At 34.1% G+C, this 71,503-nt stretch overlaps 7 protein-coding genes across 12 annotated transcripts in view; 2 read left to right on the plus strand and 5 right to left on the minus strand.

Annotated features, from left to right (window-relative positions):
- The window catches only part of LOC147383140 (PITH domain-containing protein At3g04780-like), a 13,201-nt gene extending 5,201 nt beyond the window's left edge, over nt 1–8,000 (minus strand). For 2 of the 3 annotated variants that reach the window (XM_086428164.1, XM_086428162.1), the window contains exons 1-7: nt 7,842–8,000; nt 7,631–7,717; nt 7,411–7,534; nt 6,080–6,128; nt 5,940–5,997; nt 5,741–5,787; nt 5,573–5,650 (exon numbers count right to left, since the gene is read on the minus strand). In XM_086428164.1, the coding sequence (XP_086284290.1) occupies nt 5,573–5,650; nt 5,741–5,787; nt 5,940–5,997; nt 6,080–6,128; nt 7,411–7,534; nt 7,631–7,717; nt 7,842–7,880 (482 nt within the window). In that variant the 5' untranslated portion in view covers nt 7,881–8,000. Of the gene's footprint in view, nt 1–5,572; nt 5,651–5,740; nt 5,788–5,939; nt 5,998–6,079; nt 6,129–7,410; nt 7,535–7,630; nt 7,731–7,841 lie in introns of all 3 variants that reach the window. The other variant, XM_086428163.1, reaches the window with a different exon arrangement.
- A 2,155-nt stretch (nt 8,001–10,155) lies between these two features.
- Nucleotides 10,156–11,353, plus strand: EMB3119 (Ribose 5-phosphate isomerase, type A protein). The gene has a single exon (XM_086428853.1). The coding sequence runs from the start codon at nt 10,269–10,271 to the stop codon at nt 11,130–11,132; it is 864 nt and encodes a 287-aa protein (XP_086284979.1). The 5' UTR covers nt 10,156–10,268; the 3' UTR covers nt 11,133–11,353.
- Nucleotides 11,354–14,227: 2,874 nt separating this feature from the next.
- LOC147383142 (uncharacterized) lies at nt 14,228–16,752 on the minus strand. Its single transcript, XM_086427159.1, has 6 exons — nt 16,594–16,752; nt 16,261–16,416; nt 14,993–15,076; nt 14,744–14,869; nt 14,578–14,655; nt 14,228–14,487 (listed from the first exon to the last, which is right to left on the minus strand). Exons 1-6 carry the CDS (start codon nt 16,691–16,693, stop codon nt 14,411–14,413), a joined length of 621 nt encoding a protein of 206 aa, XP_086283285.1. The 5' UTR covers nt 16,694–16,752; the 3' UTR covers nt 14,228–14,410.
- Nucleotides 16,753–23,640: 6,888 nt separating this feature from the next.
- LOC147383143 (pentatricopeptide repeat-containing protein At1g31430-like) lies at nt 23,641–27,449 on the minus strand. The gene is made up of 2 exons (XM_086429214.1): nt 26,222–27,449; nt 23,641–25,746 (listed from the first exon to the last, which is right to left on the minus strand). The coding sequence occupies exons 1-2, from the start codon at nt 27,293–27,295 to the stop codon at nt 24,421–24,423; spliced, it is 2,400 nt and encodes a 799-aa protein (XP_086285340.1). The 5' UTR covers nt 27,296–27,449; the 3' UTR covers nt 23,641–24,420.
- Nucleotides 27,450–33,342: 5,893 nt separating this feature from the next.
- LOC147383144 (protein IQ-DOMAIN 19-like) lies at nt 33,343–35,864 on the plus strand. Of its 2 annotated transcripts, XM_086427611.1 has the most exons (4): nt 33,343–34,070; nt 34,201–34,437; nt 34,642–35,328; nt 35,468–35,864. In XM_086427611.1, exons 1-4 carry the CDS (start codon nt 33,630–33,632, stop codon nt 35,486–35,488), a joined length of 1,386 nt encoding a protein of 461 aa, XP_086283737.1. In that variant the 5' UTR covers nt 33,343–33,629; the 3' UTR covers nt 35,489–35,864. The 2 variants fall into 2 exon arrangements, with proteins under 2 accessions (XP_086283737.1, XP_086283736.1); XM_086427610.1 differs by lacking the exon at nt 35,468–35,864 and having other exon boundaries at nt 34,642–35,447.
- Nucleotides 34,541–42,706, minus strand: LOC147383145 (2-oxoglutarate (2OG) and Fe(II)-dependent oxygenase superfamily protein). The gene is made up of 3 exons (XM_086427612.1): nt 42,376–42,706; nt 36,941–37,052; nt 34,541–36,908 (listed from the first exon to the last, which is right to left on the minus strand). Exons 1-3 carry the CDS (start codon nt 42,649–42,651, stop codon nt 35,917–35,919), a joined length of 1,380 nt encoding a protein of 459 aa, XP_086283738.1. The 5' UTR covers nt 42,652–42,706; the 3' UTR covers nt 34,541–35,916.
- Nucleotides 42,707–53,264: 10,558 nt separating this feature from the next.
- On the minus strand, nt 53,265–56,792 carry LOC147383146 (trihelix transcription factor GTL2-like). 3 transcript variants are annotated; one of them, XM_086428158.1, is made up of 3 exons: nt 56,353–56,792; nt 54,398–55,656; nt 53,265–53,703 (listed from the first exon to the last, which is right to left on the minus strand). In XM_086428158.1, exons 1-3 carry the CDS (start codon nt 56,694–56,696, stop codon nt 53,555–53,557), a joined length of 1,752 nt encoding a protein of 583 aa, XP_086284284.1. In that variant the 5' UTR covers nt 56,697–56,792; the 3' UTR covers nt 53,265–53,554. The 3 variants fall into 3 exon arrangements, with proteins under 3 accessions (XP_086284284.1, XP_086284283.1, XP_086284282.1); XM_086428157.1 differs by having other exon boundaries at nt 53,265–53,715; XM_086428156.1 differs by having other exon boundaries at nt 53,265–53,718.
- Nucleotides 56,793–71,503: the final 14,711 nt, after the last annotated feature.

Below are 71,503 nucleotides of genomic sequence, written 5' to 3' on the forward strand. Positions count from 1 at the left end.
TTTAAGTTGAAACGAACAGCACCTTAGAATCCCAAATGAAGGAAGCTGGGAAGAGAGTTTGGGGAAGAATTATTGAGGAGAAATCCTCTGTGCTCATGCCCACAATCTTTTGTCCTCATTCGAAAGAATATAGGGGAATCTTCAATGCGAGATAAAAAGGTAGGAATCAATTAAGGTTGCTTCTAAAACAAAATTTCTAAGACAAACACACCCATTTCATATCAAGAATTATTTGAAAATGCGGAAGAAAAGTAAATGGAGTTGAGAAATCCTCAAGGGGAAAGAGCCACACCATCTATCCCACCAAAACTTAATCCTAGAAGACCTACCCCCACCTCATAACAATTGCTTTGGAAAATTCCATGAGAAACTTAGCCCATTCTACACACGTGGAGCAACTCCAACGCAAATAGCCATACTGGATAGGCATAATTGGTAGCCATTTTATTATGGAGGCATTTGCCTATTCAAGAGGTTTGCACTCCAATCGTACAAGCCAAAACGACTCTCCACAACTTCATCTACAGTAAAATGACTCAATTGTCATCGTTTTTTACTACCTGTTGTAGAAAGAGAAACTCATTCTCTTCTTTTGCCCTTTCCTCTTTCTCTCTCTCCAAAAAATTTCAAAATACAGAGTGTGTTGGAGTACCTTCTTGAGGCTCTCGCTCTACAAAACAACAGTTGAGAGGGGATGCCTAGCCCGAGCACAAGTGCGTTGGAGTTGCTCTTAACACCATAAAATTCTCAGGTGCCGACACTTTCCCAATCAAAATTTCCCCACCTATATTAAGAAAGAATGACGAATCTCCAAAGCTACAAGAATCTTCCCCAAACCACCAAAGCAGGCAATTTTCATGTCCTTTGATTTCCCATCATATGGGTTTTACCACACTATTTGTCAACCCAAAACCTAACCCTATCAAAAGTATCCACTTCGTAATGAACAAGATTAAGAATCCTGGGTGCCATCACTTTCCCAACCAAAGATTCCAGACCTATCAGAGCTAGCAAACTCAAATGTCCAAACCGAAGTTGATGTTTATGTCCTTTGGTCTTTGATCTCCAAACCTCCCCCCCTTGCTATACAAATTGGCTTTCACAAAGCCATCTATCGAACAAACTTCTCGATGATGGATCCCACATCACCTTGGATTTGATACTTAGACCCCAACGGAAACACAATATATATCGAGGTGAGTGATTCCATACCACAACCTACAGTATTGTCAAAACACTCCTAACATTATCACAATTCCTCATACCAATAAAACTTTACTTTTCCTTGAATCAATACACAGTCCAAAAAAATGACCCCAAAGCAACAGACAAACCGCTCAAAAACCTAAATAGATCATGAGAGACCCAAATGAAGAGATGAGTATCATTGAAAAACTGCAAATAAGATTTGTTAGCACCAACACTCCCCGCCTTAAATCCCTCCAACATTCCATTCTGGATATAATTATTTTCAGTGCCTTGACCACCATTGTAAACAAAAAGGAAATGAGATTCCTTGTCCCAAACCCCTATAACTCCTAAAGTAACTGGTCAAAGAATCATTCACCATCACTTAAAAGGATACCAAAGACATATTTACTGATACATCTTCATTTCAAGCTAAATCCAAATCTTCCAATAAGATAACCTAAAATAATTCACCGGATATTGTTACAAACTTTCTTCATGTCTCCCTTGCATGCCACATTTTGACAACCCCAATCTGATCCTAGAATCAATATATTTGTTTGCCACAAGGACACCATCCAATATCTATTTATTCTTAAAAATGCTTCTTGGGCAAGATAACTAAGGTAAGGACTTTATGAGTTCTTGAGACCATCATCTTTGCCATGTTGTGTTCACTTTCCCCACAAAAATACTAGTTTTAGAGTCATCAATGTTCTTCCCTCCTTGCATTTTTGGAATCAAAGAGATAATTATTTTTCAAACAATAAGCTAAAGTATTAATAGCCTTGATAATCCAGCACCACCTCCATAAAGCAGCACACATTAATCTCCCCACAAGATTTGGAAGAAACTTAAAGAGACACCATCTGGACCCAAGGCTTTATCACCATCCAACTCTTTAATGAATGTCAACATTTTTGCCTCATCTAAATATTTCCAAAAAACTAACCATCTCTACACTAAGACAATCAAAATGCAGCCCATCTAATCTTAGTCTATAAGTAGAAGATTCTTTGTAAAGACTCAAAAAAGCTTACCACTCCCTAATCTCCTCATTCTCCAAAAATTTCTCCCCTATTGTCAATCTAGAAATCATGGTGGTTCTACTCCTAGCATTGACCATCCCATGAAAATACATCATGTTGTTGGACCCTTCAACCATTTCCTGTAATGGAGAAATGGAACCAAAAAAAAAAAAAAATTCATCTAAGAAACCTCTTTCTCATCCCTCTTTATTACCCTCACGTGTTACATAAAAAAATTAGTAAAGGGAAGACCCACGACTTTTTAAGTACTCTCTTTCAAATCCATTCTCTCCCTTGATAACCATCTCCCCCCTTCTCTCTCACACTCCTATCGTGCCATTCTTTTACCCACCATTCTTCCATGCTATTTCTTTGTTACTTACTCAAAGTGAAGCTCCCAACATTGTGTCCAAAGGCCACAGTTCCAACAACATTTGAAGTGAAATCGTTGATCCAAGTGATCCATCAAGCCTTAGACAATTTGCTTGTATTCACGAATCAGAGGCTTTCAATATTGAATTTTTTTTAAAGGGGAGGCTTCCTTTTAAAATTTTCTCATATTTCACTTGACCTTGAAGGGATGATCACACAACAACCATAAGAAAATTATATCCATATTGCTCTTATTCTAGAAGAGATCTTGGGAATCAAATAAGAGAGGTTATCTTTTTCCGCCCTAGAGGTGTCATAGCAGCAAAGAAACCGTTGAGAAGTAAATTTTTTATTCTTCACTACTGTTGATAACATAATGGTATTGAGGTGAGTATTCACCCATAGCAGTCCCAATTTACTTTTGTTGTCTTCCTTTAAGCACAACCGATAATGGTTATCTAATCATAACCCCTTGAGGAACCCATATGTGAGAGATCTCTATGATGAAGTTGAGTCATGTTATCCATGGCCCACCTTCTAGGACAAAGCATGTAATGAAAAGATCAACAATGCCTTGATAAAATAAAGAGCCTATTTCCATGTTGGGTATGGTAGGGAGTAGGGACAAACCATAAATCAATTGGCTAATTATTTAATTTTGGACCACCTAAACTGAATTTGACTATTGCCATGGTTCAGTTATTAATCGTATGGGTCAGGTTAGATCAGTTTGTCTCATATAGTTAAATTCAAATTTAGTCACTTGAACCAGACGCCATTCGATTCTAAGTTTTAGGTGCCAAAAATGAAAATCCAATTTGAATTCGACTTATGATTAAGTCAACTTGACTCACTGGGTTGGTTTACAATTTTTGTACATAGATTGAATTTTGGATGTCTCTCAAATGAGCTAACACGCTAGTTTGGATCGTTACTAACATATCAAGTTCAATTGATGTTAACTCCCAGGCAAATTGACTCGTGGTTGGGACATACCTTGCAAACAGGGATATGAAATCAAAGGTTTGATTAAGATAATTGAACTCAGTCAGTTATTTAATTGATCATCAAAATTAATTACCCAAATAGGCTAGGCATCCCACGAAAAAAGGTTCTTTTGGAGAACAAGCGAACATGAAAAAATGCTTCTTGTTTAATTCAAATCATAGTTTGATTATTTTTTTTGTTTTGTCTCTCCTCCAGTCATGGGGAGAGATGAAATAATGGGTGAAAAGAAAAAAGAGTGAGAGTAGGGAAGGGTGGCTTCCTAAAGTGTGCTAGAAAAATTGGTGAGTAGGTTTTTTTTCCGACAAAGTGGGTATGAACTTTAATGATAGAAGACTTTTGTGAATTTCGAGAAATTCTTTATGGATTATCATTTTTTTAAGATTTGGGTGGAACTAATCCTCTTCATGTTGAGTTTGACTAACACATGTGCAAACCACAACTTTTTTTTTAATTGATTGATTCATTTTATTAATTCTTAGGTTAATTAATGTGTTATTAATTATTTGTTTATTTGGTTTGTGAAATTTTTTATTTGTTAATTTTATCTTTAGATATTTTATCTTTTAACGTTTTAAGGACGCTGGGAAGTTGGTGAAAGATCGAGGAGGAAATTGGAGAGGCTTTGTACAAGCTATTGGTTCTTAATTTTTTCTTACTCATCATTATAAATCCAGAACAACCTAGATGACGAGTTGTCGAATTAGGCGAATGCAAAATGGGGTGTCTATGGCCTCCTGTCATGGAAGGCAATAAGAAATTTTATATCCATGAATTCCTCAAAATCCATTAGGCTCATAGTAATCCTATTTTTATGTTCTTTTTTAGGTTGAAAAAAATTCTAATGACATTAAAACTCCAAATATTCACCATGGAAAATCTATCAATTCCTCGAAAAATGATCCTAATACCCACATTCCAAAGGACCATAAACTCATTCGATTGCACGAAGAGTATTAGAACTCACGATATTACAAATGAAGGAACCAATAACACACCCAATAATTGCTCCTTGACCTCAATAGCTCAAATATCCCATTTGACTTCATTCCCCCTAACGGTTCCCCAAGAAGGGGAAAACACATCGCCTTACCTCTCTATTACTCAAAATATCTGCAAAAGGACCCATCTTTTTTTTTATTAAACTCTTCACTAGAGATAAGTCAAAGTCCTTTATATTCCAAGGCAATGTCTTCAACTTTAAGTTTTAAGACTTTTTTCTGGGTTGGTAAGCTGGAATCGAACCAACCTCAAAGTTGTGGGTTCAAGGCCAGCTTAGTTCTTCCCCAATGGTAGACTTGCACAGATTCAAAGTATCGAGAATCCACTATCAACAAATGTCGTTAATCACTACTAAAGATCTAAGGGTGTGCTTGATTGCACATGAAAAATAGGGTGAAAAACCATTTTCCATGAAAAATGTTATTTTCCATGAATTTGATTGATTTTTGTCATGGAAAATGGTTTTTCATCTTTTATCAAAAATCAAAGAAAGCGTGGATTTCATTTTCCCATTTATACCCATGGGCAAATGAAATTCACCCAAAATTTCCATCCCCAAATCAAATCAAAACCCCAATCTCCTTTCTTCTTCTTTCCCATCACCACCATTGCTGCCATTTCTATCGTCAACGCCATCGCTATCTTCTCCTCTCGTTATCTCCACCGGCCACCATCTCTCTCTCTGTCTCTCCACCCCCGCCCCCCCCCCCCCCCCATCCCTTTTTCTTGCTACTTTTTTTCCAAATGAAATCAAACACCAAATATTTGATTTTCCACCCTATCCATTTTCCACCACCATTTTTCTATGGATTTCAAAGTCCATGGAAATTCAATTTCCATGCAATTTATTCCTAATTAATTCACAAGGTGAGAGTTACAATTTATGAATGCAGCACATCTATGAGTTTGGCATTTCAATATATTAGGGTAGTAAAAGTCAAAGAACAAATAACAAATAACAAAAGAAATTTACTTACGTTGTTCCATAGAGGACGATCTTTTGAATTTTTGTGATGTCTGAGCTGCATTGGTTGTCCTCAATAAAAATGGTCAAGCTGGTACAAATGCAATTTAAAAAATAGCACCTTATTCCCTTGCAAGATATCACATTAAGAACAGAAACATTCGAAATAGAACATGCTTACCTACGGACATTCTGAAACTTGACATATTTCAACATCACGGGCTTCTCCTACAAATGAAACAAATGAGTTGTATTATCAACAAATTCAAATATACAGTTCCAACTTTCAACAATAACAACTACTTAACGGATAACAAGACATCTATCACAATTTGTAGAACTTGATCTTGCATTAGCATCCATGGGCACAAAAGCTTTACCTTCAGATTATCTAGGGATAATACGACTGAGTCACTGGGTGGAAAGTCGTTTACATTACTGCAGAGTCATCATTAAGAATAAGAATGAGTAACACTACTAAGTAATAAAGAAACTTTCCATGAGATGTATACAGCACTACCTAAATCCCATGTGCTCCTTGTTTGCAAAAAGTTTCACATTCCTCGGACCTGTTCAAACAATCTTCAGAATTCTGAATGTGATCTATTTCACCAATTGGGAAACAGTTTAACCAAATCCATACAACCAAAATGTAAATTTTAAAAAAAAAGGTTCAAATGAAAACCATAACAATGATGGAGACATGGAGTACCTGACAAAAAGAGTTCTATATGGAAAAAATGAAACAAGTGAGAACATTCAACAAGAAGCAAAAGGAATAAGAATCATACACTAAGACTAAAGGAATGTAGAAGAGGAGATATGGAGACAATGTCCATGGTCAGGCTCCTAAATACATCAGTGACTCCAACAATGGATAATTTTAGGTAAAATTCGATCGAAATATTACTTATTGAATAGAACTGTTCTAAAAATATTAATAAAATTTATACCACTAACATAACTTATAAATTGCTAATATGAAAGACTTGTAAAACAATAATCATTCATAAAAGTTATTCAATTATTATCATAAATGAATTAGAATTAGTTAGGCATCTATATCATCTTATATTGATGTAGTCCAAGCATATCAATACATTAATATAAACACACTCAACTAATCTTCCATGTTCTAATTAATTAGATCAATAGTCATTTACTCATTCATATTTAAATGTTCCTTCACTAATAAAATGTTTTACACATTGATGAGTATGTAATTAATGTGAAATTCATATTCTCATTTTCATGTAAAATATTGTTGCTTTTCACTTTCAGCTCACAATCTGATAAGTGCATTTTAACGTCTATCTATCCTTCCTTATATAGTTTCAATAATTTTTAACAAATATTACTCTCATTTCCAGAATATTTTCAACATTTCTATGAAAACTGCATTAATTTCCACAATGATTGAAATATTTTCGTTTCTAAGTTGACCGAAATAGACACCGAAATTGGAATTTAATACCTTAACGGACACTTCCCAATGGATTTCATATCCATAACACTTAATTCATTTTTAAACTATGAATTCCATCTCCATGACATATTCATGCCATCTTCGCCGTCACCAGATATGTTTAGTATCAACCAATGTCAATGTTCACATTTACTTTAGGGTGGATAAATTCCAAATTTATTTATTTTTTAATTCTTATTACCACTCACAGACCTTACCAACTTATAAAGCGGGTATCTTCGATGTTTCATTCTTCTTTAAGCTTATATGTCATTTTGAAACTAGTTGATCCTATTGAAAATCAAGGTCAACAAATTAACCCCAATCACCACCACCAACAACAATTTACTTTATCAAAAGATTAAATTCATAGAGAGAGATTTTACCTTCCTCTTCGGGGCCTTTGATGAGGATGGAATGCAGTTTAATAACTTGGGTAAAAGGCATATAAATCAAGAGTTGTTCGTCCGCATCACTCTCCAGATTCAAACCCTCATCTTCCCTATAACCCTAATAACAACAACACAATCATTCAAAAAAAAAATCCCAAACTATAAAGAATAATTTCAACTCAAAAGACGAAAAACCTAATCTTGGCCTAATTACCTGTTTCAGAGCGTTAACGAACAAATGATTGGTATTTTGATTTAGACATTCAACTCCTGTCCAATCTATGAAGTCAAGTAGATCAACCTGATTGAATTCACTCAGAAAAAAAAAATTATATATCAATTATGATGGGAAAAAATTAGATAAATATGAAAATCAGAATATCGGTAAAAGAGGGCAAGATTAGGGTTCTTATGTATCCGTATACTTGGTTTCTTTGGATTGCATTTGCGGATTCAGCAGACATGGCGAAGAGAGAGAGAGAGAGTTGCTATATTCTCTGCTTTTATAGCGTCAATCGGAATTCGCAACGCGAGAATTTTTTTTGGAGAACTCGGTATGTTATTTATTAGCAAGATTGCACAAAAATGCTAAAAAGGAGTGTTTGGTAACGAGATTGAGTTGCTCCTTATAACCCAGAATAACAAGTTCAAGATAACTTGCACCTCTCGGTGCACTTATCATGTGATCCCACTCATTATATGGTCAACCTAAACTCAAACACATATCTGTCGGGCTGTATTTTGCAGTTTAAGTTAGGTCGTGGGCTTGTTTGGGTTAATATCCAAAGGGCCTGTTTGGATGCACCGTGATTTTAGGATTCGTTAGGCTCTAGACCAATTCAATATTGGAGATTAGCTTATTCTGATTTCAATGTTGTTAGCATCGCATTGCCGTGTGTGGGAACAATGAACCTCGGCCCTCATTTTGAGATCCAATTTTTTGGCTTCCGTAGAATATAATAGAAAGCTAAGAAATCTTAAATAAACACAAATTTTCATCTTGTCATGATTCATTAATAGTGAAGTTGAAGAACGACTCTACAGATATACAAATAGGATATCAAATTTTTCGTTTCAAAATTTGTATCACAAGTGTTACTCCCAAAGAAGATTGTTGTTGCTCATTTCGTCGAACCATGACTTAGGTAGAGAGGCTACTGAGAACTAAAGCTTGATCCAACCTTTTAAACACAAAATCCAATGATTGAGATTTATGAGTATCTTATTCAAATCCTTTTTTCCAAATATACAAGGTGTCTCTGAGGAAGATTGGATCATTTCGACCTAAGTGATAGGAATCCAATACATACAATTTGTGCAGTGTGGGAAAGCTAATTGTTTAAATTTATCTTAATTTTCTTTCATTTTCATTATTTCCTATCTCTTTTTGACTCCTCGATTTCTCTTTCCATCACTTTTGACCCTTTTGGCCTCTCTCTCTCTTCTCTTCTCTTCTCTTCTCTATTTCATAATCTATCTTCTTTATTTTATTCTCCTACAAGGTATTGAATTTGTATTCAGTGTTTATTTCAATCGGCTTGAAATATCTTCAATCAATGTGAAAAGAAATGTATTTTCATGCAAATGATAAATATTATTATGAAAATATTGACAATTTTTTTTATTAAAATTATCAAGAGGGGGAAAACCTAACTAAAAATAAATAAAATTATTCCAAACTAAATTAACTACATACACCTTCATGTTAAAACACTTGATTAAAATATTGAGTATTACATCAATGATGTCAAAATGTTTTATTTTAGATATTTATATATAAATTATTAATGTATGCATATATAAATGGATAAATTCCCAAATAATTACCGAAGTTTTCAAAAGTACCAAAAGTATTACATGTGTTGATACAACTATCACGTAATATTAACAAAATACTATCAAATTATTAACATTATGTGATAACTTTGTCAACATTAACAATATTTTGAAAATAATGAAAACTTTTATAATTATTTGAAAATTTACCTTATATAAATATGGGTAGTGTTTGGAAGCCCTAAAAAGAATCAAACATTGTGTCAAACATTTTTTCAATATAAGAGTTAGAAGTTTCGGAATGAGCTGATTTTTTGTAAGGATAATCTTCTCACCATAGAGATCATCTTCACAAAAAATCAGCTCATTCTGAAACTTCTAATTCCATTTAAAGTTATTTACAAAAATCGGATGATCCACGATTCTTCAACTTGTGAATTAGGGTTAGAAGTTTCAGAATGGGTTGATTTTTTGCAATGATGATCCCCTCATCATAGAGATCACCCTCACAAAAAAACAACCCATTCTGAACCCTTTTTAAGCTCCAATCGATAATTTATATGAAAAGTTGAAGAATTTTATTTAACAAAAATACTTTAAATCATCTATGACATGGAAATAAATGATAAAATAAATCGATTTCGGATACCCATGGGTATCCATTTGTATGGAATTTAACGATTTTGATTCCCATCGATTTGATTCCATTTTAGACCCGGATCTAATCGGTCCCAATAAAAGGGAAACTAGAACCGGGGTTTTCAGTTCCGATTTGGTTAAATGGGTGCCCATTGACACCCTTACAACTACTGGGTCGAATCCTCACACAACCCAAAGCATCAACCGGATCTAAATTTATTGGATCCGATTCGATCCATTGGCAACAAGGAGTACAACCTGACATATCTCCCTTCCTTGATTCTCCCACTTCCAATCGTCACAAGCAACCCATCAACAACCTCAAAACCTCCCCTATAAAACCCCAAACAATTAAAAATGAAAAAACTCAACCACTCACACACCCACCACCAACTCTCCTCTATCTCTCCCTCTCCCTCTCTTCGTCCAATCTTCTAATGGCAACCTTATCTCTCCTCTCTCCTCCGTCTCTCAAACCCTCATCTTCACTCTCTCTCCACCACAATGCCACCCACCTTATCCTACGCACACCCTCATCCCTTAGCATACGCACCACCTCCATCAAAGCCCTCTCTTCCCCTTCTCAATCTCCTCCTATCACCCAAGATGACCTCAAAAAACTCGCCGCATACAAGGCAGTAGAGTATGTCAGCAGTGGCATGGTTCTCGGCCTTGGCACAGGTTCCACAGCTGCCTTTGTAGTGTCCCGAATAGGAGAACTCCTCAAGTCGGGTCAACTTAAGGACATAGTCGGGGTACCCACATCGAAACGCACCCAAGAACAAGCTGCATCATTGGGTATCCCTCTTTCGATCCTGGACGATCACCCATCTCTCGATCTCGCAATTGATGGTGCCGATGAGGTCGACCCAGATCTCAATTTGGTGAAGGGTCGTGGTGGGGCACTTTTGAGGGAGAAAATGGTGGAGGCGGCATCCGATAAGTTCGTCGTCGTGGTCGATGATACGAAATTGGTGACGGGTTTAGGCGGTAGCGGTCTCGCTATGCCTGTTGAGGTTGTGCAGTTCTGTTGGAAGTATAATTTGATCAGATTGCAAGAGTTGTTTAAGGAAGAAGGATGTGAAGCTAAGTTGAGAGTTGATGGAGATGGGAAGCCTTATGTGACTGATAATTCGAATTATATTGTCGATTTGTATTTCAAGACGCCAATTAAGGATGGTGTGGCAGCTGGAAAGGAGATTTCAGCATTCGAAGGGGTTGTAGAACATGGGTTGTTTCTTGATATGGCGACCGCGGTTATTATTGCTGGAAAGGATGGAGTGAGTGTGAAGACCAAGTGAATTTGGAATCGAGTGGTAAGAAATTAGAATCCCATCTTTTTTTTCCTGAAAATTTTGAATTTTTATGTTGTATCCTGTGGTCCAATTATCTGGGAATTTATTTGAATTTTTGTAATTTTATGCCTTTCTACTTACTGGGTAGTTGCATTTTATTTCAAATCACTTGAATTGGTACAATGAATTGTGGATATTTAATTGACGTTGAATTATTTCTGATGTGAGATTGCTTTTGTTCTTGCTTTTTGTTTATTTTTTGGGTACTTGAATGCAAGTAGTGAATGAGGTGTTGGGTATTACTGCTCACAGACTTTTAAACTTAACCAATCGGTGCCTTATAGTTTGTGTTGGTAACTGGTTGGGCCTTTTGATTTCCAAGGATTTGGCATTGGAGTAAGAAAGCCGGTCAATGGTGACCTCAGCTTTAGAATTGGAAAGAACATTTGATGGCTTGGTTCCCTTAGAAATGTATCAAGAACAAGAACAGTCTTTTAAGAATTTTTCAGTCAACTTCGTGTTCTAATGTACACAAGCAACCCAACCATATAAACATCATGGTTTAGTTGGCGACTATCCTTCATTAACCTTCAATTTGGAGAAACCTCTCTGTCCCATTTCAGCTTTGTCATTGAAATTTTTCTGACTAAAGTGTTGCTCAAGTTATATTAGTTTTGTTTAGATTATATTTGGCCTCTTGGGTGCATCATAAATCATCCATAGTTCCTTTTCTGTAGGGGTGTTGGTTTTTTCTGTGTTCCTTTACATCCTCGGAAAGCACCTTAGCCATCCAAAGGATTGACCTTGTTTCATAATTTTGAAGTTTTAGATTAGCTTTTTTTTTTTTTTTTTGATCAGTTGTTTTAGATTAGCTATTCTGCCTTATTTTAAAAGGGTTGCTCGGTTTTCATAAGATGAGTAACGTTGATTCATTCTTTGTTTATTTTACGCACATATTTGACATGCATAGAGGTTGTTGATCTGAAAACTAAGCACTCCAATTTTTTCAATTGCCAAGAGATGTAAAATTCAGTTAAAATGCTGATGCAACTATGGAAATGACCATCTAGAAATTCTACTTGTGCATTAAGTAAAGTAATATAAGGAGGGAGGCCAAGATAGCTGCTCAAGTACAAAAACAAAACAATAAAATAAAAGCAAAAAAACACAAAACCACCAGTTACAAGAGCCTCATACAGAACATAATAAATCCCATCTGAACGATAACTCAGGTTTAGGCTTTTAGTTATATGCATCTTTAATGTCTTCGTAGCTTAGGGTATAAGGGTATTTTTTCTCTTTGAAGAGAAAAAATCATCCTTTTTTCTATGTAATTCTCCCTAAATCTAATATCTTCTTCATCGTAAAGACAAGGCAGGGTGGTGCCAGGAATTCTGTTTCTAGCAAAGGCAACACCATATGGTTGTCACCATTATTTTTCTTCTTGAATATGCCAAAAGTGGCTTATTCACTGGTACTCTGTATGTGAACATCAGTCTTCTTCTTCCTTATATATGCAAACAAGTGCGCGGTTAGGGCTGCTTTTCACAGCCATGTAAAGCTGTTTTATTTATCCTTTTTATTATATTATCTGAAGAAAACGATCTTGTTTTATGTATTAAGGAAATAGTGGAATTCTGTTTTGTTTGAATTTTTAATTATGAATAATAAATAAAATTAATTTCTTGTCGATTACTTGTTGAGATGCTAAGAGAATCCTTGTCATTCACTTACTGCTTGATATCGTTAACATACTATTTGTGTTAATAATCTTAGAATAGTTGCGAATCCTTGTCATTCACTTACTGCTTGATATCATTCGCATACTATTTGTGTTAATAATCTTAGAATAGTTGCATCTTCCACACACTCTATTTTTCATGGATCTGATTCTTTCAACTAGATTGTTTACAAGAATGTTGGGGTGATTCCATGCCACGATCTTAGTTCAAAACCTTCCTTCACCTACTAATTAATGACCACTAATCTTGCTTGCCTAGGAAAAAAAGAGTAGTTTTCGGTCCTTTTTGTTTCCCGGGGGGGGGGGGCTTATGTCAACTTTTATAAGAGACCTTTCCACCAATGTTCTAATAAGGACACCACCAATCTCCTAGCTTAGAAAATTTACTTGATGCCCTTCACTGGATCTTCCTTCTAACATTTTTAATTCTATTAGTCATTTGTGTATATGCCATAAACCAGTTTTCCTTTTTTCCATTTTCTTCTCCGGCTTTCCATTTCCCATGATCTAGGGGTATCTCATTGTTGCTTTTCTATTTCTTAAAGTGGGGCCAGTTTGATTATCGACTAGTCCATCTGAGATTCATCTTTTGCAGCATCTTGTGTGTACAAATAGTTTTTGTCCCTTGGTTTATCTAAGCCTAGTCAGTACTCCACGTTTAGCAAATTATCGTCTTGGGCAACTTTTAGCAAGAAATCGTTAAGTATTATTTTTATAGCTTTAACATATACATATATAGCATAGATATTTCCTATATTCTTATGAAGTAATATTTGAGAAAATACACATTGAGGGGGCTTGTCTGGGTAAACCATGTGATAATGCAAGCTAAGTCGATTTGACGGTGCCATACCTGGGTTCAACTCATCCGAGTATTCCTTCATTGAATTTCATCCGTTTAAGATCACCATAAAGGAAATAGTATTGGGAGCACTTGTTTTCTATGTTGGATTAGAAGGAGATGATGTCTTGGACTAGCAAGTTGGAGACAGGTTGAGTTGGAAACGAGAGTACAAGACTCAACCTATTATATAAAGATTTGTCTTCATTCAGCTCAGATTGGGAATCTATGCTCTTTTGTTGGAATCCATAGCTTGGTGAAAAGCTTTAGAGATCTAATTAAGAGACTCAGGTGAGTCGACCATTTATTAGACCTTCCGAGTCAAAACGTAAGCTGTTTTGGCTAGGCTAGAGAAACACCCTAACGTGGGTGAGTCTTCGACACGATATTAGAGCTACACTAGTTGAACTCCAACCACAATTTTTTTAACTTGAATCAAATACAAACCAATCTAGATTAATACTAAATTGTTTTATTTATCATTCTAGGATTGAAAAGAGAGGAGTTATACTAACCATCAAGACAATCTCAATTCAACATAAATAAAACTCTCCGTATATACATTATTTATATAAACTGATACTTTACATAAGAATCTAATAAATGTAGCATCAGAGATGTTTTTTATTCAGACTATGTATAATAACATATAATACAAGAATCTAAATACTGGGAGAAGGAGATCCTGAGCCGACATTTCCCCTACGATTTCCACAAAACCATCGCTACAGACATCATCGACATCAACCAGAAGTAATTCCCATGTAGAATCGATCTAGCTGTAGAGAAGAAAAGTGTGAAAAAAGAGATGATTAGATTCCAAAATTTAAGTTCTTTGTGTGAAAATTTATTATTAATGATGTTGTTACCATCGGAAGTGGGTTGCGAAACAGCTGAATCATTGGACACTGTGATTCCAAGTCTCTCGCAGTCCGATCCAATTACACCTTAAAATCAAACACAAATACTCACTTTAGTCATTCTCTCTTTTAGTTCTAATGTAAGGGATTAGTGAGTATTTTTGTGCGTTCTTACATTGGCTGAAACATGGGAAGGTGGTTACGTTGAGAAGATTTTCGTAACCCTTGTTACAATCACATTTATGCCCATATTTTAAAGATTTATTGCAGGTGCCTTCTCCACAGTAGGCCCAATAACATGCTGGAAAAGAAAAATCACAAAAAAAAAAAAAAAAAAAAAAAAAAAAAATATTATTATTAATAATAATTAAATAAATTTTAATTAAATGACGCTAAATGTGATAATGACAGTGAGGGTAATTACGGTCAAAGAAAGATTTGTTCCTGGGAGGCTCTTTGATTTCTGGTGCTGGGGGTGGAGCTTTTGGGCAAGAATAGTCCAAAGTACCTGTAAAAATTGAAAGAAAGTCGTTAAAGCACTACAACGATATCTTTAGAACCATAGTATAGGACCCTTAATTTTAATAATCATTAAGTAATTAGTGATGAAAATGAAAATTAATCATCAAATCAAAGGTAAAGTTCTTCAAAAATCTTCTGTTGTTCGTGAGATTTGAAGATTGAAGGAGATAAATCCTTATGATTGAGACGAATTTACCCTAAAAATCTGTTGTCTTTGGTATGTTGACCTCTTAAGGTTAACTAGTTCTAACTTTAAACCTATTCACACTTTAAAAGTTCTTTCTTGTTCTTTGGGTTTGAAGGTTGAAGAAGCAATCTTAAGGTTGGGAATAACGGTAAAAAAAAAAAAAAAAAAAAAATTTCGAAAACGATTGGTTTTTGGAGGAAGCCAACTAGAAGTAGAAGATGAGAGTGTTTAGGTAATTTGCTTTAGTCTATAATAAGAAGACGTAAGTCTAGGGTGGAGATGTCATCAGTTTGAAAAGACAAGCCATCTCTAATATTAACCAAAACGTGGAGGGGCACGTCTAAATCATCGTATTTTTTAAGAGAAAATGTCAGTAACTGCTATTGGTTCAATTGTACAAGTTTGTGATGCTTTCCCACCTGACCTAAACCACGAACGAATTCTGAAATGACTTAAATACCCTCTTCTGTGGTACAGTTCTAAATAGTTGATGTTTTATTCTGAGATATTGGCTACTTCTGTCTGGTTAGGGATTCACACCTTGTTAAACTTGCAAACAACCATCCCAACACAGTCTATTACTGATTTTCATTAATAGAAAAAAGTTAATTTAGAATTTCACAGAATTTGAAATCAACAAATCCCATGCAGTCTAATGTGTGTAGTCTGTAAATTCGGATTTTGTTAATGTGTGGACACACGTTAAAGTGCAATAAATACACCTTGCGAATAAGCATTTGAGGGTATTTTGATAAAAAATAATATTTTTTTAAGGGAAATTTCATACAAAATCCAATTTTCAAAGTGTTTTTATTGCACTTTCAGGTCAATCTATGATTGGCCAATCTAGTATTTTAAGAAAACCCAAATTATGCTTGAAGAAAGAATGTTTACTAAATATGCTTGAAGAATTCAGATTATTGTAAAAAAAAAAAAAAAATACTAAAGAAATATTAAACGATATGGAAAGAAGAAGTAGTTACAATTGGGAATAACGCAAGGGAGGTAGCGAAGATCTTGGTCCTCATCAAAACGGGTCTGCTTCCATCCTGGTTCACACTCACAGATGAAGTTGAAAGGGTAATCGAAAGAAGTCTTGCACTTCCCCTTACCACAATGAACTTCTTTGCATATTTCGTCTAACAAACACGTAAATTAAACAACATCCATATTAGAATAATTTCCACCAATTCCTCGAACCCATGAAAGAAAAACTTATATCAAAGAAAAAGAAAATCCTAATGAGAAAACACATCAAATTAAATAAAGCGTATTTAAGGATAAAATATTGAGTGAGAATAGAAAAAGAGACGTACCCAAATAGGGAGCGAGAAGGGGTGATAAGTTGTCTGTGGCAATGGTAGGTTCTAAGACAAGAAAAATTGCAAGAAACACCATGAGATTAGTAAGGGCCATGTCTACAAACACACACAAAGAGAGAGAGAGAGAGAGAGAGAGAGAGAGAGAGAGAGAGAGAGAGGAGGTGTTGTGTATTTAAAGAGTTTTGAAAACTGGGTTTTTATAAGAGGGCAATCAAGGTAGTTTGACGTTAGTTTTTCTCTAAACAATGTTTTTATTTCTTTCTTTTATATGGGCCTTTTGGTTTGATTTTTAATTTTTTAGACTTTTATGATACATTTAAAAAAAAATTTAAGCCTCTCATCTCTCAAGTTGTACAAGGCACCACATGTGGGAAGAAACTTCTTGATGGATCCCTAGGAAATTTGTACTGATTCTTAGGACTTTCTAATGTAAAAAAAAACTATATTTATACAAAATATTTAAAATAGTCATCTTGTGAAGATCTTATCATGAGTTTTTTGATGTGGTATAGCAACATCAAAGGCTTTGATACAATCCCTTTCATGCACTACACATGTCTAAATATTGAATTATAGCACCTTATGTTAAGAAAAATAGAAGAAACAGAGCGAGATGAAAGATAAAAAAAAATAAGAAAAGGTGAAAGCACACATATAGAAACACAAAGATTTTACGTAGCTCCTTCAACAATGAATTATGTCCACAAATCACACCGATTCCATTATGAAGAAAAAACTTATAATTACAGATACGCCCTTTCACCAAAAGAGGTTTCAATTCAATCAAGTTTGATGTTTTTCTTCTAAAATAGCTAGTCATGTAAATGTATATAGGGCGTTGTTGTGCAAAAATCCCTCGAACCAATCCGAGTGGGTCCCACAGTGGAAGTTTTTAAAAAAATCCTTGATTAAATATAAATTAATTAATTTTATTTATAATAATTTTATATTAATTATAAAAGTTTTCATTTAGAATTTTAGGCCTCAATTTGTATTGAACTAACGGCTGAGATCAAAAGAAATAAAGATTAGATTTCGAGATAATCCGGGAAAATTCTTCCTATCTCAGCCATTGCTTTTTGAAACCAAGCACCTCTAGAACTCCTTCCATGGATTATTCTTAGGAGGGGTTCTAAACTCAGCTTCTCACATTTCATATTTTCCCCTCAATTTGGTGTCAAACATGCTTTACTTTATTACCGAGAAAACATTCTTTCTTTCTTCCTTCTTCCTTCTAGAAGTTTTATTAATTATAATAATTAATAAATATATGTATAAGACTCATTCAATTGCGTCGCATACAAGGTTTGTAAGCTGTCCACACCCCTTGTCATCCCATTGAAACTATCCTATACTATTGGATGGTCAAAAATCACATCAACTACATGATCATAACCATTCAATAAAACTATTTCATGCTGTATTTTACTATAGAAAAAGGTTGATCATGACCAAACGATTCTGATCAAACAGCTAAGAATCTTTGTTGAGGGTGACTTTTGAAGCAATGTCAAATTCTGCTACTCAATATGTGAAATTGATGGTCTTCAATTTTAGGGTAGGTGTCTAGACATGTTGAAAAGGTGAGCACTAGTCATTGAGGAGTTGGGAGATAAGAAGGTATTTAAAACCTTACAAGAAACTACAACAAAATCAAACTGGTACGGGATCAAGGTATAGATTTGTGTAGTAGAAACAAGATTCGCGAAAACGACGATCTCAATTGTCAAAATGTAATAATGCATAAAAAATAACCTTGAGGGGTTGGTTCAATGGCAATTTCGAACCTATTAGCAGTTAATGCATGTTAGTCGTGAGTTCGATACCCAATAAGAGCATTAATTCCTCACGGGCCACCTGCGAGGGTGCACCCTCACTTACTTGATGCGTGTGATGTGGATTACTCTTTGGATAAGATCATGGTCTATGGACTGGACAAAACCCAAATACAAGACTAATCTACTGTCAACATAGACACGAGATTTAAAAAAAAAAAAAAAAAAAAAAACTAGGCTTATAGAAGGGAAGGTAATTTTTTTTTTTTTTTTCTTTTAAATGTTTTTATGCGATATTCCTATGTCCCTTTAGTATGTATCAAACTGGTACCCTTAACCGAACAAGGGTATGGCTCGGTGGTAAGGCATAACGACAAGAGTATGCTCCTCTTGATTGTGATAAGTTTGAAATCGAATGCAGTCTCTGAATAATCTGCTTAGCGGGAGTTGTGGGCTCTCTTGCATGCGATTGTAGGAAGACTTAATCTCACCAATGTGAGGATACTCCTTAGGTTAAAAAAATAATAATAATAACTCATACTCTTAGTACAAATAATTTCAAGGAGATTATACATCGAATTAGGGGAAATTCATTGGATGGTCAAGATTGATGATATGGTCCATCATAAATGGAGCAAGCTCTCGAAGCTTTCATTAGTGCTTAGAAATGTTTAATTAGATGCAAACAATTCAACAAACTTGTAAAACATAGACATTTTATTTTAATCTTTCTTATGGTAGGCGTCAAGGGATGGAAGGTAGGTAATGTGGAATATAAGTTTTGTTTATTAATGACTTTGAAAAGTATGATTTCTTGTGAAGGATTTGCCACGTACGGAGGCTGTCGAAAATCTTGTGATAGCCGTGTTGTTGACTTCTGTGAGAAAGTTCTTTTGAATTTGTGATAAGCTTCTCAACAGGAAAAGTCTAAACAATCAACAAGTTATTGTTGATGGGTCAATTCCAAAGATTTTTAAAATTTTCGATTTCGATTCTAATTTTAAAATTAGTCGAAATGAAATTGGAATCGCCAAAAACCACAGGTACCTATCGCTTTTGATTCTTAATAAATGGATAAGACCTAAAAAAACCCCGAGTAACCCTAGATACAGACCCGATCCATTTTCTACAAGATACCGAGTTATAAATAATAATAATAATAATAGTATTCTATTTTTTTTTAATATGTAATTGATTTTATCCTAAAATAATAATAATAATAAAAGAATCTTTTACAAGTAATAATTGCAAAAAAGAAATTCCTTTAAAAAATAAAACATATCATCTATAAAAGCATTAATAGCAAAATTATAAATTGTTCTAAGTTCTAACAAATAAATAAGTTAACTTTTTTTTTTCTTTTCAAGAACTAAAATCCATCCTTTTTACTATTAATAAGTTTTTAGGAAAAATAGACATTTTAAATTGAGAAATCTTTTTCCAACTAACTTAGTAAAAATTTTGAGTCTTAGTGAGGGTTGTTTTACTCAAATGGATTACCACCTCAGCAATCCAACACCACAACTCTCCAAGTTGCTTCAAAAAATTTAAATCCCAACAACAATAACAACAACAAAAATTGTAAAATAATTTTTTTGAACTTGATCCAAGGTTTTGAAAATGGATGGCTATTGAATTTTCACATAACTCCCAAACTTCAAATTGAAATTCAACAATGAAAAATAAATTTTTTTTGAGATTTTTTTTCAAAGTTCATAAAATTTTATCCTTTACAACCCTAAAGCATTGGATCATATTTTTGGATGCCGCAAGTTGAGCCCAAGGACCCTTAGTGAGGGTTAAATTCTCGCTAATTTATTTAGACAAGTCACACACTCTTTTAAATTTGAATATATAATTTATATAAAAATATGAAAAAAATTATGTAACATCAATTAATTTTAGAAGGTACAAAAACTTTCATCCATTTATAATATGAAAAAGTTGGTAAAATAAATCGGTTCAGGGTAACCACCGGTTAGAACCAATTGATTCCTATTAAGTTCAATTCCTTTTGGACACGACTGTAATTGGGTATTGAAAAAAAAAGACCTAGAATCAGGATTTTCGATTCTAATTGAATGGGTACCTGTTGACACCCCCATATAAGATGCTTTTAAAACAAAATTTGACACGGAATCGGAGAAATGAAACACATCAACTCACACCAGTATGTCTGAGATATGTACTCTCAAGATACGTATAAATCTCAACTATTGAATTTTATATCTAAACAGTTGGGATCATGTGTTTTCACATAAGTCATTCTTTATGAATCAATATATCCCAACCCTTGTTGTAAGAGTTATATAAATTGATTTCATTGAGTTAGTTTCATTTTTTATCAATCCCAAGACCGTGTTGAGTATCGGATCGATTTGCATTAAAAGATGTGTAAAACTTTTAACATCGATGTTCAACTTCAAACACCTTGACAAATGCCCATGTGTGTGTGTGCTAGCCTAATCAAGTGAATGGACCACCTAGACCATTCCCCACACTCCTTAGATGACCTTTTTGGTTGAACCTAAACTTCTAGAACTTATCCTTAGCTAGAATTCCACTCAAAGATCCAGGAAATTCATTGAAATTTCTTAGAGATACCAAGAAACCATCAAGCACCACTAGATATGGCCTTAATGGTGGTAGAAATGGTTTCACCGCTAGTTTGGAGGTGCTATTGTCAAGAATCTATTGCCCAACTAAAATCTATATAATTTAGATCATTTCCTTCCTTTGGGCTTGATCAAACTTGGAGAATCTTGTCTCTCCAGCCCCCTACCATCCTTGAAGCCTTCTCTAACCATAAGAGACCACTTTCCTTAGTTGAACACTTTTTCAACCTAAGCATTTCTTCTTGTTTGATCCCTCTTCATCTGTCATCTTCAACTTGCACACACTAGGAGCATTTGTTGGAGCAAGGAGTAAAAGAAGGTGGAAGAAGTGAAGACCAAGGACTGGAAAATCTCAAGAGCTTATTGGAAGATCGAGTCCTTGTATTTTATTTTTTCAAATAACTCAAATTAATTTCTTGGTTTTCCTCGCTAAAAATCAAGTTCTTACTAGGAGTCTAGGACTTTTGCTAAGAGTACAAGGTTCTAAATTTCCTAAGTACAAAATCCAAACTTTTAAGTGAAAAGTCACCTCACTCAAATTTGACAGGTTATAAAATTTAGTTTAGGGAAAAATCTTGTACATTGTTAAAAGTGAACCATAAACCTTGAGATGTGAAATACTAGGATCTTAGAGAAAGTGCTCTTAGAAGTAGATGTAGGAAAGTTGTCATACCACTATAAATCTTGTGTGGATTGTGATTTCTTGTTGTATTGTACATGACTTAGATAATATTGCCATACTCACTAATATGTTTAATCTTGTACAATCTTTCTTATTGCTCTCCTAAGAGACCTTGGTGTTTTTAGAAGTAGGTGAGTAAAGCACATCACTTGACCCACCTAGAGAATTTTAATATTTTAAATAAATTTTAATTTTGTCTTATTCACCCCCCTCTACGACTAAACAATGTACAAAGTCTGCATTTTAACATTGGACATTGCGCTAATGTGGCAATGGACATTGAACCATATATCTTTTTCCTCCAGATACATGAAAAAAAATTAATAAAAAAATTAATAATTCTTTGCCCATTGTCGCGTTAGCACAGTGTCCAATGAAATCAGTTCAACATCTTCCTAATTATAAATGAATGAAAAGAGAGAGAGAGAGAGAGAAGGTATTTTAATACTAAACCCGTATAATTGGCCATACTAAGTTTACTCCATGCAAAATGCAAGATTAGATTTGCACTTGATTGAAAGTCAACATCCTTTTTTTATATTTTTAAATTAAAATTGAAATTTCAATTTTATCCAATTCTTAATTTAGTGATCAATTTTTTGAAGAGTATTTTGAGTAAAATCAAAATTTCGCTTTAATTCTTAATTTTTCATTTTAGTGATCAAAATTCTAGAAGTTACAGTGTCTAGTTGCATGTGTCCAACAGACCAATAAGATAAAAACACATGTTGAGAAAATTGAGTCTTAGAAAATAAGAAAAAAAAATAGAATTTAGAATTTTGAGGTACGAAAAAATCACTATGGTTAAACTTTATCTGTCGCCATTCGTAAAAAAGTTTGTTGATGGGTTATCAACAAAATAATCTCTAGGATACAACAAAACTACGATGATATTGACATAATATTTGACGATGGTTTGTCTTTAATTTTTGTTTTTTTATTATTTCGGAAGTTGGAGACACAAGGGGGAAAGTGTAAGTCATAAGTATGTTAGCAATTCTTCGAATGATTCGTGAATTATACATGAATTTTTTGGATGATACACAACGATTAAAATTTCCGTCCAATTCAACTCCTTGTAAAAATTCACGACTTTTTGAATTTTTTTCGAATCATTCACGATTTATTTTTTTCCTGAATTAAACAAATCAAGAATACTTTCTACAATAACTAACCATTGTTTGCTATTGAACCTCACGATTATCGATCAACAATAGTCTTTTCACTCTTTTTATATATCTTCTCTCTCCTCTCAGATTTTTTTGAACATGAGTCTTGAAAACTTAATTAAGTAAGATATTATGTGCTTTTCATTACAAAGATTTGTGTTAATAGTATGATGAATCATAAAAAAATATTTTCTTAATTTTAATATGTTTTATATATGCTGTTTAAGAATAAATGTTAAAATATAATGTGTATAGGTATCCAAGTGTCATTGATTGGTGATTTTAAAAGATGAGATATAAAAATAAATAAATCTTAAAAAGATAGGGGAGTTCTCTAAATATTTGGACAGAAGTACTTTGAAAATTTTAATATGTATACACATGAATTTTTGAAAGTTTTTAAGAGTGTTGAAATCGAATTATACCCAAACTATCCTCGAATCACATTTTTGACCGAATTTTTAAATGAACTATTGAATGCATATTTTGAATCGTACTCGAATCAATCCCATAACGATTTTTTCCATACACCGAATTGCTAACTATAGTCATGACGCTCACTATTTATTATTTATAAAATATTTTCATTGCATCTTGTGTTTTTATAACTAAAATTTCATTATCTTAGTCATATTTTACTGTTTATTAAAATATTTCACAAAACAAAGAAATTTTTTTTTCGAAAACATATACAGAGAAAAAACTCAGTTGAATTTCCCACAGAATCTTCAGAAAATCAAAATATTTTAATATATTTTATTGAAATAAATAATATTACCATACATCACTTTGAGCTCTGTCTTTTTAGTATTGAGATCATATAGGAACCTGTGGCATGCCTTGATGAAATAAATCAAAATGTAGTCTAAGAAAAATAAGAACTTTCAAAGGGGAAGAAATGTTGGAATTTTGTCCGATTCCCAACATATGGAACAGACGAGATATTTGATACTTAAAGTTCAATTTTTCGGAGTTGTCCTAAACCAAGAGTCACATAAGTAATAGGGGTGCAACTTGATCCGGTTCAAACCGAGAATCCAGCCGATAATTTTGATCTGGTTTGATTTGGTTTAGAACAAGTTGCGGCTTGCTTCTGGGTTAAGAAAATGGAGAACCAATCAATTTGATTCGATTCTCGATTCAAGGTTTGCATAAAACCGAACCCTTATATAACTAATAAATTATTTTAAGATTATGATATAGATTAAGGACTTCTTATGGATAAATTAATGATTTTATTTATGAATAGATTAATGATTTATTATATAAAATTTTATGGTCATTATTTATTTTCATTAAAACAATGTTGTTTCCAACTAGGCTTATAGGATATTGACAATCCCCATAACCGAACCAAACCGACCATTCGGTTCTGATTCTTGTTTAGTGGAACCGACCTATGTCGATTCAGTTCTTATTTAGACACAGACCGAACCAAGTTGCAGCCATAATAAGTAAGCCCTTATCCAACTCAATACACCAATAATTAAGAACCATGTGGTGAAGATACATAACTGTATATGTACATATGATTTGGCATAAAAAATACATAGTCCCGTGGACAGCACTAACTCGACACGTTATAATTTCTGTTCCGTTTCTAATTGTTTATTTTCATTTAGGTGCTTCATGTGCATAAGATATTCTGTTGAGCCCATTTGTTTTTCTAATTCATGTAACATCATATAGATTTCGTTCGATCGTGGGTGGGAAATGTCCCCGACAAAAAATTCATGAACAGCACCATTTACCTCAATTGAACTGCAACCAGGCAACTTTTGAATTTCTTTCTCTTTCATTATGTTCCTAACCATCCCAACATCATCCCACTTGGAAGCTTTAGCATATATATTAGAGAGAAGCACATATGCTCCTGAATAGCTTGGATCCACCTCAAAGAGTTGAATGGCTGCGGACTCAGCTAGTTCAAAATTGTTATGTACCCTACAAGCACCAAGCAACGCTCCCCAAATAGGCTTCCCTTTTAGGGTTTTAGGTATGTTCTTGATGAATTCCTTCGCTTCGTCCAAAAGGCCACGACGGCCGAAAAGATCCACCATACAACTATAGTGTTCAATCTTGGGTGAAAGATTGTAAACTTGAGTCATCAAATCGAAAAAATAACGACCTTCGTCCACTAAACCTGCATGACTGCAAGCACTTAAAACTCCAACAAATGTGACGTGATCCGGTTGCACTCCATCCTCTATCATTTCGTGGAAGAGCTTTAAGGCAAGCTTTCCATGACCATGCATGGCAAGCCCACCTATCATTGTACTCCAATTTAAAAGGTCCTTAGTGGGCGTCTTACGAAACACTTCGAGTGATAATTCTATTCTTCCACACTTTGCATACATATCTATGAGTGACGAAAATAAGTGACTATCCATCTCTATGTTATTTCTATCTATATAAGCATGAACCCATTTCCCTAATTCGAGTGCTCCAACCCTTGCACAAGCAGACAATGTACTAACCAATGTAAGACCATTAGGAGTAACCCTAGCCCTCAGCATCTCTTGAAATATTCTCAAGGCTTCATTGAAATAATTACATTGAGCGCACCCAGCTATCAAGGCATTCCACGACACAATATCTTTGTTAGGCATTTTATTGAAGATTTCAAACGCTACCTCTTTAGCTCCAGCTTTTACATAACCCACCATCATCAAAGTACAAGATATCTCATTTCTAAAGGTCATTCTCTTGAACAACAACTCGGCAGAGTCCATGCTGCCACACTTAGAATACATGCCAATAAGAGAGTTGATCAAATCAATGGTCATCTCAATACTACTTTTACTTACATATCCATGAATCATTCTACCAGTAAATTGATCCTCTAACCCCATACAAGCTGGAAGTACACTAACAATTGTGGCTTTATCGGGTTTCATATCATGAACCTAAAAACAAGTCGAGACATTATCAAATTAATATGCAACTAAAAGACAATGAAAATGTGTACCAAGATACGAAAGGATGAGTTCCTAGAAATCATTAGAATAAGACTAGCCTTACTTAGTAAGATTTGAGGTCATTGAGCTCACCTTTTGGCATCCAAATACATGATCCGATGCCACAGGGTTGTAGAGAACAAATTCTATGAACTTTTAAAAAAAAACTCAAAAAAAAGTAAATTTTCACTGTTCAATTTTAATTTAAAATTTGGGAGTTAGGTAGCCATCCATTTTCAAAACATTGGATCAAGCCCAAAATAAATTATTTATTTTAATTTTTGGATATGAGTTTTTCCATGAAATCTAGTGGACTGTGGTGTTGGATTGCCAATGTTGAAATCCATCCAAGCTCAATGACCCTTAGTAAAACTTGAAATCTTACTAAGTTAGTAAGGAAAATGTTTTTCAGATCATTACATACCAGCATATCTTTCAAAAGTAAGACTGCCTCTTGAAAGCATCCATTTGAAACATAGCCAGCAATCATTGCATTCCAAGCAACAACATTCCGGTCAGGCATCGTATCAAAAAGTTCACGAGCAGGCCCCGTACAGCCCAATCCAACATACCCACTAACCAATGTGGTCCACGACACCACATCTCGCTCCGACATTTGTTCAAACAATCGACAAGCTTCACCTATATCTCCCATTTTCACAAACATGTTCATTAAAGTATTCCCCAAATTTAAACTCATTTCAAGCCCATTCTCCTCAATATACCCATGAACCTGCCTCCCCGAATTAAAATCTCTCGACCTAGTGCACGCAGTTAGCATTCTCACAAGTGTAATTGAATCAGGAACGAACGAAGACATCTCAACCATTGACCAAAACAGAAGTTTCACATCTTCCCATTGACCCACTTCGGCATAACCCATAATTATAATATTCCAAGACACAATGTTCTTGTCAGGCATTTTATCAAACAAATGGCGGGCATTGAACAACTCCCCACATTTCAAATACAAATGCATCATTGCGTTTTGTACATAAGGATCTGCAATAGTATTTAGCTTAATTGCAGATCCATGGATTTGGGTTCCTTCAGAAAGCCCAAGAATTCTTGAACACGCCTTGAGAACTGAAGGAAATACATAAGAATTGACACAAAATGGCTCATCTTCAAGCATTTTCTTATAAAGAAAGATGCTTAGTTCTGGTATGGAACCAAGGGAAAATTCCCGGATTATAGTGTTCCAGATTATCGGGTTCGGGTAGGAGATCGAGAAGAGGATCTGGAGGATGTAATCGATGTAGCCAAAATCCGAGAGGGAGCATAAAGAACTGAGTTTGGTGATAAGGAGAGAGTCGTTGATGGTGCCAGATTTGAGTATTTGTGCGTGTAATTGGTGGAGTTCTTGAACAGAGGAGCAGTTTTGAAGAAGAGAGACAGATGGGGTGTGGAAGGTTAAGGATGAAATGTGGGTGTGTAGGGGGGTTAGATTTTTCGGTTGGGCGAGGAAGTTTGAATGAGAGGATGTAACAGCTAACATTTTGCATCATTTTAATTTGATGTTTTGTGACTTATAAATTACTAATTATATGCTACAGACTTTAGTTAATGGTGTGAAGCACATCTAAGTTGATATGCAAAAATCAAAAGATTATGTGATCTATGATAAATGGTATTGATTTTGAGATTTATATAGAAATTAGATAGTTGTCCTTAAAGGGGGTGTGCCAAGATGAGGATTAATTTACTAAATAGAAAAAAATAATAATAAATTGGTGGGAGTTCACTAGCAATCCATTTTTAGAACCTTGAATCAAGATCAAAAATAATATTTCTTTTATCTAAGTTTTTCCCCGAAATCTAATGGGTTGTGGTGTTAGATTCCGTAGTCCATTTGAGTTTAGCAACCCTTAGTATGATTTGAAATTACTTATTAAGGAAAGTCTTCCACTTTAGAATTTTATTTTGGAGGTCTCTTTCTATGGGAGAGCCACTTAATGCCCTAATTAGAGTTTTTTTTTTTTCTTTTAAAACATTAAAGAGAGTTTAACCATAATTAGTGACATTTAAGACATTTTTTTTTCCTTAAATGAATCTCATCACCACGTGAGAGGAGTTCAAGAGTTTTAATTTTGGGTGCCTTCTCTTAACTGGAGCCTTAGTCAATTGCCTTAATCGCCTTATGTTTAAGTTGACTTTTATCCCAACTTACTTGGTACGTGTGGTATTGCATGTACTTGAGGAGTTTGAGTGAGATATGATGCTCTAAGAGGCCAGTTGCACGCCTCTATTAGTTGGTCCTAAGGGTCCAAACACTCCCATCATAAATTTTTCTAAAAAAATACTAACAAATTATATTCAAAAATTACTTTTGTCTAGATTACATGGCTAATATAAGGGTTTTACATGAAATAATAGAACTTAGAAGCCAACTTATCTCTTCTAATGTGATAGGCCAATCTCTTGATTATATCAGCTTAACAAATAATCAACTTTATAAGCGACTTTTAATCATTAAATTTGAGTATTTTGCATGTGTGATCCCTCGTCATTGGATTTCATCATAGTTAAGGTAACAACCACCACCTTTATAAAACTTCCTCCAAAATTAATCAATTTAATTTCCAAAAAAATTGTCATCTTCAAGCTGTTAATCTCTAGTACAAAGTCTTTGTAACCTATCCAAACCGTCTTAAATCCATCACCCTCAATGTATTATTATAGAAAATCTTTCATCTTTCCATCTAAAATTCGTCCTCCTCTAAAATCCTGTCTTTTTAATTTTTTTTAAATTTTTTTATGATGGATCTAAAATCCTATCTTGTTCATAATTTCTAGTGTTACATTTGTGACCTAAACTATTTTGTTTGTTCAACCTTAGTCTTCAATGTCCTGCAAAAAAATTCTTGAATTTTCAACCAAAATATCCACACTCTATTTTCCTAAAGTAACCTATTTTGTACTTGAATTTTGTAGGTTGAACAAGATACAATCCAAAAATAAAAAATGAAGATACAAAATTTTACCCACTAGAGGGTGTGCCTCAATGGTAAGACTAACAACTAGAGTTTGCTCCTCTAGGTTGTGAGTTTGAAACTGAGGATCATTTTTTGATTAAAATTTCACATGTGTTGTGTGGTTCAGTGCATGTGATCATGGATTAGTCCTGTTGGGTATGATTGAGAAACCTGGATTGGGCATGTCCTATGGATTGATTGCCTAATGGATCAGGGTATGATGTTTCAAAAAAAAAAAGATAAAAAATTTTACCCAAGGATTTTATTTTACTTTTTTAAAGAAAAAACAAGGGTTTATTTATTTATTTATTCCGGTTGAAGATGAGGGCGTTTAAGTCATTTACATTAATCTCTCAAGAAAACTTACTTCGAGGGGCATGTCATCAATTTGAATATAGGGGGTAAAATCTAATATTGACTAAAACGTAGAGGGGTATTTAAACCATCCCAATAATAAAGGGCTCTTCTATCCTAAACCCACAGTTGAGGCTCTCCATCCAACAGACGGTTGGGATGGTATGGATTTTAGGGATTAGTAAACTTTCTCCTAGGGATTCATTTTTCTTTTGTATCCCTAACATCCCCACCATCTGTTTGATGGAGAGCGTCAACCGTGAGTCAAGGCTACTATTTTCCAATAATGAACGATGATGGGGTACCCATACAAAACACGAACAGAGATTTACTGTTTTGAATTTTAAGTGCTAAGCTGAAAACCAATGAAAATACGCCACGTGTATAAAACAGTAAATCTCTGTTCGCGCAACACCTACACGATCCGAGGACGATGGCGATACTTACTTTGTCTCATTAGCAACACAAGTACACGTACACTGTACACAACATTTATAAAGGAAATAAATATTAATAATTACAAACATATATAATAAAAAAATGAGGAATTAATCTAAGTGAAGTTCTCATAAAATAAGAATTGGGACAACACTTATACACTCAAATGCAAGTTGTTCATGTAATTTAATGTTTCAGCTTACTTAAGATCCAATAAAGAGTCGTTTGAGGCTCTCCATCAAACAAATGGTTGAGCCCTTGAGATGAAAAAGTACTCCTAAGTTCTTACAAGAGCTGATTTCTATGAAATTAATTCATTTTTTTTCTTTTTGTCTTCACTGTCTATTTAATAGAAAACTTGAACATAGTTTGAGATTAGAAAATTTTCTAAGGGTTTGTTACAGATTCTAAGTTGTGCTTCGAGATTCTGTGCAGAGTTTGGGAAACTCCGTTCAAAAGAATCTTTTTTGTTATAGAAGTTTAGAAAGAAGTAGTAAAGAGAGGTCGAATTGATTCTGTTGTTTAATTAATGAAGTAAGAAGAATGAGGGGTGAAATTGTCATTTCATTTCTTACGTTCTTTGGTGTTGGCTTCTCACAGTGGCTTGCGCGCGAAAACAACCTAATAAGACTTCTCAAAAACACAATGATTTCCCACAAAAGATAGTGAAGTAGAAGTCGTTATGTATACTAACAAACACACTTCTCTAACTTTTTCGACTCAAAGTCAAAAAAGCCATAGCAAACAAGCCCTAAACAATTGCATCATCTCTGTCAATTTAACTCTCATATTTGGGATTGATTAACTGAATCTTACTGTACCATCCAATTTTGTCTAAACCATTAATTTTTTTTTTTCCATTAATAAAATCATCATTTTTCTTAATTGAAAGATGTTGATATCTACTTTAATCATTTCAGCTCAAATTCTTTTTTATGTTTAACATTTCACGGCTATTACATACACGACAAATGGCTAATTTCATATGAATTTTGCATATGTCAAAGCACAGCCAAATTTTTTATTAACACTGAATTATTGCCCAAAGTTTTATTTATTGTTTTGGGACTAAAGATTTAAGGACTCATACGAAACAATTGTCTGTATACTGATTTTAAACTTGTTTTCTCACTGGTTTTTAATTTTTTTTTTTTTTTTTAATTTTAAATTTTTAAACATTAAAAAACTTTCAATAGTACGTAAACTATGTCTTGCACATGTACAACAACAAAGCCTTACCCCAAAAGATTCGGGTATGTTAAACAAATCTTCTCCTTCCATTCTAATTTATTCAAATTTCCGTTACTGAAAATAAGCTCAAAACTACTTTCATTGCCTCCATCCACTTTCTGTCGGATCTTCGTCTCGTTCCTTTGTGATCAACTTGAATATTTCTTCTAAATAATACCCTAATCGAATTTCATTATACATCCCCATAATATCTCAATTGACTTTCTCATTCATCTCAACGTCGTCGTCTCACTATTCCACTCTAATTGAAACCAAGTCTTGTGCAAGTAATCATCGTTACCACCAACATTATTTTATTATTTTATGTGTTAATATATATTTTTACTAATAATTAAGAAATGCAATTTATTGGATGGATAGGAACAACTCAAACCCAAAGTACTTCCCTAATCTCAAAGACTGGTCAAATGGGGGAGCTACAAAAACAGACCACGTGATTGCCAACCAAATGTTTCATTAACAAATATAGTATTATACAATCATGTGTGTTTGGTTGTTAACATTGGGTCGAATCCACTAACCCACACCTTCACATCCCAACCACTGTCATTTATGCCTCAACCACATCTTTCACTAATCTATCGTTTTATTATTATTGTATTTATATATTTATGTTTTTTTGCAATTGTTTCCATTATACCAAGTGTTATTGTTTGTTACAACTGATTCTCGTACACACTCGAAGTTCCAATACTTAAAAGGTAGTCCAGAATTAGGATAATAGGTTCCTATCTCATGTTGGCTACCACATTATTGTATTAAGAGATATTAAAAAGTATATATAAAAGTGTTTTTTTTTTTTTTTTAAAGAAAAAAAAACCTATTTTAACCTATATCTATAGATAATTTATTGATAATTTAATTTTGGTTCCAATTCCTAATGGTTCCGCACACAATATTTAAAGAAACATCAGTTAATCAAATTCCGATTGACAAGACTGCCTCGATTGTTAAACCTAACAATGAGTTGATATACGATGTTTGATTCTTAAGAAGATGTTTAGGATGAAAGCTTTTGAGAGCTTGGGAATGTCTCGACTTAGGTACTCGGATGTCCCTACTCAATTACGCAATTTTATCTAGTCATATCTTCATTCAATGCATGAATCTATTTTGGGTTGTTGAAAAAACAATATCATCCACACGCATAGATCGTTGGTTTAGCTAACCCCAAGGGATTGACCTAGTGGCAAGCCGGGCCTCGATAAGCTTCTCAGGAAGGGTAGGTCATGTTTTGGAAACCCCATGAAGAAATAAATTCCTTGGAGCCACCCTCCAAGGTCTGATTGACTCTCGACTCAACCAATTGCATGTAGAACTTTTTGAGGGAGTAGTGTGTGACCGTGGGATTATACTCACCTTTAAATTGTGGGTAAGTTTTTTGAGTTACTTTAATGCCATAAGGAGAGATTTGGTTCAATATACATGATCTTTAAAAGTTTTGGGTAGGTTTCTTAATTTAGTCTAACAAGTAATCCATAGTACAGATCTATAGGAAATTTGTGGTCTATTGAACTTTTTATTATTATTTCAAAGGATGGTTTTAAATTGATAAAGAAGTTTAAAAAAAGCTCTATAGGTTCTTCAATGGCTAAAACCCTCACAAGTTGTAGATCTATTTAGTGTGTTAGTGGGGAAAAACAGAACTACTGTTTGTACAATAATTTGATTAAGTAGCCTTGGGGCATTTTGAATTTTATGCGTTTTTTTTTTTTAGACATATTCACCCATCACATCCATTTAAGAATTAAGAGAACTTCTATTAACACCCCTACATTTTCTTATTACACCCCAATTAAATTTAAAAGATAGAAAATTAATAAGTTGAGAATATCCCTCACTTTAGGAAATAATTAGAAGGTGGCACATGCAAATGAATGTATATAAAAGTGTTTATTTGTAATTTAAAATATTAATTAAAGGGATTTTACATATTACATAGTAAAAGGGATATTTTTGTAACTAAGCAACCTCTACCAAAATGACCCTAACAATTGCTGTAAATAAGTATGGTTCACCTTCACTTGAAGCTAGAATTAATTAACATTAACTAACCTGTCGTCCACCAACCGTTCCAATTCATCACAGATCAGCGATTGCAGCCAAAAAGAATAAAAGCAAGTGGGACCCCCACTCATCTGACGCTATATGGGATGACTTGGTACAGGGTCTAAGTATCGATGCACCTAGGGATCGTCGGACGCAAGACAACCACGTGCACCCTACTTATGGGCCCCACCAACCCTATTGGTTCCAACCCGCCACGATCCGCTGACCCAATAGGATAGCGTCCACCCTGACAGGAGTATTTTACACGGATTCTGCATGTTCATTACCCTTACCACGTGGTCTCTGACTCGTTCCAACTCACTAACGAACATTGGAAAATTACCCAAATACCCCTAACCACCACCACATAAAAAAAATAGATAAATAGATTTATTGAAAAGGACAGAATGGGTATTTGGAAAATCTCATCAGATGCGAGGAATCTTTTCCACTCATCTTTAAAAGGGTGGCAAATGGCTTAAGCAAAAAAAAAAGGTAGGATTTCCTGTCTTCAACCTTCTCTACCCAATAAACAAAACAAGAGACCACCAGATCATCTTCTAAGTGAGAGAAGTAACAGATAGGAAAAAAAAAGGAAAAAAAACTGTCAAGTCAAAAGAAGGAAGAAGGTATGTCGATAAGCACATAATCAATCTTACAAACTAATCAGTGAGTGTGTGAGGGAGAGATCCATATATCATCTGTTGCTTTCTTCTCTCATTGTTGTATCTGTGTGACTATAGTTCCACACAAGATTTGAAAGAGATGGGGAAGGCAAGTAAATGGATAAGAAACTTCTTGACAGGGAAGAAAGACAAAGGAGGAGGAACTAACCAGCCTTGTTCAATTCCTACTGAAAATCCGACAACTCCGATTTCTGTTCCACCAACTACTCCGAAAGAGAAGAGGAGATGGAGTTTCAGGAGATCGGCGACCATGGGATTGGCAACCAAGGATTCAAATTCAACACATCCAGTTGCCACTACTCCACCACCAATGGAACAAACCGTGCCTGAATCTGAGAATGAGCAAAAGAGGCATGCCATGGTAGTCGCGGCAGCTACAGCTGCAGCCGCTGATGCAGCCCTGGCAGCTGCACAGGCTGCTACAGCTGTGATCCGACTAACGGCTGCTGCCAATGCAAAAACCAGTGTGGACGAAGAAATTGCAGCCATCAAGATTCAATCTGTGTTCCGTTCTTATCTGGTACAAAGTATTCCTATTTGAATTTTATCAGGAATTAAAACACTAAACAGAGATTTTTTATTTTTATTTTTAAATAAACATAAAAATTGAAGTATTTATAACAATTTTTCACTTTGTGGTGTTGTTATAGGCAAGGAAGGCATTATGTGCACTGAAAGGATTAGTGAAATTACAGGCTCTTGTAAGGGGTCACCTGGTGAGGAAACAGGCCACTGCAACTCTCCGTTGTATGCAAGCATTGGTGACTGTTCAGGCTAGAGCCCGTGAACAAAGGATCCGAATGGTCGAGGAAGCACAGCCCATAACTCAGAGACTATCCATTCATAGAAAATCTCTGCAAGATAACCGCTTTAGACAAACATATAACGTATGGTCTTCTTCTGCAACATATTACAATTTCGAAATGTTCCTCGCCAATAGAATTAACTTGCCTGCATTCACCATATATAAAAAATCGAAGGGTCTCATAATTGCAAAATTGAAAATAGAGCTTAGCAGATGTAATAAATTGAAAATGGAAGCATTGCTTTGTTCAACAACTGATATTTTAGTCTGATCTGTCTGTATGTAGGAGATTGATAGAGGCATGGAGGAGAACATTAAGATCGTGGAAATGGATCTTGGAGAATCAAGGGGAAGTTTAAAAGCAAGAAATAGCTATTCGAATCACCCACAAGTTGAAAGAGTAGATCACAGATTCCCAACACATTATTCTGGACATGTAAATCCAAAGCAAGACCATCAGCTCCAGATTTCACCGAGTCCTTCAGCTTTGACTGATATGAGCCCAAGAGCCTGTAGTGGGCATTTTGAGGATTATTCCTTCACCACAGCCCATAGTAGCCCCCAGTACTACACTGCTGTGTCCAAACCAGACCCAGCAAGAATACCTTTCGCGTTTCCTAGGCCGGAATATGCAAATTCTGTGTGTCAGGACTACCCGTTCTTTCCGAGTTACATGGCTAACACGGAATCATCTCGAGCAAAAGTAAGATCACAGAGTGCACCTAAACAACGCCCAGATTCTTATGAAAGGCAACCAAGCAGGCGAAGAGCATCAATGGAAGGAAGAAATATACCTCGGGCTGTCCGGATGCAGCGCTCATCTTCGCATGTAGGTTCCACCGCTCAAGGGTACCATTACCCATGGTCAGTCAAGCTTGACCGGTCGACGGTTTCACTCAAAGAGAGCGAGTGTGGTTCTACAAGTACAGCCCTCACGAACGCCAACTACTGCAGATCTCTAGTTGCATATGAGGTGTGTAATTACTATCCCCATATTGCGATGCTTGACCAAGAGAGTTATCACAAACACCCGAATTGTTAATTTCAGATGTTGGTTACACCTTTTCTCCAAAAGTCTGAAATGTAATTTCATTGCCTTTCTATGATTGCAGCCCCATGGGAGTAGGTGCTGACTGCCCATTGCAGTACAACTGGGCTTTGAGCGTGACCTGTAAAAGTAGAACAAATAACAGAAACTTGACAACTAGTTCAAGTTTCAACAGAAGAATGATCAATGAAAAAAATGTTAGGGCAGAAGCAGCCAAAAATTATCAAGCTCATTTAGTTCATGATTCTATTGTCTGTAAAGGAACCTTGAATTCAAGCTTCCTATGTGTATAAGTTGTGATTTTCTTTGAGTGTTTCTGCATTTTCTGCTGCTCTTTTAATGTAATTGGCAAATGAGGATGATTGAGTACGGGCGCAAATGCATTTCTCAAGAACAGAAATTTAATTGATTTGTGATTTATCAAAAGAAATATGGCGAGGGATTGGATCTTTTGAATAATACCTCCATTGATGCACCTTATCAGAGTGATATAGTGAAGAAATCTAGGGATCTTTATCTCTTTGATTGCATACCATTTCCACCATAGTACTGCTTAGTAGTTTTACGTGAGAATTCTGCAAATGTCATCCCATCTCTTAAGCGTGAGGACAGCGGTGGTACGATTTTTTTTATTTCTTCACTTAGTTTTTGTGGTACCTGGTCAGACACATGAGAGCTAATATCATCTTCAGAGCTAGATTGAATCTCCTCGTTACATGCAGTAGAACATTGCCCATTGAGTGCTGCATTTTCCCCACAGTTTCGTGGGAGAGAGAAAATTTTGCCCCAAGATGGTTGCAGAAAGACAACAAAAGTCTCTCTGCTTAGGTTCTCTTGTTTTACAGGTCTGCAGACAGAATGAAGGGTCGAACGAAGGTTCCCTTTTGATAAGATATCAGCTGATTCCCCTACTTGAATGACAAAACTATCAGTAGGGACTCTCACCACAAGGATTTTATTCTTGTTTGGGTCAAATATTTGCAAATGTGTGTGCCCATCCGGGGGAGGGCACTCAAATGTCATGCAAAGCCCATTGTTCATTTTTGTTGGTTGATGACTTGGGGAAATAAACATTGGAGCCGTCAATACAGTGAAAATTCCATAGTCATAATGCCACTGTTGCCATAAGTTGGAAAGCGAAGTTTTGCAAGACCTAGATTCAGTTCCACTTGTTTCTGGGTTCAAGTCTTCAACAAGTGTTCCTCTTGGTTCATGAGTAATTGGAAACCGATGCTTAGCTATTCTCTTAGTCGATCCTTTTATTTGCCCAACTTCTTTAAGAGTAAGGCTATCCAGAGATGAATGATAGTGTATTAGACGTCCTTTTGCAGTGCATGAGTCCAATATGCTTTGCTCTAGCTCTTTTCCACCTATGGCCCTATCACAAACCCGTGCTAACAAGAGCCCTAGCTCCATCATGCAGAGCCCTAGCTCCTTAAAAGTATTCCCAAGATTCTTAAATTCGTTAGCCTTAAACTCAAGCAACCTACTTGCTACTGGATTCTCTTCTGTATCCTTTTCATCGTTATGGCTTGGCCCACCAATTGTGTAATTGAAATTGGATCCTGTACATATCTCAGTTGCATTGCAAAAGAGGAGACAGATCTATTTGGATTCTTTAAAGGAACATCACTGCCCAAGCTGTGTTCCTGGAAATTCATAAATAAATATTTTATGAGCAATACAACTGGCTTATTAGAATATATTTACCTATAATTAAGTCCACACAATTACACAAAGATTCCTTGCATAAATATGCTCCCAAAACAGCCACATCATGCACTCAGCCTACTCCCACATCACTAATTCTTGCACCAAGTATACATAAAAAAAAGGGAAAAAATTGGCATTGTAATAAAAAAGATGCATTGATGATCATCATTTGCTGCCAGAATTTTTCATTTTTTTTTAAATAAGTAAAGAGATGTAATTAAAGAAAGGGAAAATTCGACTAAGTTATAGCCTAGATAGACAAGATGAGATGATTTTATTGGTACTTAATTTCTTTTTCTTTGGTTAAGTTGGTTGCTCTCTTCTTGGGATTTCATCCCTCATAAGATCGACGTTCTGTATTTGTTGGTTTTATTTCTTCATCAATAAATTCTCTTTTACCAATCAGAACAGGAGGAAAATTTTTTAAAAGAAAAAGAAAGTTTGGGAAATGGAGTTTTGGGTTTCCAAATTCAGACACCATAATCATCCAAATCGAAGCTTCCCTCATCCTCCAATCCAATACCAAATTGAAACAACTGATGATTGTTTTCCCAAACTAAGTGAGGATAAAGGCTCTATATAACTGCGGGTTACAATGTGAGTTATGAGACTGTCCAGGGAAAAAAAAGAAACATTGATTGTGTTTGAACAATATAGATACTTGTCTAGTATAGAACTAATATCGTGTAATCAATGTCAATAAGCACATAAAAAATTTAAAATTCACATGCCGATTCATCGCTATCACTGAACCATAGTTGATTAAGTCTACACCAAAAGACTACTGTGTAGATTGACAGACCAGAGCACTAGACAAAAGTTGTTGGACTTGGAACCATCGGTTATGAATTAAAGATTCACAAGAGTGAAGAAAGTGTCAACCACCTTTAACTCCATTGGCCAGCAGTGTACCATGTTCGGTCTCATTTCTTCCTTTAGTTTCATACGTATTGGACTATTCCTTCATCTGTCTCAGACTCTCAGCTCCTTTTGGAAGCTGGTCCACGTGCTTTTATTGCGAAACACAGATACCTTTGGGACTTTTTACCTTTTGCCATTTGTTGGAGTATCTGGAGAGAAAAGAATTCTAGAGCCTTCGAGGGGTAGACGTTTATGCGAGACAATCATTCAAGGTTACCTTTTTCTGAGGACGTATTTAAATGGGATTCCATGATTTTATAATTATATGTCTGCTTGTGTTGGTGGAGTGTACAGTAATTTGTGTTTTGGTTTGGGCATGCCTCTCTCTATAGGTCTTCTTAACTCCTCCAGCACCTACTGTAGTTATAGCATTCAATTTATCTGCTTTTAATGGATATATTTTACCCAGAAAAAATGAATTTTGGAATATGGAGATTTTTGAGATGTTATTTTTTGTCAAAGAGGTAGAGAAGTGACGTAGTGGAAGCGTGTGAATCAATACATTCGAAAGGAATTGAGAGATTGTGTTCAATGGAACACACAAAACCAGTTTGAATCAATAGATTCAAGCTTGGAAAAGAAGGGAAAACCACAAAAATAAATTGAAACAAGAGAAATAGCTAAATTGAAAGTTTATTAAATGAATTGTTATCTCAACATTCATATTTGAAGCTCCTTATATAGATAACTTCATCATAACAACTTAGAAACCTTTTAAAATACTAAAAAGTAATTTTTCTAATCTATCTATAACATATTACTAACTTTCTAATCCTATTATAACTCAATTGAAGCACTTCTAATTATAGCCAAAAAAATAAAAACGAATTTAGAAAAAAATAGAAACTTAAGAACATATTATAGACTAAACAAATTAGAAACTAGACAAAATAGGAACTTCCTAAAGTTGAAATAGAAATCCTCCTAAACTTAGAAAATAGAAGTCTTACTAGAACTAGAAAATAGAAATAAATTCTACTAGAATTAATAAACTGCTTAAGACTCTCTAACTAAAATTGAAGATGTCCTACATCAAGAAGAGTTTGTGTATGAAATGTGCCTCACAAGCTGAACGAAGGGAGAAGAGTATCAAAAGGTAATACTAAATGGGGATATTATTTTGGGTTTCCGTTCCTGGAATAAGTGTGAAAATTATGCATGGCGAATTGCGAAAATCCAACAAGAGTCATGTGCAGCTGAGAAAAAAATATAAGACATCAGGAAGGAGAAGCAATAAACAATGGTCAAACAAACCTGAATGAAAGCCTTACAGGCTTCAATACCTTGTACCCAAGTGAGAGATTGCACTGAATATACCTGATAGTGCCCCAATAAAATTACATGTGCCAATAGCGAGTAAAAATGAGGAATTTGTTAAGCATGGAAACCCCGCAGCCAGGAAAGACACAAAATTAGTCCATGTAAACATGGAATATTGAATGATTCATAGATTTAGTTCCAAGCAATGAAACCTTAAATTCAGTCCAATTACATCCAGCGCAGGTTGAAAAAAATACACAAAGTACCCAAAGGAGGGGAAAAAATCACATTTTGGGTAAGCTCAGGAATGTAATGAACAATAACCTCTAAGCAGTAAAGGTTCCAACATTACATGTTTACGCACATATTCACATGTGTAAACAACTATAAAGGTGCCCTTGACAGACATGTAGTGTGCAGACATGGCCATCTCAGTAATCACGAATGGACCATTTTCATTTTGATCAGAGGAATCCCCATTGCTAGTAATACTTCATACCGAGCAAGTAGAACTTTCACGATGACACATACCTCCCAATGGGTAAAGTTCAATGCAATCAAAAGGGTTAAGTGATGACTGACGTAATGCATTGGGCAAGGCAAAACCTAAAGGAAACTTACTTATTTCATAAAAATTATAGAATATAAATAATATTGCAAAAAAACAAATGTTATTTATTCACTGACAATCTGTATTTGCAAATCTTACAAAATGTATTGACACTAAAACCTATTTGGACGGTTGAGTTAAACTGAATTTCAATAAATTAGTGTACTTTCAATCATTGAAGATATAGAAATGAATCATTGAAGTTCATCACACAAAAAGGCACTCAAATCATACGATTTGTGATGACTATGTTGATATTTTATCTAATAAATAACTCCTTCATAGAATTTGGGAGCTTTGCAAAGTATCATGCATAGAAGTATGATTATTATAGTGGTAGATAACATAAAACTAACATTAGCTAATTTGACCAGTCATTATCAATTTTACAATTTGAATAACCTAGTAGTTTAGCACTTATAAATAAAAGAAAGAATCATGAACATAAACATACAATGATTAGCATGATCAACCAGGTTGCAATGTTCCCTGAAACTACCATTGAACAAAACATACCTAGGTGCTAGGTCATTTGAGAGGTCGATAAAATCGAGCAGGCATATGCGGGTGAGCAGGTTGCTTCCTCTACAACGAGAGAGAGATGTCACATTCAAAAACTAATATAATCCCTTAAGGCTTGAAACATGGCTAGGCAATGCTCTAGCTAAGTATTATTTATTTTTTTAGAAATTAACTTAATGTATTAGTTAATAGCTTCATTAAAATGGAAATAATGACAACAAACTCAGACAAAAATGAAACACCAACAATATTCGTTCTAATAAAAACAAAAATGAAATAGCAAAGAAGAATATTAAGTTAGAGAACTTAAAAAACAAAAAAGACAGTTTGTGTTCAATACTTTAAGGAGGTGGCAAGGAAAATCTCTTTCTTAAAGTCTCATCACATGTGAATGTGATGAAATATACCAATAGAGTCTCATTATCATATTAATATAGGTCACTTTTTGCTGATGGCTCCATGCTCGTACATGCCTAGGAGTGTGATGTCAAGCGCTCAAGTTCCCCCAGGCCTCTACACTTCAAAATTCAAAAAGTAGCAAGTGTCCAAATCACACTAGGTTAAAAAGTTCCAAGAGAAAACAAAGTAAACTGTAGAGCAAAAAGGCCATATGGGTGAGGTACTACAGGTGGGATGCTATAACAATCAATACCTTTAAGTGTGACACGAGCAAAGGGTGGGCAGGGCACAATAAGTATTGAACCAAAGGAAGGTGGAGGAAGGGAAAGATGAGAAGGTGTTGAACCTGTGAAAGAATGAGTGACATGCCTTTAAGGTGAGGAAAGGGGTATAGTCTCAACGACAAGGTGCATTTTGGTTAGTCAAAAAAACCCATACATCTTGAATGAGGCATTGGCAAAATAAACTAAGATTTGAAAAAAAAAACAAGACACATGATGTGTTTTAATCATCACCAAAACCAAGATATCTCGGATGAGAAAACAATTTGAAACATTCATGAGTATAAAGGTCAAAAGGTGGCAGGGGTGAGAAGCTGATGTGAATAGCACATAAGAACCTTGGCAAGGATTCATATGGATAGGAGAAAGGATTGATACGGATATTGAGTTTCACAACGTCTCCTCCAATTCAAGTTCATGAACATAATTTTAAGAAACCAAACTGACTTATTTCAATTTCCAAAAGGACTGAGAAGAAACACCACTAGAAAATTTCCCTCTCTGCAAAATACTTTTTAAATTTTATTTAATGAAAATAATTTGAATAATGCACAAAACTAAAAAAAATTACTAGTACTAAGAAATAAGAGTTTAGATGAGGAACACCTCACACATAACATATAATAAGTAGTTTGTATGAACTCCAATGGGTAAATCTTGTGCCCTTGACTGTTACATTGAGAATACTTTTCATGAAAGAAAATTATTTTTGTTCAAAATTAATATTAATCTATATCAGCAAGTATCATAACACTATTAATCTAGATTTTCTTGTCCCAAATGGTTGTTTCTTGTAATATTCTCAATTAGATGTACATTTTTGTCCTTTTCTTTCCCAATAACTAACAAATAAAAGTGTTTCCCAAGTTTATCTCATAATCTCTATTCTCCATATTGTGTTAAAATTTTAAAATACTTCCAAATTCAAAGAATATTTCCATTTCCAAGGTGTCCAAAACACACACCGAGATCAAAAATTCAAAACCTTGTAAAGATGCAGCAAAGTATCATATACTAATAATTACTAGACATGTTCTTCCTCTAAATTTGAATGTTTTCTAATCGAACTGACTAAGTGCATCTAATGCAAATTTCCTTCACAAATCTGGTGAAATTCTAATCAAATTCAAAACCCTACAGGTTTAGCATGATTTCAGTTAAAATTTCAAATCATCTGTAGTTGATCAACTCCAAATCCTAAATACATTAAAATTCATAATAAGATAAATCAGTAAAGCTGCATTCGGGATTGAAATTTCAAATTACCGTGAGAATCCTTCGACGATCTTCATTGCTGAGCAACGAAAGCTTTCGAGCGAGTGGAAGGAGATCTGTACGGAGTTCGGAAGCTTTTGGGACTCCAGCGATGGCTAGCAAACCAGGCCCTGATGGTCCTAGGGTTTCCATTGCAGTTCTGGAGATGGATTCGAGCCTCTTGAGCTCTTCTGCTGTGAAAGAAGAAACCCTAGAAGAAGACAGTAGTACAAGATCCGAGAAATTCAGCTCGAATGGTTCTAGAATATCTGCACCTGTTTCTTCCATGGTTTCTGTTTTTTCTATTCGAGAAAGGTATCCAAGGTTCTGAGAGACTGAGACAGGATTTGGGACTTGGGAGGGGAACCAATTTATGAAAGAGAATTCTAGGTGATTTAGATATGCCTCTCTACATTTTGATCAATATTAGAGATACGCCCTTGTATTTTCAAACTAACGACCAGCTGCTCAATGGGGTTGGCAATGATCCGAAATATATCCGATGTCTGAACCGATCTGATTCGGAAGAATAAGAAAAATCAGATTTTTGGATCAAAATGAAATCTTAGAACCAAAATAATTTCGTAACGTATTTGGATGTACCGCAATTCACTCCAAACAAAATCTAACCTTAACATATTTTAATAATAATTTTTTTTTTATATTCTTAATTTCGTATAAATATATATAGATAAAATGTTTCAGTCTTTTTGGTTTCCGTCTATATTTGTATTTGGGAAGTAGATTAAAAAAAAAAATTATATGATTTTAATTTTAATTTTAAATTTGGAAATAAGGTGTGTGTTCGGATCGCTTTCGGGTTAAGGATGAAAAGAAACGGATCGGATTCAGTTCACATATTCATTAATCTGATCGGATAGGATACACGTTTTTTAATTTTTGAATTAGTATTGGAGTGATACTAATCCGGTATCGAACTGTCCCGTTGCCAGCCCTACTACTTGACCATGGTTTTGTTTAAATATGTGAGGGCTTTTATAATAATATTAAAAAAAAATTAATATATATATATTGTAATTATAAGATAGATTAATAGATGGTTAGTCACAAAATATTATTTTAGATAGATAAAATTCTGCAAAACATTAAATAATTATTTATTTTGTAGAAAAAATAAAAGGCATTGTAATAATTAATATCAATCCTTAGTTTTTAGCACTAATAATGGCAGTATGAATGACAAAGAATGTTAGATAAACTTAATATTAAATTTACTTGACCGAAATGATTTATAAATAATTTCCAAAGTAATCATATATTTTCTTTTCTTATTTTATTTTTATAATAAAATATGTATTTTTCGGTATTTCTAGTTTTATTTTTAAACAACCATCAATTCCTCCTTTTATGACTCTCTTCATGATTTAAAGTTTTTTTTTTTTTTTCAATTTGATTTGTCATAATTATCTTTTGGTAGGTAAATTTTGTGAGTTGGTTTCAAGTTCCAACAGTCGAAGTAGGGTTATTTTATGAAAAAAATCACTTTTACTGCGTTTGGATAGAGTTTCTTGACAACTTTTGCTCCTGCGAGGAGTTAGCAAACGTTTGGATAGACTTTTACTCTTGTGCGGAGAGATTTTTTACTCTTTGTTGAAAAACTCCAAAAACCTATTCTTGCACGGAGAGGTGTATCCACAAAGGGCATTTGTTTTCTAACTGTTTTATATATGCTTGATTTTGTTCAAATTAACTTTCCTAAGAACTATTAGATTGTTAGACATGAAGCATTGTAATAAGGTTCATTATGTTACACAAAATCATCCTTATATAAGGATTATAATAAATCCTCTAATAGGATTGGATCTTACTAGATTAAGATTAAATCAATTAGAATTTGTTTTTCTATATAAACCCTATTGGGTTGGGTTTGATTGTAATTCATCGAAGAATCTTAGAGAATTAATTTAAATCAATTCTTTTTTTATTTTTATTTTTTTAGTATTAAAGCGCAGTCTCTACTGACTAAGAGATCGATTCCGCCACCGATAGTGGAAACACTACTAGCGAACAACCACTCTTTTATTTGGTCTATTAGGCATTTCTTCAATAGATTATGTGTTCCCCAATCTTACAAGTGAAAAGTCTTCCTTTCATTACTTTGTAGTTAGTTCTCAGAGGTACAAAACCAATAATAGAAGTATTAGGCATCTACATTTCACAATAACATTCAACAACATTCAGGGCGGAGCTAGTAAGGAGTTAGTGGGGGCAATTGCCCCCACCGAACTTTCAAATACCCTTATATCTTCCACAAATTACATACTCAATTCCCCCCCACCCCTCCCCCCTCCCCTTCTTACCTATTTGCCCCCACGCTCACCTCCCTCCAATTTTTGCCCCCACAAAACCTTTCAGATACCCCTATATCTTCAACTAATTACATGCCCCCCTCCCTCCCCTCCCTCCCCATTTGCCCCTACCTCCTCACCTCTCTCCAATTCTTGAAAACCCTCCTTCACCTTTTTTAAGATGATTTTCCATCTTGACTAGGACTCCTTTCGTAAACTAATTGGAAATAACTTAAATATCATTTTCTTCAACTTCTAACAAAAAATTACAAGTAGTTTGTCCTCACTACCTTAAAATCCTGGTTCCGCCCCTAATAACGTTCATATCTGATTTCGATTTCATCTCAAAGGATGAACCCAATCCAATTTACGAACAAATGAAGATCGATCAAGGATGAAAAGAAACTGAAGTTTAGTCTTATATATCCACAAGCTTCACCTTCAAAGCAATCTTCAAAGAAAACTTCAGCCGTGCATTGGATTTCAATTATGCCATCATGAAGATATGAAAGCTATAGGCATGGATTGACTTTAAGGACAGGTCCAAGTCTATGGATTAATCAGCTATTGAACAAATAAAAAAAATGTCACTATTGCCCACACGTTAAATTGTCCTCACAAGTATTTTTTCACAATTTTTTTTCTACTCTTGGTCGCCCCCCCCCCCCCCATTGTCCTCACAAGTATTTTTTCACAATTTTTTTTCTACTCTTGGTCGCCCCCCCCCCCCTCTCAACGTAGGCAAATCTTGACTCTGCGCTCCGGGCCATAGGATTCCAATAATGTCATGATCATGCTCACGGTGGTTCATGTTATTGAAGAAGAAGTTAGTTTTTGTCGGATGCTTCTTCACACACACCAGAAAGAAGCATTTAACACTTCTAATCCCTCTCATCACCTTGAAGTATTTTGTCTCACACAAATATGATATGTTGATTGTCGCTCCTTTCCCATTATTTAAAGAGGGAAAATGCTGAAGTAACACTGAAATTGACATCGTTTGGGACATTGTGATGTGGATGTGTATATTGAATCATAAATGATTTTCATCAAGATATAAGTGAAAATAATTTATAGTTTTGTCCACACCAATGTCCCAAACAATGTCAAATTCAATGTTACTCCAACTCGACTCTTAGAGAGATGTGATTTTCTGACACCCCTTGATGTGGCATGGGGTAAAATCATAGATTTTTCCCTCGGGAGACATAACTGTACATCCCCATAAATATATGCATTTGTGTAATTCGAGGAAAAGAATCTGTGGTCTTAACACATGGCATGTCAAGCGGGGTGTGTGAGAGGGGCATCAGAAAATCATTATACTTATTTAAAACAACTAAATAATGTTGATAGTCTACTTGTACAGCCCAATATCAAACCGTGCCAAGAGTCTCTTCCTTACTCTAAAGCTAGGCCCATTGGACCATGTGATCATGCTCATTCATCCATTATGAGAACTAGAAAAAAGAGGTTTTGGGTTTCAAACCCTTAACTTCATGGGCCCAACGAGCCTTAATTTGAATCCATAGTGTTAACCCCAAAAAAAGGAGCCTTTGAATCCTAGAGATCAAGCTACTTATATCCTAAAGAGCCCATGAATTTATATGAGCAAACTTCCTAAGTATTTTCGAACCTCTGAATCTTAATGGATCAAGTTCATCTTCGCCCATAGAGGCCCAATCATATATTGAAAATAAAATCCATTAAGTTTCAGTATGTCTAATCCGATCATGGCCTACCATTTCCATTTGAGTAGAGCTCTGAGCTCCTTATTTTCATCGTATTTGAATACACATTTTCTTGGGGAGAGCTTTGCTATACAGTTGGCAAATGGATTTCAATGGCATAATTTCTTCAACATCATGCATTTGGGAATCGATGATTCTACATTAGCGAAGCAAAGACAATTCTTATTTAAATAAATGAAGTGTATTGAAGGATTTAGATTTTGTCAAACTCACATCGATTTTCAATTGCCATGAGTTTGAGGAAGGGCGTTAGAGTATTAGACATGGAGCATTGTAATAATGTTTATACAAAATCATACTCATGTGATGATTATGATAAATCTCGTATTATAAGGGATCTAATTAGATTATAATTTGATCTTACTAGATTATGATTAAATCCGTTGGATTTATTTATTTTATATAAATCCTATTAGGGATTTAGGGTTGATTGTAATTCATCAAAGAATCAAAGAGAATCAATCTAAATCAATTCTTTTGTGAGAATAATATTCCACAACTAGCTCATTTGAGTATGCTTGTGATTTGTGTTTTAGATTTCCCAAGGTGCAAAAGCACTCCTTTGATCTTCTTCACTATTAATTTTTCCTGAAGTCGTGAATCACAATTTATCTTTTTTATCAATGCTTAACTTCTTCATTATTTTTTTTCTTGATTAACATGTTTTTAATGAGATCAATAACTTAATGCTGAAGGGAATCAAATCCAATTCTATGTTAGCATTACCAACATACTTTACTACCTTAGCATGCACATGTGGAATGTGGAGATGAATTTTAAGTGTAAAGGTTGGGGATAATGCTTTAAGCACATAAGTGTACATAACGATCATTCGTCGCACATGAGCATACATGCTAGATTAAGTAGTTTTTCTTTTTTTTCAACGTTATGCTAGATTTGAACCCACAACCTCAAAGTTGTATTGCAATGTATCAAACCAATTGAGTTATGGGTCTTAATTAGACCTAGATTAAGCAAGTTGGATTAGATGAATTCAATTCCTATTTAAATAGAGTTTACGACACGTAAGAGAAGAAGGGATATACAAGAAAGAAAATTTAGTTAGTCCAGATAAGATTTAAGCTAGTCTCTAGTTTATGAATTTTGTCCATCCTAATTAAATGACTCGAGAGATATAATTTATAGAAGTTAGGATAATGCAAAAGGACGATAATATCTTTAATTCTTCATGATAAATTAATCTCATTAGTACTATTGACATGTATCCAGACTCGACAAGCGTGTTGTCTACTTATTTATACATGTCACCTCATTAACTCACTTTTTACAATTGACCTAACATAGATACCATTGCCGAGCCCATCTCATAATATTGTGAAGTATCCATAATAAGTCTCCTCCCAACCACCAAATCATATGCTATATCATATGGTTGGACAATTGATTTTTAATTTGATTAACCCACCTATCAACTTTTATAAGAATTCGATAAAATATTAAAATGCACACATGGCAATTTGTTCCACATGACATGATATAAGATGTGCCGTCTACAAGAAAGAAGTAAAACCTAAGTTACATTTTTTTCACCTCCAATTCCACATAGAACACATACATCATTATGATATGATGGAGCATTCTGTCATCCATATTAAAACTTATAATGTCATTTAATGCGACAAGAATGTATACTTCACCAATGAAAAGAAATAGAAATAATGTTTCGATTGTGGGGACTCACATGTGTAAGAGATAGTACTAGCCATTAAGTGTGCTCAAATCCGTTTGTGACTGTTGCAAAGCTGGAGATGTAGTATCTATTTATACTTAATTACTAAGAGTCGTGGGTTTTTTACTCTCCCCTCTAACATACTCCCCCTTTACTCTCCGACGTGGCATGTTATAGAATCATAGATTTTCTTTCCTTGGGATAGAAAACTGCACATCCTCATAAACATGTATAATTATGCATCCCAAGGAAGGAAATCTACGTACGGTTCTATCACATGCCACACTTGGAGAGTAGAGAGGGACTATGTTAGAGAGGCGTGTCAGAAAATCATTATCCAATTACTAATCCCTTTATTTTATGGAACCACATGTGGATCATATCATCTCAATTAATCAATTTATTCAAAACTCTTAATATAATCATCATATTACATAGTTCAAACCCCGACGGGTTGGCTCAATGGCAATTTCAAACCAATAAGTGGTGAGACACAATGTGAAAAAAAGTCCAAATTTGATGGATCAAAGGGTCGAATTGGTGTCGAATTTTCCATTGTCAATTTTTTTTTCAACGGGTCGAAATTGTCAAATTAATGAACGATGGGAAAATTTCGACAGTTTTAAGCCGTCAATTTTGGGTACATAAAGAATTTTTCGACTGTTATAAACCGTCAAAATTCAATTTCTAAAATTCTTGGGCTTTGGCCCGTCAATTTTTTCTGTCAAAATTTCCAATTTTCACATAATGAGAGTATGATGTGTGAGCAATATTTCTTCAGGGCCACCCACGTGGGCATTCCCTCACTTATCTAATGCGTATGATGTGTGGACGTTTCATATGCCCTGATAAGATCCCAATAATGGGATTTTGGGACCATAATTTCACAAAGTCTATCACATTTTAAATGTTAATCTCTTTAAATAATTACAAATTTAATTATTTCTCCAAATTAAGAGAGCTGCTAATGAGATTTTATTGCTAATTACAGATGAATAAAGTGCATGTAAAAGTTATCAAATCACGAAACGAAGTCGGTTACAATGTGCAAGCAAAAATGGAGCATCCAACAAAATCTCGAAGAATTTCGCTCTCACGTCATCGCGCCGCGGTAGGGTCCTAGTGCTTCGCGATGATCTCGAGAAATTTTACCTCGAGATTTGTATAGGATGTTCCAGATACTTCGATGGTTGTAATTGAATGGTTCTTTCGAAGCGAATCATCCGAAAAGTTGACCCAATAACTCGATTACAAATGTTATAAATTAAAGGGTTGATTTCAAAGAAACGGTCCCTCTTGACCATATTCTTCTCCCTAATTTCTTTGTATTTTTTCTGATTTTTCTTTTAGAGAGAGTTTTTGTAGTAGTAAAATGATCAATTGTTCCATTTGTTCTTATTGTAATTATTTTGGAGAACTATTCAAAGAAGGAATTGAAAGTGCAGCTTTATCTTACATTATTTTCTTCCTTTTGTTTTTACTGCAACTATGACCCTTGTAATGAGTGGCTAGATCCGCATTAGAGAGATCAAGGATGTCGGAACAAGCTCATCCCTCTAATGTAGATTTAATTCTTTATTTTGCTTACATGTTAATTATTCTGAGAATTCTCCTATGATTAAATAATCTAGTTTATATTTCTGATTCAAACTTTGATAGCCATTATTTAGATAAATTCAAGAACGGCTATGCTCTGTGAAAAATCTAACTATAAATTAGACAATCTCAATCAAATCAGGATTTTTATGAATAACTTTTGGGTTACTTTCGATGATTTAACTGCTCTACCTTCCGATCCATGAGCAATGACTTGTTACATGGATTGAGTTATTTCTAAACTTAATTTGCATTATGGATGGTTTGCAAAGATTGAATTGACTTCTCTAAGCCCTCTTTCTTAGATTTTCAATCTCTATTTTCTGTTTTTATTTCAATTGCAAGTTAATGTCCATCTTATTTGTGCAACAAATTTATTTTATTTTTTTTTACCAATCTGTTTTATAACTCTATTTTAATTTTTAATTTGAATCTTCATTGTCCCTGTGGAACGAATTCGACTTACCGAAGTTTTATTTCAAATATTTGTTCATCTGCAATCTACATCAAATTTTTACATACGATCATGCCCGAGAGAGAGTCCCACATGCCTTGGTTCTGGCCAGGCTTATCCGTTCCCCCTAGTTGGATGTAAATCCAGACACCCCCATTATTATAAAAAACAAAAAAAAAAAAACAAAAAACACACTACACGATTCAATCATATAATAGATTATCTATACCTTTAGTATAATCATCATAAAAATTAATTTACAGGTAAATCTTTGGCTTAAACATTTTGATTTGAAACTGAAAAATCTGGACTGTTAAATAAAAACAAAATTACTTAATTAAACTTTTCACATGGTTAATGGTTGTAATAACATCATAAACTATTTTCGTTGGCAACTAGATTTATGGCTGAAAAGTCCATTCTAACTATCCTAATTTTCTTACATATTTGCTTGAAATTGAGAGATGGTTGAAAAATTCACTCTAATTATCCTTATTTTCTCAAATATTTTGCTTGAAATTGGGAAATGCAGACCACTCTGACAGTTCATTATTATTTGGACTTCACATTCAATATGACAAGTACAATCAAAATGATCTAACTTTTGGTACTAATGATCATAATAATGAGGACAACTCATCCAAGGATTAGATCATCCAACATGATATCCATGTGAGCCCCCACAAACGAGAGTACAAATGGATCGTAAGATCTAAGAGAAACTATAGTTAGGTGTGTTTTCAAAACTTATCGAATTGGTGGTCCAAATGGATTTTGTAATAAAATTGATTTAATGCAGATAGTGATGGGTGTATAAAAGTGTCAATTTTGCAGAAGTAATGATTTATTGGACTAAGTGATCCACTGATTTCTCTCTTTTGTTTGAATTATAAATTTTTTTAAATGTTTCTCTTTAAGTTAAGATCTTTGGGAAAGATAAACAATAATTTTCATAATGGAATAATTATTCAATATAATTAGACCTTTTCCATCCTAAGTTTTTAATAATCAAATCTTAATATCATAAATAATATCTTTTTATAAAAGTAAAAGAAATCATACATGTTTATAAATTCTTTTAATACACATAAATTATTAGGTGAATTACTATTTCTTGAGCTAAAAAAGAGTTATTTATGATTGCGGTCACTTTTCATTTTAATTACCAAAACGTGAACAATCACATTTACGTTAAAAAAAATTCAGAACGAAGTGACAATTTTGTCGGTTTAAAGTTAAATTGTCACTTCAAACCTGCGAAATAGTCACTTTAAAAACCTTCAAATTCGTTATTGTTGACGTTTTGATAATAAATATGAACAGTGAGCCAGAATTGTAAATTAGTCAAAAATTCAACACTTTTTCATAAATATCTCTAAATTATTCCAAGCAAATTGAACCATGATCCAATCATGGATCAATAATCAGACTCATGTAAGCATAAACTTACTCCTCGTGGATTTCGTTTTTACTAATTAATCTATCAAATTTGTGTGTGTGTGTATGTGTTTTTTTTTTTTTGTTTTAATTTTAAATAAAAAAATACTCTTAAGGTTTTAATTTTCTGTCCAACAATATAAATTATGAAGGGGAACGGCACTTGCCCAATTTGATATAACATGTGCATGTTACCCGATCTATGATGATTTAAGGGTTAGGGACATAGAACAGGTACAAGACAGACCAAATTAAATCCCACCCATGTGAATGGTTCTCGACATGTCCAAATAAGTAGGTCATCCCTTTGCCTTTTGCCAGTGATAAGCACGTGATATGGCACGTGAGCAAAGACTAGTGGATCAACAACATTACAATGGAAGCAAAAGAAGTCAAAATCTTACAAATTCCATGTATTCTTCTTCCTTTATTACTTCTTAGTGACACATGTTAAAGGAGACAATATTTACTTATCTGATATTAATTCTTATTTGTATTATTTTTTTAACTAACTTAATTGTCAAAATGCATTCACAATGTTGTCGAGAGCTAAGAGAAGAAGTAATCATTATCGGCAAAAAACGAGTAGTCTATGTTTTAGGATTCATCCGAACAATACTCTTATTATAATTCGATCAATAGGATCTCATAATTATTATAGGAATGAATCGATAATTGTTAGGGTATTGATTTTTCAAGCCCACGATCTCTCTAATGTTTAATCCACTCTATAGTGACAAAAGTTTGTGATTTTTTAAAAAATCACAGTTAAATCACGATTTTTTAAAAATCCCAAAGTTTTTGAAAAACTCTTTGATTTCTCAAAAACACACAATTAATCGTGATTTAATCGATAATTTTTAGCAAATTTTAAGTGTTATTTTATTTACATTTTTATACTAAAAAATTATTTTAATTTTTTAATTTATCCGATGTTTTTCTGAATTTATCAATCTTTTTACGACTTTTTCTGAAGTTTTCTTATAGTACTTAACTAATCTTCGGGACACGTGCAATCCCCCCCTTCTCTTTTTTTTACAGGATGAAGATAACTGTCAATACAACCATTAATGTGATTTTCTAACTATATTTAGTATCATACATGTAACGATCATAGTAGTACTAATTGTCACTCTTAGACCCATTATTAAGATAACTAGAATTTAAATAACTAGAAAAATCTGATTGATCATTTTCAATCTCAAAAATCTGATTCTCACCTAGTAATTTTTGGGGTTGTTGTAGAAGGGAGGATTCGAACTCAAGACCTCAGGAATTGGTCTTAGCTATCTCACCAATTCTAGGGGCTTAACCCATTTGGATTAGGCAAATTTTTTTTGTGTTGCCATCAAGTAAACCTTTTTTTTTTCCCAACGGGATCACCTATTAAACTCAATCCATTGATCTCTAGATTTCATCATTTATAATCTCTATCACCACACTAATTACAAATTTCACAGATAGGCAATGACCACCGATGGTGCAATGGATTTTTTTCGACGACATCAACCATTCAATCATGAAAGAGGAAATGATTTAAATAACAATGGGTTCTTATCACAAGTTTGAATATATTGTAAATCAATTTGATCTTCTAACCGAATCATTCATAAAAATTTGAAAAAATTGATGATTGTTCCGAACAAAGTTATCCAATCTGATGGTTATTGTAGAAATCTGATTTATTGAGTATTCTTGAATGAATATTACATGAATCCTGATAGGATATTTATTGAGATTACATCGACCAAGAGAATAAAACTAGACGAACATAAATATGCTAATTTACCTATTTAATACTAATTGAACCAAATTGATGCAGATCTAAATCTTCAAGATATATGATGAGATACACCATAGCATTGATATTGTGTTTCTCATGCACATTATTATAATGCATACATCCTATCTCTATTAGTTATGATCACTCGATTATGTTGGGCACCATTGAATTTTAAATTGTTGGACGCACGAGACATGTGGGATCCCACATCACGTGTGATACTGATGTTGACTTTGGACATAGTCTCAGAGACATGCTACAGTGACTGGTTCTGATGGTAGAAGACAATAGACCACTCCATGTAGTTTTGGAAATATTCACTGCAACCATTACTGCTGCAATTTAAACGCAGTCATATGGTAGGGCCCAGAATTCTCTACTTTTTCTACGAAATTAGACATTGTGTTGTCGCAATATAAATATTTGTGATTATTTTAATATATTTGGATTCTCAATTTTCAAAATGTCGGTGCTACATTATAAGCTTAATATATTTGCTGGTGATTTAGATATACCCCTTTAGTTTTCATAAATATTTGAGATAGAACCAATAATTTCAAACTGATGACATACTGAAGTCTCCTCTGAGAAGTTAATAGAAAATGATCCAAAGGTTCTTTTATTCAAACTTCAAAATGCATTTTTGGGGAGTTGAAGATGATAGATTTTAGAGAAGAAGAGGTTGAAGACAACTACAAATGGGTCTCAAATTTTACCCCTAAATATGGAAGAGTTTAAAGGTAAGGGGTATTTTTGATTAGATGAAGGATGAGGGCATTTAGGTCATTTTTATTAGTCTCTTAGAAGAGATGGAGATCAAGGGGTGTATCATCATTTTGAAAACATATGGGTATCTCAAATATTCACCAAAACCCTAATGGGTATTGGCTAAAGCACCCTAATAAAAATCACACCAAACAGTACTGTTGATCTTAAACTAAAGTAATAAAATAAGACAAAAAAAAACCTAATATTCAAACATTAAGGGAGATGATTGAACCATGTTCGTCTCACCTTCATCCACAAGCACCATTGCTTCACGCAAACCACCTTGACATGATCCTAAACGGTTTTCTGGCAATTCTAAGCAGTTCTCCGGTGAATTCGAGTGGTTTTCCGGTTCTTCTGATGGCAACATGAGCCTTCCTTGATTGTACAAATTGCTCAATTGATGAAAATAAGGACATGTTTTGGAGTCTAGAGATCTCTTCTTGTTTGAATCCTTGGTTTTCCTGAAATACTTGTTTATGTTCTCCCACTTCTCTTTACATTTCTTTGCACTCCTTTTGTAACCCAACTCGAACATGCCTTGTGAGATCCTCTCCCATAAGGGAGCTTTTGTGCTCTCCTTATCTTCACCATTGCTATAGAGATTGCACCTAAGGTTTATCAATGAATACACTTCTTCTTTAGGCCATCTCTTACCATGGTCTTCTCCATCATTGGGTGTACAATTAGGGTTTGGTGAGGCTATAAGTGGAGAAGATGAAGTGATGATATTTGTGTTGCTTTGAGTAACAAGAGAAGTAGGGTTTTGGGATACATTCACTAAGGGAGTTAAAGTTGGTAGATTTGGGCTGTTTTTGGTGGTTGCCCTAGAGGGAGAATTAGGGTTTTGTGCTAGAATTGTGGAAGGTGAAATGGGTGGATTTGGATTTTTTGGTGTATTTATCTCTTCATTTTGCACTACAAGACCTTGGTTTTGAGATGGTCTCGATGAAGTGAATATGTTCAAGAACCCAATGATTGTAGTCTCTCTATCACATGCAATGGCTTGCTCTTGTGCCCTAATTTCAATCTCCTTGTTAAGCCTATCCATCTTTTTCTTCCTCCAAGCTTCTTCTCTAGCAATTCTCCCTTCCTCCCTTCTCTCCATATCTTCCAAAAGCTTCATGTGCATCTCCTCTTGTTGGACCATGATCTTGTTCACAATTTCACTGAAACCCTTTAGTAGTTCAAATGTTTGGTACCTTTTCCTTTTCTTTCTTTTTGATTTTTTCACCTTATATTGATTTTGAACAATTGGGTTCTCTAAGGTTCCATTTCCTGAATTTTCTTCCAAATTTAAACCAATCTTCTCTCCTTCATTGTTTCTTATCATCTTTTCATGATCTAAGGACTCATAATTTTGGTCATCTTTGAAGACCCCTTCAAGCTCACTCAATGATCTGTAGTTGTTACCATAATTAGTGTTGTTGCAGTATTTGCTCACCTCTTCAAATTTCTCCTTGCATTTCTCAGCACTCCTCTTGAATCCCATCTCAGCAAGTTTCCTGATTCCACAATTTAAAAAACATAAAGAAAAACAACCTAAATATGACCAAGAAAATATTTCCATTGTTTACTTCACTACTGCAACAGAGAAGCACTCAAGGTGGATTTTGCTTTATTTTTCACTTCTAATCACTCATTTAAGTAAGCCCCAAACAAATTGTGTCAACAAAAAGAAGAACAAGCAGAAAATCTTCAAACAGTGATAGCTAAGTTCATTAAATAACCAACATATAAGCCTACATTATCAAACATAAGAACCCAATAAACCTTATAATATTGATCAACTTAATTAACAAAAAATCATAATCTTGTATGGTTGATTTGATCATGACACTCTTGGGATTAGTAGCTAAAGCACTAGTATTGAAAAAACCATGGATTATTTTAAGATAACTCATATGGAAGAAAACACTAATGAACCATATTTACTTTCCAATCAATTACCAAAGAACAAGAAACATGAAAAGGAAAATAATAGAACGTTTAAGTTGATTAATTAGGGAAAAAAATCCTTTCCAACACCTCAAGATGCATGATGTAGGATATGAGGCACTCTGGGACATCTTCTTGGTCACCTTTCTTTATTCACTTAAAAAATTTCATTCCGACCACCAAATCAGTTTTTTATTCCAGAGTGTCTAATATATTACACCACCATCTCGACGCGTTGAGATGATTTTAACCCTCACATATACCTTGAAATATGTACCCAAATGGAGTCTGAGAACCCACTTCCCATGCTAGATCTGATTGTCAACAGTGCAAGTACTTCTTCTTTCAACCATGGATCCATCGTTTCAGATATAGATCTCATTCTTTCGAGTTCTAAGCTTCCACCAACTACTCTATCATGTTCTTTTCCTTCATCTTCGTGCGTTGAAGAACGGTGGTGCAGTTGTTGAAGAAGATGAGATTGGAAGAGTTGATGAGAAGGTTGGAGGTCATAGATGGAGAAGGTTGGAGGGGAGACATGGAGAGGGAGAGATGTTCTTGAATCTATGATGAATTGGTGGAACTGCTCAGGGTCTCCATTGAACATATTTTGAGATCTTCTTTACTTCCCACTGTAAATGTGAAATGGAAATGTTGGTTTGGCAAATATCTTCAAAAATTTCTCTCTCTCTCTCTCATCAAAGACTTTGTCTTCTATCAGGAGAAATGATAACTAGGCATACCCCTTGACCTTTGTCTTCAATAAATCAAAGGGTGATTTAGGCATAACCATTTGAATTTTGGTGAATATTTAAGATAGCCCAAGTATTTTCAATTAATGTCATACCCCTTGACCTCGGCCATTTCTCAGATCCGGCAGAAAATGACCCAAATGCCCTTGATCTATTACAAAAATCCTAATCTTTTCCCCTAAACATCTATCATCTTCAAACTCCTCACACAGGTTTAAAAAAAAGTCGTGATAATCTGACTTAGGCATGTGGCATACTCAATCGACTTATCTGACATGACAAGCTCAGGAATCGTAGATGTGCTCTTCTCGGGATACAGAAATACACCTTTTTATGGGAAACCAAAGTTCTGTATCCCGAGGAGAGCACATCAATGATTCTCAAGCCTATCACGTCAGATAAATTGATTGAGTTGCCACGTGCCTAAGTCAGATTATCAGCACTCTAAAAACAATTGACCTTGTTTTCATTTCATCACATTCAACCTCTTGCCCAAAAACCACCATTTCAACTTTCCAAAAACTTCATATTGGTTGGATGTTGAAGGAGATATAATCTTCAAGTTGAAGATGAGCGTAAAATTTACTATTCTCCTAGAGGTTGACAACATGTTTTTGTATCATCCATGAGCGAGATGTATACACTATGTGAAAATACCCAAATATCGACGGTCCAAAATCGTCGAATTATGGATCAATTCGATAGTCCCGACCGTCGAATGCGACCATCGAATTTTTCCTTGTCGAAAAAAAATTCGACGGCTGAAAATCATATAAATTTTTATAAATTCGACAACTATAAGCCGCCGAATAATATATTTTCGACAGTTTAAGACCATCGAATCTGGGTTCTTACCATATTTTCGACGTCAGAACTTTTATGTGACAAAATGCTTTTGTTTTCAACCTATACCTGTGAAAAAAATCACACATTCATATCCACATCAATATTCACATTCCATCCCATCTATTCACATCCGATCCACACCAATTTGCATTCAATTCATAGTATAAAGAATAATAAGATTTTAAAAAGAAAATTACTTATATAATTCAAAATTTTAATCTCACATATTGGAAGAATTCCTGAGATCATGTTCACATACATTAATGTAATGAAGTCTTACAACAACAAAAATCCCACTTTCAATTGGACGTGTCATCCCATTTCTCCTTTATCATGAGGCAACTTACAAGCAAGACCATTCAATATCTGATGGAAAGCATCTCCAGATTGAAATACATCCCATTCATCCCATTTCTTCCATTACATAAACTGTTTGTTTCAATCTGACCAATGGCCGGTGAAGCACATATTGGATGAGCAAGACTCAATGCCTCTACTCATTAACAGCAAAATTAACAATAAAAAATTACAAACTTACAATCGACATGCATTAGATATGATCATGACAACTTGATACACTTTAGCATGAAAAACAAAGACTAAACAAAATCAATCAAATTGTTAAAAAAAAACCCTAAAAACAAAGGAAAATTGATGAACGATGAATAAGGAGAAGAAATAAGAGACAGTACTTACTGGAACTGAACCAATCAAATGGATATCTCAATTTGAGCTTCGAAAATAGTTGGCAGAGAAGAGAAGATCAAGGATTTGAGCTTAATTTCTTCGATTTGAGCTTCAGTTCTTAGAAGACACAGATGACGACGAGATCAAGAGGATTTGAGCTTAATTCGAAGAAGAGTTCAACAATTTTATTAATCGATTAATTAAATAGGTGAGAGAGAGATAAAAAACAGAGAGAAGAGAGATCGAGAGAGACTTACAGAGAGGAGAGAGGAGAGAGACTAACAGCCTGATCGAGAGGAGAGAAGAGAGACTGTAGAGAGAAGACATGAAAAGCAGAACGAGGAGAGTTCATTAAACGGGTCGGGTAAAACGATGAAAGAAATTCGGTGGGCTAAGCCCGTCGAATTGTTTGATGGACTTTAAACGTGGGCTTTGGGCAGACGAACTACAAATGACGGGTTAGAGCCGTCAAATTTAATGCTACAGTAGCACCGAAATGTTACTGTTTTGACGCAGTGATAGACGTGACGTCACACGTGTAGAATTCCGTGGGACAAACTAGATGATTTGGGCGATATTTTGAAATTTTTTGCCAAGTCGATAAAACTTATCTAAGTCAATTGGGATTTTGAAAAAAATAATTATTTTTTAAATTTAAATAACTATTATCTAAATAAAATATGATTTTGTCCCGTTCGCCATCTTACGCTTTATCAAACGTGTTTTGTCCTACATGAGTTAGAAGTTTTGGAATAGACTGATTTTTGATGAGGAGGATATCTATGGTGAGATCATCCTCACAAAAAATTAGCCCATTCCAAAACTTATAACCTCATAAAAAATGATTTACAAAAAATGGACGGTCCACGATTTTTCAACTTGTAAACAGGGGGCTAGAAATTTTGGAATGGGCTGATTTTTGGTGAGGACGATTAGAAGATCCTCCTTACCAAAAATCAGCCCATTCCAAAACTTCTAACCCATGTAGGACAAAACACGTTTGGTAAAGCGTAGGGTAAAGTGTAGGATGTTGAACATTTCCCATGTATATATATAAAATTATAAATTGAGTTAAATGGTTTATTTCGTACAAGAAGAGTTGACTCATCCAAGATAATCGTTCTCGTCTACAAACAAGATGAGACCTCATACTAAGTTTTGAAACCCTGGTTGGCATTAACAATGACCAAAAATTTTAGTAGAAGTTGAAGATGAGGACAATTGGTCATTTTCATTAGTCCTGCAAAGAATACTGAAGGCAAGGGGTCTGTCATCAATTTGTCAGCAAGAGCCTTAATTATTCAGCATACTCATTCATAAATTGCATTTGTTGGGATCCGTAGGCTCATGAAGGTGAAGTCATATGTTTACATATTTGAAATCCAATGGTTGAGATTTATCTTAAATATCTATAATATATTCTCAGGATACATCTTTTATCCCAATGTTGGATCTCTCATGTACATGATTGAGATGATGCGTCAACATACGAGTCCACTTTACATGAGTCTAACCGATTACATTTATGTGAATGTAATAACGAGGATAGTATTGATTGGGCCCACCAAAAATGATTTTAAAAATGCCCAAAGAAAGAGATGACTCTAGGTACCATTCATGAATGAGACAAGAAGTCATGAACAAGATTCCCATTCTTCTTCTTAATTCATATATAAATATGCAACAAATAAATATAATACTAATAAGAGTTGTGCTAGGGTGACATAGGATTTATTGTGATTCTCACAATTCTAACGTGGAGATGCATACATAACCGTAGATGATTTTTATTCATATCGCGAAAAAACACATTTATGATTATGTGCACATCCCACATCAGACTTGTGAGAATCGCAATAAATACCTTGTGTCATTTCAGCATTTTCCAAAAAATAATAAAAAATAAAATATTCTATACTCCATTTGTATGAATTTCTATTGGTGATTATTTTTCTTTGTCGTCCAATCAATGGGTCAAGATTTTATCAATAATTTGATGAGGCGCCTCAAAAGGACAATTATATTCTTTGATCACTAGCCCCATGAATGATTGGATACACCCGTAGCAGAACTACACCCAAAAAGTCAATCTGATTGATGATTTATAGCCATTGGATTAAGTGAACATTTTTAATTATGGTTTTACCTTGTCTATGAAAAATACTAAAATCAAAGAGAGATTTCCAATTGACAACTTTTATGGCCACTCCAAGATGTATGTTAATTCTTTGTTGATTTCTTATGAAATGAATTATTAGTGTGCTTTTAATAATAGTTGGTGTGGCAGTATAACCACTCATTCCAATTAGGCCAAGTTTTGGTGAGTGGGTCCAAGTGTCATGGTTCAACAGGCCTTAAAGAGTGTATCACGTGTCACTTCAACGGAGGGCGTGTCGAACCAATTCGGACCCTGACCTAATATGTATCACACATGCGAGATGTCCCTGAATTAAATCTTATCTCCTTTTTTTTTTTTTTGATAAATAGCATTTCATTAATAACAACACTAGGCCAGTCGAGATGACCAACCTAGCAAAACCTTACAAATATCTAATCTAATTAAAATTTATTTATTTAAACAAAATATATAATATAATTAGGGTTGGCCGACAAGCATTCTCTCTAAGCGTGGGGTAAAAATAAGAATTTTTTTTTTTTTGAAAGTATTATTAAATTTTTTTAAGATTAAAAGATAAAAGATGAAAATAATTAAAGGGTTAAAGAGAAAATATAGTAAAGTTAGAGAATGTGAAGATGAAAGATATTAAAGTGAATCCCATAAAAATTGTTGTTGGATGAGATGTTTATCATAACTGGACCAAGTATGTCCCCCACAAAGATGGGCTCTACAATTGTGTTTTATTATATAGATTTATATATTTTCTCATAAATTATTGGATCAAATCCCAATAACATGATTCACAATTCATTCGATGAGATATCAGATTGACATCCAAAACCCGAACCTATATGATTATATGATTATAGGGGATTATGATTGAGAGTGGGGTTTTTGAGGAAAATCTATGTAAAGAAAATACTTTGATGGGAGCTCTGCTTATGTTGACTGGCATGAATGGGATAATCAAATTGTGGGTCCTACTTGATAGAAACAAACTATTTAGGCAAAATTTAATTCGATTTAAACAGTACCAAGACATCGTAGATTTACAAAACAGAAACGAAAATTAACTAACTTGCAAAGTGAATTTTGAATAAACTGTGTAGATGCAAACCGTTGTTGAATCCAAATCATTTGGCAAGTTGCTTGAGATTTGCAAAATTAATGCAATACAAGAACTATGTCAACTGATAATGATAGTATAGCCCGAGACATGTTGTTCTAAAGGAAATATCGCTCTGCTCTTAAAGTGTTATTAAGTGACTTCGATTTTCCTATCAGGATTCAACGGGTTAGATCTCATTCTTCTAGCACAACAGTTAATAGATCTCCAAAACTCTCAGATGTACTTCAGAAGTGTTCGCAGATTAACCAATTAAAAAGAGAGATGTTTTTGTGATAAAGGAGAGCAAAAGAGAATAATATTTTTTTGTTGGTAACTAAACTGGGTCTAGAGATGTATTTAAATAAAAGAAACTTGGAGCCCAATGACTCTCCAATATGCTAAAGAATCCCCTTTGAGGCTCCGTCAACTCTTACTTGTTGAGTGACACATTGCACACAGAAAAACACATAAAAAAGACTCGATCAAAGGGCATAAAGAAAAATAAAATAACAATAAATATTTTGTATAAAAAGATAGAAGGAACTATACCACATCTCTAAGCTCAATTGAGCCCTTGCCCGACCCAACTTGGTTCGACATGGCGTGCATATGCTAATTTGGGGATACCTTTGAGTGCTTTAAACTAAGTTAGAGCACAAGAGTGTTTATTAGGAGCTTTCCAACCTCACTTTTTTCCAATGTGGGACTAAACAAAGAAAATACTTTTACCTCATTCTTATAGCTAGGTCAAGAAATAGAATAGCTAGGTCAAGAAATAGAAAAAACAAAAAAAGATAAAAGTCAAAAGACAAAAAAGATAAATGACAAAAGACAAATGAGATAAAAGACAAAAAAGAAGGTTCAAGAATCAAACTTTCACAACAGTAAAAATCAATTTCTCCCAAGGTATTTCATTCACACAATAACACTAATTTGATAGATTGTATACAACCAAAATCAACTTGATTGGTGATATATAGGCGATGTTTGTTGTTATTCTTAATTATGACTTAGACAAATGGATAAATTAAATCTTAGTATTTCTTGAATCTTCACTACTATGATTTTTTTTTTTTTTTTAGGGTACCACACATCCCTTTTGGAATGGGACTAGTCCTTATTATCGCACACCCTTCCTCACAAAATTCATAACATACAACAGGGTAGGTCAGGAGGCCACCCAGTTTCAAACACATGACCAGAGTTAGTGAGCTCTTAATGCTAGTTTTACTGCGAAGCCAACACTCTTGGGGTCCTTTTCTTTTGATTTATTGACCAAAACAGCTTTAGATCTTGGTCATTCCTTGGGAACAAGCTTGGGGTTTGTGTTTTGTGCATTTGATTTCTAAAAGGCATTTTAGGGTTTTAAATTTCGGTTTTGTGACATTCGACTTTCTACTTTTTGTTATACGTGAAGGCATAAGAATGGATGGGAAAGTAGAAGCGAAGAGAATGATTGAAGGGGTGCAGTATGTAGAGACTATAGAAAGAAAGAATACGTAATTTTTTAAAATCAGAATATCCTTTATCTTCTAATATTAAATCATTGAAAATGGTTAGATAACTTTGGTATAAATATAAAAACAGAGAGATAATTCTCAACAGACAGTCTCCAAACTATCAATCATGCAAACTTTAGTGATTACGAATCGAAAATGATCTTGGACCTAGACCAATGTGTTAATATAGTAAACAAAAGCCCATACTTATACAAGTGACCCTAAAGCCTAACCAATTATTTACTTCAAAGGCGTACTCTATGGAAGCTTAAAAAATTCATTCTTGAAAATTATTCTTTAAAAGAATTTTTACTGAATAGAAATTTAAAAGCAAACTTTAATATGTCATTTCAAGTTGGCAGCCGAGTGGACATAAACTTGTTATGGCTGTGAATGGGGATTAAATTTGTCATCCCTAATTTTGTGGTTTAAATGCTAAGGTTTATATGATTATAGAGAAAATATATTTTGTGAGAAAATAAATTTCCTTGATAAATGATCATTAGAATATGAATTTTCTAAAATATGTTTGCTTTTCGGTAGGGTGTGGGGGGAGGTAAGTGTAATGAATGGATAATGACATTAGGATTTTTTCCATCATGACGAGAAAATCATTTTTTTTTTTTTTTGCTAAGGGCCTAGGTGGGAGAATATTTTTCTGCCAAGAAGGGAAAGTTGTTTTCTTAGAAAAATTCATTTTTCCATGGAAAAATACTGAATCACTCAGCTCTTAAATTTCACTTCCCAAGAAAACTATTTTTACACAGATTTTCCCGGCCCATTGGATGATGGCTTCACAGATTTAGTGATGCTAATATTCTGCTTTATGGACTAGCCTGACCTCTGCCCCAACCCAATACAACCACCTAAATAATTCAAACTCAAGAGCCACTTTGAAATATTGGGCCAAATAAATTTGGGGTCAGCCTCTTTTTGTTGGAAGTTAAAGGCCCAATCCAATCTATTTAACTAGTGATGAACCTTAAATTTAGGCCCCAATGAGTTCAAATGGGCCTGTAAATGTGGCCCAAGACCAAGCCCAAGCCTATAGTGTAGATCGATGCTTCAAACCTCTTCTCTATAGAGAGTGACCTCCCTTGCCACGTGGAAGATTGTCCATCTCAGATTGAGATTACCCTCTAAATTGTCCACCTAGACACTATCCTTGTCCATGTCATGCCCATGGCCTACCACATAATATCTGTTTGGTTGCTAGAATCATCAAACATGTTAGCTTCTCGTTAAGCTAATCTCTAAATAGTTATCAAATCCTTTTGTTAGGGGTGCCACTGCCACTTTTAAACCTTGATCAGTCACTTTGGGAATTAATCCTTCTTCAATCCACTATATCGATTGTATTAAGTACTCTTTTTTCTTTCATAAATCAGTATTTTTTATACACTTAAAAGTAATTATTGTGATGAAATATTGGTACTAATTGCAACTAGAAGATCTCCTTTTGTTTTCCCTCAGTGATATAATAAGCAATGATGGATTAGTAAAACAAAAGAAAATGGGTGACGCTTCGTTAGTGTTTGCACCCTAACATATTTTTGAACTCGACGCTCTCGCATTCTTCTTCCCACTGTCACATGAACATCCACTCCACACTGGTCACCAAGGACATGATTACGAAAAAAAAAAAAAACTAGTCATGAACAATATACCTCATATAAGAGACATTGAGCAAAATTAAATCCAAGCTAATAGGCACCTCCTCCCCCTCCTGCTCTTGCTCCCGCTCCCCGCTGTGATCACCAAGGTCATGATTACGGGGAAAAAAAAATCACGATTTTACCTGTTCACTTAGAAAGTGTGTGTAGTCTCATTAGCCTTGAACTATACATCCCATATAAGAGATCTTGAGCAAAATTTAAAATTCAAACTAATACACTCTCCCCCTCCCTGTCCCCAAACTTGATTGGAAACCACCTATACCTTTTTCTTTGATAATCAAATGGTTTGATGATTAATAGGTGAAGGTGGGTTTTGAACCCAAGTCGTGATATTAACACTCACAAACTTTAACTAACTTAGCAAGCTGACATATTCAACGATAATAATCTGATATGTTATTTTGTACTTAACACTCAAAAGTGCTTTTTGGATTAAAATTTATGTTCATTAAACATTTGAGAAGCCCTTCCAACTTTTGTGAGAAGCCAAAAGCCCTCATAGTAATAAGTGGCTCAAACCAGCTTCCCACTACCAGCATTTGCAAGAGTGATACATAATTTTCGGATTATAACATTAAGAGAAATTTTCCAAAACGCAATCAACTTTTGACAAAATTCTGATTCCAACTTTTGTAGGTTTTTCAAGTGACTATCTTGCAGTTATACAGTAGCTAAATCACTGATATATTTTTTTCTCAAAGTGACAATCTCGAGGGTTATAAAAGTGAAGAACTTTCAATTTCACTACTTTTACTGAGATCGTCACTTTTATAGCTGATGAGATTGTCACTTAGAATATATATATATATATATATATATATATATATATATATATATATATATATATATATATCAGCGATCTAGCTACTTTATGGCTGTGAGATGGTCACTTGAAAAGCTCGTGGTATTGTTGTTCATATTTTGAGAATTAAAATGAATAATTAGCCGGAATCAGAATTTCATCATATTTGCTCATGAATTTATAACTTTACCGGTATATCAATAACCTTGCTTATTTAGATAATTATTGAAATACCTTCCCACCAAATGATAATTTTGTGGCCATGCTTCTTAAATGTTATTTCCCCAAAAACACCTAACCAAACAAAAATTTTACAACCACATCCCCATTACCTTTGCTTCTACAATTTTAGAAGTAGAAGCCCACAACAAACCAAATCAGGCCCTATAACATAATATCCCCCTTAGAAGCCCACTCCCATAGCCACATTTTAAACTTCAACGGCAATAACTTCAAAAGAAAAAAGGCGAACACTATAAGTGGCTCACACACATGCACACGCACACGCACACGCACACGCACAAGGAACACATGAAACTTGAGAGAGTGTAGTCAACTGTGTGGTTGGCTTTCCTACCCTGAAAAGTTATTTAAAAGAATCACAAAACCTAACTTTCAGATATATAGAGGGAGAGAGAGAGAGAGAGATCTAGGGCTAATTTTAATAATATAGTCTTCATGTGGGTGCCCATCACTTATATAAGTCAACTTTAATGGCAAAAGGAAAGAAAACCTTCATTTCATTTGTACCATTTCATGGATCCCTCTCCCCTCTTTTTATGCTCACTACCTAGTTTCCTTTTCTTTCTTTCTTTTTTCTCTCTTTTTGATTCTTTTCTGAAATGTTGAGGAGAAAAGTTCTTTCACTTTTCTCATCCATGTTTCTTCTATGTACATGCACCCATTTTCTTTCCACAAGGAAGGAAGATGTGACCAATCAAGACCATGCATTTACATGGATAAATGTAGTACATTTTAATGCTGGATTCGTTTGAATTAATCAATCTAACCACCACTGAATAATACATAATTCCTAGCTATACATATTTTTAAGTAGTCATAGGAATATCTTCGCATCTCAGTCGAATCTTTGATGAATAGGGGCACAAACGTTGTTTGAGATTAATGTTTTCTAAGGGAATTTCTTTTTTTATATTATAAAATTAATGATCATTCTGATTATAACGTCGAATCTTGGATTTATGATTCAATAATGTGGAAGCCCATGGTGGGTCTTCTCAATCACTTGAACAATTTAAAATATATATATGATGATTCTACAAAGATTTTGAATAAGATTTTGTAATTTGATTAAGATTAGATTCTTTTAAGCATGAACAAATGAATAAGAACAACCATGCATGGTCTGTCCAGGTAAAACTTAGCACTTGATTTGATGGGTAGGAGAAGAAGAATTTCTAATCAAATACTGTTCATGAGTCTGAGAGAGCAGAGATTCCCATTCACATCTTCCTCAATTATTTGAAGAAAGTCCATCAATTGTCACATTACATGCCCATCAAGTTTCTAATCTTTTCTTTTAGCTTTCTACTAAATTTAAATCTTATAATTATAAGGTCTGTGGGGTTGTTATCATCATCAAAGTCTTATCTCAAAATATTGGATAGGCTGAACAATTCTGGTTCCTCCATCCAATTTTCTCTCTTCATGTCATCTATTTTTCAATGCAATGCTTTGGAAATCGAGTGGATAGTCTAATTGACTATTGAAAAAAATATATATATCCTGAAGATTTGTGGTCGGCAAAACAAATCTTTTTCCTTGATTCCAATCTATCCAAAGCTAATTGTTTAATTTTAATATTGAGAGTGACTTCATATCTACTTTCACTATCTCCATCCAAATTCTTTTGGATATTTCTTTAGCTCTTTAAGATTTTAAACTTCAACATTTCTTTGTTTGAGATTTTTAAAGAGCGTACAGGATTTTTAGAAGAATTGTTGTTTTTGTAGAACCACTGGCCAAACTATCGAATCAAGTGAACCATCTATTGTGAACGGTATTAAATACAAAATTTTGACATATTCTCTTTTCAAGATAAAATTTTGAGGAAGATAATATAACCATTTCAATATTGGGGTCTCCTTTAACATCAAATTATAGTAATACATAATATTATATATATGGGGAATGCCAACATTCAAGATCTCAAGGGGATGTTAGCATTCTCGAACACATTTTCTTTTCAATAATGTTTTTATCTTTTTTTTTTTTTTTTGTAAAATAAATAGAGGTATATTGATATTTTATATAATGAATGCGTGTTTGTATCGATTGTTAAAACATTTATTGTAAATAAGACATTAGAATCTAAATATTAAATGTCCTTAACATTTATTATGTAAAATACACATTTATTATGTAAAGTGTTGGAGAATGCTATCATCCCTCTAAGATCTTGGACGTAAGCATTAATTCCACATAAAATTTAAAATTATGTTTTGTAAATATAAATTGGTCCAATTAAATTCAACCAGGTCCCATGCCACTAGTTGGACATTGGTTCAGATGGTGTTGGCTCGTAAGTTTTAAATTGGATAATTTGCAAAACATAAAAAATATTAAACCACTCGTTTTCTTCTAAAGGAATGTTTGCAAAAACTTAAAAATCATAAAATACTGACTTATGGGGTGTTTGAGACCATGAGAATCTGATAAGTAGAATCAGTTACACAAGTGAAAGCAGAGAGGTACAACCATTTCCAAACAAAATACGTCAGCTTCAATGCAGCCTTTTGGACTTGAAATCAGTGGAAGTAAAAGGACCAGAGAAGCCTATACTTACCGATAAGCATCAAGCTTTTATTTTATATTTTGTTTCCTTCCTTAGTGGAAGGAGCTTTCAAGAGTATGGGTGTGAAAAAGTAGAGAGCTAGAACACTGATAGTTGTGGATTTTATCTCAGTTTTGGCAGAACTTTGGATGCTTTTCTTAATAGAGAGCTGAGTAGCTTTTAAGGGTATATATGTAAAAGTGTAAGTGTTTGTGAGCAATGGGAGGTCTTTAGGGAATCAAGTCCTTGAAAAGGTAAGGGAAGCCTAGAATTCACTGAGAAAGTAATGATTTTTGAAAGAAGAAATTACTAAAACAGCAATGTATTTTGCTGAAAATACTGAATCACCCAAATTGTTTTTATATTTACAAAAACAGATATAAACTAGTAAAAAAAAAAAAAAAAATCTGATGTATGGTCATTGTACAAATAATTTGATGAATTTATCTTTATGCCTTTGAGTGGAATGTAGGTTCCAAGAAGGGTAAATAAATAAGAGTCGTTATAAAATGACGCGCTAACACGTACGTGGTTGACGTGGAAAGTGCACAGAATCATAGATCTTTTTCTTAGAGATACACAAGGAAAAAGATCTATGGTTTTGTACACTTGCCATGTCAACTACATATGTGTCAACATGTCGTTTTATCATCAGTCAATAAGTAACTAGCAAATGTGATCGTGCATTAAAAAAAATGGACAAATTAATGAGATTGTTAGAAGTTGATGTCAAGTTTTGCACACTGAAAACTTACACACTCTGGTATATGTGATCAAATACAAGGTTTGTATTGTACGCTAGCACAATAAGAAAGAAAAAATCATAGAGAGAAACGAGTTGCCCAGGACCTCAACCGGAATTTAATTCAGGATGAGATTTCCTAATCCAGACTCAACTCATTTTCCATATAACCCAACTCAGGATCACCCATCAATCGGGTTGAGTTTGGGTTAGCCAACCCAAGTTGCAGCCCTACCGAATAGTCCCCTAATAAATAATAAGGACCATTTAAGTCTCACTTAATAAAATATTAACCTTTTTGAACATTTTTTTAAGAAAATATCTTAAATACACTTTTAACAACTTTACAAAGTGGTTTGATGTAAAAATATACCTAGTCATAAAATACTTGACCAATTTATTTGGTCATTAATATTTTGTTAAAAATAAAAAATAAATATTTTTATTTATTAAAAACTATTCAAGAATTCAATATAATTTGATTTGACTCATTTAAGTCGAGTTAGCTAATTTTTTAATTGAATCAATTTGAAACATTAAGTTGAGTTTTAAAATTATATTTTAATTATTGAAAATTATTTATATATTTTAATAAATTTTACATACATAGATCAAATCAGTTTGACGGTGATGATGGTCATACTCATCTCCATCATCATCTTTGTTGTAATCACCATCATCTATGTATCATCTATAAAAGTTATAGATTACTAGTTTTAAAAAGAGAAAATAATATATATATTTTTATTATTCTGTAGGAGATGACCATAATCAAAGTGTGTTATCAGTTTTAAAACATTAGACTTCTTAAAATATTATCAAATAAATACATTTATTTAAATCTTAAAATTTGTTGAAGTTTAGTTACGGTATTTTCACTTCAAAAAGTCTCTTTTGACTAATATTTGATAAAAGAATGTACTAAAGATTCCATATGTTTATAGAATGAACATTTTGGTTCATATTTTCAAAAAGTAGATATTTGCGGTCATTGTCCGCATATTCATTTTGTGTGGGAATCCCTAAGGAATCGTCCCATCTAAACCACATCGAATACCATCTGATTAAAAAAATCATACATTTCTTAATCTTAACTAGCATTACTTTACTTCTGAAACTCTAGCTAATTCGCAAAGAAATTAATAAGTAGACTTCTTAGATCTTTCAATTGTCTGTCTCTACTTGTCCAAAATTTCTTGTACCATTTTCATTTAATATTTTATAAAAAAATTCTTCTAAAAATAATTCCACAGTAACACATGATGTATAATTGAAGAAGAGCTCCTTGATTGGGCATACATGAAGCATTACTTGGTTTACATAATGGAAATCATAGAAACATCTCTACAATGGTCCTACCTTCTTTCCAAATCTATTTTTTTAAACATATTTTTTGGTTGCATAAAGACACAACTGCCCAAGTACTAAACATATATATCATAGAAGCGTACTGCTGTGCCCACATCCAATTAGTATCGCATTGCTTAGACTCGACGCTTAAAATGAAGCCACACATCTTGAAGAAGTTAGTCAATGTGGATGAGAACATTTCTCGCAGAGATTATAGAGAGGTAGCAAGGGACGTGACCATAAAGGTGGCATGGGCGGTGGTGGAAATGATTATATATACCAAAGGAGCTTTTTGGTATGTCATGCGTCTGGACCACCAATGTCTGACCCACATTTCCAATACAACTTCCTTTTTGGAAGATTCCTATATGGGTATATATGGTGGGTCAACCGAAATCTGACCCACAAGAGGTCCTATTTGAAACACTGATGTTAGATAGAAAATGTAAATGTTAGGCAAAGAAGAAAGAGATTGGAAACGATTGAGAGAGAGAGAGAGACCACCTTTTTAGGAAGCAAAGCGAGGAAGAGTGGGTGGAGATCGGTAGAAGATATTGCAGGACCATGTGATATAGGTGTGGTGAAACTCCTCATATTTTTGGATTTAATTGGGACCCTATACTTTAGGAAAAATATTTTGCTCACAGAATTTGGGATCCACCAATCACAGGAGCTGCGTGTTGGTCATCCCCAATTTACAAAATTACCCTCATAAGACTTGACGTTAGGGGTGTCAATGCATACTTGAAAATTCAAATCTTGTTCAAATTTGAATTTGAAAAACCGAATATTATCCAAAAGTTTCAGATATTGAATTCGAATTTGGATCGTTTTATATGTTCAAATCCTTATCAGATACGAATTCGGATATTAACATTTCGAATCCAATAATATCGGATTCGAAATAATATATAATATATATTATTTTATTTGATTAATTTTTTATATAAATAATATTATATATTTTATTTATTTATTATATAAATATTATAACTTATTATAAGTTTTTTTTAATATTGAAAAATCAGTTATACAAGGA

The sequence above is a fragment of the Akebia trifoliata genome, chromosome 16 (assembly GCF_017979445.1).
Source record: "Akebia trifoliata isolate Shusen 1 chromosome 16, ASM1797944v1, whole genome shotgun sequence".
NCBI classification, from domain to species: Eukaryota; Viridiplantae; Streptophyta; class Magnoliopsida; order Ranunculales; family Lardizabalaceae; genus Akebia; species Akebia trifoliata.

Excerpts from the sequence above, each read along its gene's own strand:
- LOC147383143 (XM_086429214.1), bottom strand. The coding sequence starts at position 27,295 with ATGTTAGCTGTTACATCCTCTCATTCAAACTTCCTCGCCCAACCGAAA. Across the intron at positions 25,747-26,221 it reads TACTTTTGAAAGATATGCTG|GTTCATGATATGAAACCCGA; the intron begins GTATGTAATGAT and ends ACTTGTTTTTAG.
- LOC147383144 (XM_086427610.1), top strand. The coding sequence starts at position 33,630 with ATGGGGAAGGCAAGTAAATGGATAAGAAACTTCTTGACAGGGAAGAAA. Across the intron at positions 34,071-34,200 it reads CTGTGTTCCGTTCTTATCTG|GCAAGGAAGGCATTATGTGC; the intron begins GTACAAAGTATT and ends GTGTTGTTATAG. Across the intron at positions 34,438-34,641 it reads GCTTTAGACAAACATATAAC|GAGATTGATAGAGGCATGGA; the intron begins GTATGGTCTTCT and ends GTCTGTATGTAG.
- EMB3119 (XM_086428853.1), top strand. The coding sequence starts at position 10,269 with ATGGCAACCTTATCTCTCCTCTCTCCTCCGTCTCTCAAACCCTCATCT.
- LOC147383145 (XM_086427612.1), bottom strand. The coding sequence starts at position 42,651 with ATGGAAGAAACAGGTGCAGATATTCTAGAACCATTCGAGCTGAATTTC. Across the intron at positions 37,053-42,375 it reads ATCGTCGAAGGATTCTCACG|GAACACAGCTTGGGCAGTGA; the intron begins GTAATTTGAAAT and ends ATGAATTTCCAG. Across the intron at positions 36,909-36,940 it reads TTCAATTACACAATTGGTGG|AGAATCCAGTAGCAAGTAGG; the intron begins GCCAAGCCATAA and ends AGGATACAGAAG.
- LOC147383146 (XM_086428156.1), bottom strand. The coding sequence starts at position 56,696 with ATGTTCAATGGAGACCCTGAGCAGTTCCACCAATTCATCATAGATTCA. Across the intron at positions 55,657-56,352 it reads ATTTGGGTACATATTTCAAG|GAAACTTGCTGAGATGGGAT; the intron begins GTATATGTGAGG and ends TTGTGGAATCAG. Across the intron at positions 53,719-54,397 it reads AATGGTGCTTGTGGATGAAG|CAGTAATGGTTGCAGTGAAT; the intron begins GTGAGACGAACA and ends TTTAAATTGCAG.
- LOC147383142 (XM_086427159.1), bottom strand. The coding sequence starts at position 16,693 with ATGGCCCTTACTAATCTCATGGTGTTTCTTGCAATTTTTCTTGTCTTA. Across the intron at positions 16,417-16,593 it reads CCTTCTCGCTCCCTATTTGG|ACGAAATATGCAAAGAAGTT; the intron begins GTACGTCTCTTT and ends CGTGTTTGTTAG. Across the intron at positions 14,870-14,992 it reads GAACAAATCTTTCTTTGACC|CATGTTATTGGGCCTACTGT; the intron begins GTAATTACCCTC and ends TTTCTTTTCCAG.